Raw genomic sequence first — 72,089 nt, forward strand, 5'->3', positions numbered from 1 at the left:
GCTTTTCCCACCCTGAGAGCACAGAAGCCTTCATGTCTCAATTCCTCTAGGCCTCACCTACCCATCACGGTTAGTGTGGCGTTCCCCTCTTCCATGCAATTGCGGAAACTCCCTGACAAGATGCTTTTCCTTTATCCATGCTGAGCCCAGCCAGAGCTCCCTTCTGAGCCTTCCTATACTGAAAACCACTGCTGCCAAAGCTGGGACTTTGCTGTTGCTACTGCAGTAGAGCTGCAGAGCCCAGCGAAAGGCTTTGGGCGCTGCCTCACTGGTGCCAGCCTGTCACAGCGCTGCCATCACTGTCTTGGTGTGGTTCTCATCTCAGACACCGCAGCCAATGGAGCATTATTTGCAGTGAGAGAAAGAATGCTTCCTTGCTCTATGTGAACGGTGAAGACAAAGGGTTCTAGAATAGGCTTGGTTAGCCTTAAAGCATGGTGAGTTAGATAAACAGTGCTGTCCCCTGACTTGAATGGCACTGCTCCTGCTGCAGCCAGAACTTCCACCTGGAACTAATCTGGTTGGAACTCTGATGTTGCAGCTGCCTTTGAGCCTGGTAAGTTGGGACTTTGCGGCCACCAACACCTTCTCATTTGGGATCCTTGCTAATAGCTTCACCAGTTTTGTTTTGGAGAATGAAAAACTGTCTTTTTTTTTTTTTTTTTCTTCAGTTTGGGGAATGGTGCAGAGGCTTGTGCCTTAAAGTTTCTCAGTTGTGAGCCAGATGTTAATTCATATGTACAGGGCTCCAACATGTTGCTAGAACACCTGGGTGCTCTTGGGTTCTGCTGTGAGCTGCTAAATTCTCTGCCCTCCCCTCGGGTCCTTTGCTAAATTTACTGCACCAGGCACTTAGCTCCCTTTGATAAATATTCTGTTGTCTCTTGTTGTTTCTGATTTTACTTGAGTTTCCCTCAGTTAAACAGACACAGCTGTATATGTGTGAAATGTAACTGGGGTCAGGATTTAACTATTTGCCCAGGAGGATCCACAGTCTCAAGTTTATTTCAGTAAATTCTGTGTCTGAAGAAGGGAATAAGCGTGGTAGATGTCCTCTTCGGAGAAGGCAATGGCACCCCACTCCAGTACTCTTGCCTGGAGAATTGCATGGGCGGAGGAGCCTGATAGGCTGCAGTCCATGGGGTCGCTGGGAGTCGGACAGGACTGAGCAACTTCACTTTCACTTTTCACTCTCACGCACTGGAGAAGGAAATGGCAACCCACTCCAGTGTTCTTGCCTGGAGAATCCCAGGGACGGGGGGCCTGATGGGCTGCCGTCTAAGGGGTTGCACAGAGTCGGACACGACCGAAGCGACTCAGCAGCAGCAGCAGCAGCAGCAGCAGCTGTCCTCTTGTTCTCTCTAACTGGGATGTGTCTGAGTCTTGGCTCCAGCCCAGCATTTGCATTCAGTTCTCATTCAGTTTCAAACATTTCATTTACATATGGCTCCCCCTGCCATAGGACACTATATCCTCTCAGCCCCCTCTCTCCTCCCAAGCTCTATCTCACCATGACTTTGACATCTTCCCCCTCCCCAAACTGTCTGCTCAGAATAGCCACCAAACTGCTCCATGTTCCTTGCATTTACCAATGGCTGGTCAGTCTCTTTCCCATGGCCTTATTTCTCTTTCCTCATAAAAGAGATTGTCAGTACTTTCCCTACCTCACAATACATAAGTGTCTATTTCTCACAACTTTTCCCACGTCAGTTGTGCAGTTGAGATGGTAAACTATTTCAAACATTCAGAAAATTACATTGAAATAAAAAACTTTCACATATTCAGGAATTTATAGAAATGAATATAACAGATACCATGTAACCATCTCTTAACACTTAACAAATATTTACATTTTGCCATCTTTGTTTCAAACATTTTAAAATAAATGCAGCAAAGCAGGTATAAAGTCTTCCACTTACTCCCTAGCCCACAGTTCCCTAAGTTGCCCAGACGTAACTATTCCCAAAGTAGATTTTTTCTGCTTCCCATCAAAGTTTTATGTGTTTCATTTACATGTATGTGTCCATATCAATACATAATGTTATATTATGGGTTTAAAAATTCAATGTATAGTATTATTCAGTACATAACACATTCCAACTTGATTTCTTCATTCAAGCTTAAGTTTTTCAGAGTTTTCCCCCATGTTGCTACATTAGATATAATTAATTTGTTTTAACTACTATAAAGATTACATTTGAGAATATAGCACAACTGGATATATCCATTTCTTAGTTGATAGGACAATGAGCTACTTTGAAAAAAGATGCTCCTTTCTTTCCCACTCTTCCACATTTTGTCTTCAGTTCAGTTCAGTCACTCAGTCACGTCCAACTCTGTGACCCCATGGACTGCAGCACGCCAGGCTTCCCTGTCCATCACCAACTCCCAGAGCTTACTCAAACTCATGTCCATCAAGTCAGTGATGTCATCCAACCATCTCGATTGTCCCCTTCTCCTGCCTTCAGTCTTTCCCAGCATCAAGGTCCTTTCCATTGAGTCGGTTCTTCACATCAGGTGGCCAGAGTATTGGAGCTTCAGCTTCAGCATCAGTCCTTCCAATGAATATCCAGGACTGATTTCCTTTAGGATTGACTGGTTTGATCTCCTTGGGGTCCAAGGGACTCTCAAGAATCTTCTCCAACACTGCAGTTCAAAAGCATCAGTTCTTCGGTGCTCAGCTTTCTTTACAGTACAACTCTCACATCCATATGTGACTACTGGAAAAACCATCACTTTGACTGGATGGACCTTTGTCTTACTACCACTTAAAATTTCATTATCACTTTCTAATTCTAATCATTATAGTTGTTGTTCAGTCACTAACAGGCCATCTGGACAGGCTGTCTGGACAGGCCATCAAGATTAAGGGGAACACCTTGTAGCTTGCATCTGCCTTCAATGCAGGAGACCCCGGTTCAATTCATGGGTCAGGAAGATCCACTGAAGAAGGGATAGGCTACTCACCCCAGTATTCTTGGGCTTCCCTGGTGGCTCAGCTGGTAAAAGAATCCTCCTACAATATGGGAGATCTGGGTTCGATCCCTGGGTTGGGAAGATCCCCTGGAGAAGGGAAAGGCTACCCACTCCAGGATTCTGGACTGGATAGTCCATGGGGTCACAGAGAGTCAGACGGGACTAAGCAACTTTAATTTAATTTGTGGCTTAAGGGATTTTAGTGACTGTCTTCATGCTCCTAACTCCTGTGTTGTATCACTGCTCCTTGGGGTATCATTCAGTTAAATATACACAGATGCTATTGAAAAAGACATGGTTTATTCTTTTCTGGGAAAAATGCTAAGGCTAAAGGTAGAATGGGAACCTCTTCAGAGTGGTTCTTTTTTCCCAAGTCTCAAATGATTTGTAGAGGTTACTCAGAGATTGGTTATTTCAAGTGGCTCTGGGTATGTTAAGTCATTTCGGTCATGTCCTACTCCACAACCCTATGGACTATACTCATCAGGCTCCTCTTTCCATGGGATTCTCCAGGCAAGAATACTGGAGTGGGTTGCCATTTCCTTCTCCTGGGGATCCTCCCAACCCAGGAATTGAACCTGCATTTGTTGTCTCCTGCATTGGCAGTCAGGTTCTTTATCACTAGCACCACCTGGGAAGCTCTGCTAAGACAAAACAGTGACTGTAGTGATTATAGTCAGAGACAGTGGAGGATATAGTACTAGACACTTGTACACAAGGAAGGCTGTTCATTGTGTATATACTTTAAACAACGATGCACTAACCCTGAGGATGAGCTGAGGGTACATGTATTGGTTAAGTCCCCAAATCTCAAGTAATCAGCAATGGGTCATGGTCCTTTCACAGTCGGTCTGGGTTCATATTTTCTTTACTCTGTGGGAATTTAATTTCTTTCACAGGGACAGAAAATAAAGAGCTCTGAGCTCTGGGAAACACTGCATGTCTATGGCTCATAACATTAATTTTGTACCTACTTTCCAAAACTGCATGCATTATGTGAAGACTTTCCCAAGTGTGAGAACGCCTATTATAACATCTAAAATAACATGAAAAAATTTTATTGCATTTGTACAATAACTATTAAATCTTTGAGAACCATATGTAGACCATATGTAGAACTACGCAGTGAAGCAATATAAAGATTTTCATTAAGGGGCAAGAGAGGAGATCATGTGTGTAAACAGAAACTGGCAGTCTGCCAAGTAAGGAAAATCTGGTCACAAATTCTATGTTAAAATTTATTTTAAGTATGAAATTTTTTTTAAGAGAATCAAATCCTATGGTTAATGAATTCCAATGGATTTCTATTGTTCTGTATCTTAATAGGATTCTATTTTTGTACATCTTCTTATAGGGACTTTTTCATTTTGACAAGCATTTAAAAATAAATATTTGTATTTATGTGTTTCAAATCTTAGTGAGAGATTAGGAATAGATAACCTTATATAAGTTCTTATAGAGATTTATTGTGGTAAATTTTCTATATATTTTCTAGGACTAAATCTTCAATTTTTTTCAGCATTTTGCCAATTAATGGAAATTTGCACATCATATTACCTCAGCAATGAGTGTAGAAATATAAAAATAGAATGCCAAAAACAGAACCTGAAAGGGGGACAAAAAGAGAAGAAATGAATCCGTGTAAGAGATTCTTATATGGATTTAGGTGTCATGAGGTATCATACTCTCAAAGAAAAATTTATATCATTTGAGATTTATCAAGTAATTGTTATTTTTCTTTTTACAGATACCTGCACCTGTTTCATAACCTCTCCTGGCTATAAACCTGAGCACCAATGCTTGACCTATTGTAAGTCAGAAAGTTATGTAAGGAAAAATAACAGCTTTGCATTTTAACCTCTTCCCTGTCTTTACTTTAAAAAAAATAAGATTTAAATCAAAAATGGTTAAGAAGAGAAAACCCTTTTTGTTTCTGTAAGCAAATGTCTGACCTTGTTCTGAATTGGTAAACTGCATAGGTCTAGCTTTACTAAGTTAAACTCCCAGAGTTCGTCTTGTGATACTGGTGGGTACTCAATAAATCATTGCTGTAACTGTTGATAATGAATATAGGTAATAAGGAGGGTGGAGATGCATTTTTCCCTTTTGTGACTTGGTATAAAAAATTCCTTTTCAAACTTGTAGGAGGATATCTGTAAAGACTTTATGGTGGGTCATTTATGCATCCTCGTATAATTTGTTCTAGATACAACAGTTTTTATCTTCTCATGGAAACAAATTGGAAAGAAATAATGAGACACCATTTGGAATTGTTGGCAACTTTAAATGTTCAAAAAAAAAAAAAAATGAAGTCACAAAAGCAGGGGAACAAAAGGCCTCATCCTGGCTGATTAGATGATTTAACCAGCAGTTGTTGTTGGCACCAAAATGTCAGCTAGAATTTCAAAAAAAATCTCAGAGGGCTGGTAACTCTGTCCTCTGTGGGGAAAAGATCTAAAATGTATTCCTCAGTATATCTCTTGGCATACAGATTTCCCTTATGAATTTCTAATTGGAAGAAAAATATGAGGATATGGTATTGTAAGAAAAGCCAGGAGTGAGGCAAACAGTAGTAAAAAGCAGGACTCTGCTGCAAAGGAGCTTTATCCTTTGCTGTTTGGGAAGCAGTCAGACTATCGTGGTGTTTCCTCCTGCTGGCATCAAAATTCCTGTGGCTTAAATATTGATGTTCAGAGGGAAAGACCCCAGGAAAAATAGACTGGCAACGTACTCATATGTATTGTAAAGAGCTGCAGTGGGGTAGCACATATAAGATCTTTTTCCAAACATTAAGCAGTGTCTATTTGGGGCATCACCTTAAAAATAGGGTTCGTGTTGTTGTGATATAGAAGAAAGTGCTTGCAAGGAGAATTCACATTCAACTGTATGTACCACTTTAAAACATTTAAGGCTGCAGTGCTTTTATAGATGATGCTCATTTGTTAGTGAAGTTTATCAGCTGTATGAGTCTCAGCCCTTAGTGTTCATATAAGGATATGTGGTCAGGGGGAGCTCTGAGTGTCTTCTGACAAATTTCCACATGTTAATAGGGAATATTAACCACACACAGTGACGTTAATGAAGCTCTTTATTCTGTGTTTTTTTGTTGTTTATTTATTTAGCACTTTTCCGGGGGTTGTAAGAAGCTGGGTATCTTGTGCTTATGTCCAGCTCATGTGACACTTGTCATTCTCCCAGAATAAGAAAAGTTTCTTTCTTCTCCTGTACAGTCTTCGGTGAAGTACCCCCCAGAGCCAAGTTCTACATTTCTAGCTTGCCTCTTTTGACTTTTGTTTTAGCTATACTCTTATCAGTTTTCAATGAACAGGCTAAAAGGTAAGCAACTGAGGTTTTTTTTTTTTTTTTTAATCTATACAGTTGGATTTTTTTTTTGAGTTTAATAAAAATGTTTATTTAAATCTGAAAAGTTGGCAGAAGAATCTCAGATTTACATAACAGTTTGTATCCAGTAGTTTTCTATACAGTTGGACTTGTTTCAAATTGTTGATCAGTAAAATCATATGTGTCAGTTTCACAAATGGTATAATATGAGCACACTGTATATAATCTTTTTGGGAGAACATTATAAACCTAACTAGGTTGAGAAGCAGTTCTAAGCTTCACAGTGAGCTTTTGTGAACTATCCAGCTTGAATCTCTTCCTTACTGCTGTGTGAAGCCATTCTGTACTACTCTCCAGTGAGATGCAAGAGCCAGCAAACAGCAAGTAAAACACTACATCTTGGAAAAGATCAATGGACAGAGCATTTGATCACAGAAAAGCTGAAGTGAGTGTCGGGGGGCGGATTCTAAAGGCCAGATGGCCATGCAGAAGTCTGCCAAGATTTCAGAAGTCCTAGGTCAGCCAAGCCAAGAAATGGACTGCACTGTGCCTATTATACAGGTAGTACTAGGGTAAGGGGGCTTTCCTGGTGGCTCAGACAGTAAAGCGTCTGCCTGCAATACAGGAGACAGGGTTCGATCCCTTGGGTTGGGAAGAGCCCCTGGAGAAGGAAATAGCAACCCACCCCAGTACTCTTGCCTGGAAAATCTCATGGACAGAGGAGCCTGGTAGACTACAGTCCGTGGGGTCGCAAAGAGTCAAAGAGACATGATTGAGCGACTTTACTTTCTTTCACTAGGGTAAGGAGTCCTGGCTGTTTAGCAGAAAAGATGTGTATAGGATTAGAAAAAAAAACCGGGGAGTTTCTACTTAGGTTTTTCCTAATAGTGGCTGGATTCTGTGATCTTTGTGTCTACTGCCTTTTGCTGACATGCTCTGTTGCTTATTGATTGCGCTGGTTATGCTTAGATGCTGCGTGATTCTCTCTGACTACCCTCCTTTCCTTATATAATTACTTACTGAGTTGCTGATAAATGTTCAGCAGTGTGCTAAAGCTGTATATACAATGAACAAGATGATCGTGGCTTTCACCCTTATGGAGTTTATGGTCTAGTGAGGAACAAAGGAAATGGGATGAGTAGTTACGATAATATATAGAAAGGAATAAGAAAGAGAAGGTACAGAGCTCTCTAGACACACATAACAGGGGAACTAATGTAATCTAGAGGGCAGAGGTCTCTCTAGAAGGGATATGCAGGATGAGGCTTGAAGGCAAAGTACAAATTTACTAGCAAGTAAGGGAATATGCCAGATAGAGAAGACAGTGTGCATGAAGTTGTAAAGCTGAAAGAGACTTTGGCAGAGCTGAACAGTTGGAGGGTGAAGTGGAGGGAAGGATAAAATGGAGGGTTCTGGAGGGTTTCTATTTCTTTCTTTTCTGTCCTGTATTCTAGGATATGAGGTAGGCATGGTGGAGGTGGGGAGAGGGTTTTGAAGAGCACAGAAATTTAAATTTTGGCAAGAGGAAGTACTTCATTGGAAGTGGAAGTATGTCTCCAGAAATGTATCATGGGAGCAGAAATTGAATGATCTACAAGATCAGAGGATTGGGGTTAGATTAAGATTAAATTATCGATATAGTGTGGCTCCTAGTCCCTGGTAGCTCAGAGGTTAAAGCGTCTGCCTGCAATGCGGGAGACCCGAGTTCGATCCCTGGGTTGGGAAGATTCCCCTGGAGAAGGAAATGGCAATCCACTCCCGTATTCTTGCCTGGAGAATCCCATGGACAGAGGAGCCTGGTGGGCTACAGTCCACGGGGTCTCGAAGAATCGGACACGACTGAGCGGCTTCACTTTCACTTTCACTTTCCTAGTAGGCTGGAGGGTAAAGTGAAGGGGAAATAGTTTGACAAGCAATAGAATGTAGAAGTAACTGAGATAACCCAGACAATATGTGTAGAGAAAAGTAAGAAAACTTTAGAATCCTGAAGAGCATTGGCCTTGAAGTGACAGAGGAAGAGTTGCAAAAAAAGATCCAGCAGGAGGGGCCAGAAAGCAAGGGGAAAAACTAGTAAACAGTGATATCACAGAAGTGATAGGAAGAGTCCTTTCAAGGCTGGACTTACCTCAGGACACAGGATTTAAGAGGGTACCAGAAATCCCAGTGATTATGATAGATAATGTTTTAATGCAGTGTTTGGAGAAAACCAAGTTAATGTAAAAAGTCATGATAAAACATCAAACTTTTAAATAAAGACAAGATCAGAATTATTGAGTTTTCCTTTTTGCCTCAGGCTTCAATAGGCTCCTCAGGATACTACTACACAATTAGATTTAGAAATCTTTTATGTTTAGATATCTAATATTTTGATCACATAGAAAGAGAAAGTGATAAACTGTATTAAATGTAGCTGAGAAGTCAGTCAGGAAATGGGTTGAAAAGAGCTCATTGGATATGGAGACAAGCATGCTATTACTATTAAATATTTTCTTTACTGTGTTTTCATAAATCATAATGGGGGTTATCTTATGTCTCTGCAAACATGATTACCATGTGACCTTTTCTGAATTAGGAGATTATATCAATACATGCATTCTTTTTTTCCCCTTAAAATTGTTTTTTATCTGGTAAAATACATATAATATATAATTTGTTATCATAAGCATTTTTAAGTGTCCAGTTCAGTGTTATTAAGTACCTACATATTGTTGTACAACCATCACCACCATCCACTTTCAGAACTCTCTTCATCTTGCAAAACTGAAACTCTATACCCGTTAAAAACTTATTTTGATATAAAGTCTATTTTGTCTGATATAAACTAGTATAGCTATATTCTGCTCTCTTTTGGTTACTAGTTGCATGGAATATCTTTTTCCATCCTTTCACTTTCCATCTGTTACTGTCTTTGAATATAAAGTGAGTCTCTTGTAGAAAGCATGAAGTTGGATCATGGTATTTTTTCCCATACTGTCAATCTCTGTCTTTTGATGGGAGAATTTAATCCATTTACATAAGGAAGGACTACCATCATTCTGTTGTTTTCTGTATATACTTTATAGTTCTTTTGTCTTTCATTTCCTGTGGTAAGAGCTGAAATTGACTAATATCAATAGGACTGCAATTTATTGCCCAAGTCTTCTCCTGAAAGTTGCAAGCCTTCAGTAGACTCTGGAGTTCCAAAATAGTTAAATCAGACAGATTCTGCTAGTGTGATTGTTGTCTGTGAGAAGGCAGATTCCTGGCACTTCCTATTCCATCATATTCCCAGGATCCTTTCTCCCCAAACACATTTTTAACCTCATGGAGTTTTTGTATCAACTCTAGGGCAAAATGAAATAATTCCTTAATGTTAAGAATCCATCTCTTTGTAAGTTCTCTGGATGAATCCTTATTCTTGCCTAAATACATGGAGCTTGCCTAAATCTATGACCCTGTATATCTGAGGGTCAGAAATACAGGCTAGGAAGTGAGGTAAATAGGTACAATTGCTAAGCACATACCCCCGTGAAAAGTCAATTGTTTCATTTGTAGGCTTTTGTAACTGGGAGGCACTAGATTCCTACTAAATAATTCACTTCCTGATGGCCTCCCCAATTTGAAGTGCTATGTATAATCAGTGCTATGTTCAATATAATCCCCATACCCCTCTCTGATAAAGGTGTTACCCACATTCCTTCCCAAGTGCTCTGTTGCTTTTTATTCAGATCATACCTTGGGTCCTTTTATGCTCAAATGCTATTTTTATTTCAATCATGGTTGGGACACCTCAGATGATTAAAAATCACTTGTCATATCCCAGCCACCTGTCTAAAATCTGGGGAGCTCCATTTTCACCTCTCAATGTGTCAAAAGCTTAATTACATTTACAAGGTAAACATCTTTTATTTATATCTCATGAGCTCAATCTTTGGCTCTAGAATGACCAACCATTGTGGTTTGGCTATGACTGTCCAGGTTTTAGCACTAAAATCCTGTGTGTGGTTAATCTCTCAGTACTGAGTAAACCTGGACTATAGGCCACTCCATTTGGCCTAAAAATATTTCCTAGGTTCCTCTAGTAAAGCCACCTCTTTCTTCCAGGTCTAAGAGTAACATGTGACTTTGATAATTTTACATATTCATTTTCTTGTTAAATTTCTAAGGATGTCATTCAAGGATTATGAACATTCATGGATTGCTGAGAGTTTAGAGTGAGAAGGGAGTTAAGAGATCCTGCACTACAAACCATCTCATTTTACAGATAAATAAAATTTCAGTTGCATTAGGAAGTTTTTGCTGTCTTTGTTCCACTCTAGCTGCCATGGTACCAGTTTTTTGCAATGTCTTCAAACATCTCCTTTCCCACTAATTAAAAACAAACGATTATGTTGGAACATCAGCTATACTAACAGGAAAAAGTAGTATTCCGTTAGTTTTAAATTGTCCAATAATCTTTTTCTAATGCCTTTATTTGCGTCATAGGCGTTTTAACTTCTCTCGTGTCTAAAGTTCAATGTCTCTCATGGATTACTCATATTATCTGAGTGTGAAAATAAATATGCTTGGGTTAATTAGCATCAACTTTAATAAGATCCCAAAGTAATTTTATACAATGCTTCCTGAGAAAAAAGAAATTAAACTTGATAACTGAAATGATGGGATCTAAAATATAAGCAATACAAGGGGTTTGAAAGAAAGAAAATAAGCACAGAAAAGGGAGAAAGATGTGAATACTGTGTGTGATGGATAAAGAAGGTTTTCTTTGCAAATTCACACAATCAGTCAGTTCAGTCGCTCAGTCGTGTCTGACTTTGCCGCCCCATGGACTGCAGCACACCAGGCTTCCCTGTCCATCACCAACTCCCAGAGCTTACTCAAACTCATGTGTATTGAGTCAGTGACGCCATCCAACCATCTCATCCTCTGTCATCCCCTTCTCCTCCCACCTTCAATCTTTCCCAGCATCAGGATCTTTTCCAATGAGTCAATTCTTCACATCAGGTGGCCAAAGTGTTGGAGCTTCAGCTTCAACATCAGTCCTTCCAATGAATATTCAGGACTGATTTCCTTTAGGATGGACTGGTTGGATCTCCTTGCAGTCCAAGGGACTCTCAAGAGTCTTCTCCAACACCACAGTTCAAAAGCATCAGTTCTTTGGTGCTCAGCTTTCTTTATGGTCCAACTCTTACATCCATACATGACTACTGGAAAAACCATAGCTTTGACTAGATGGACCTTTGACGGCCAAGTAATGTCTCTGCTTTTAAATATCTGTTTAGGTTGGTCATAGCTTTTCTTCCAAGGAGGAAGCGTCTTTTAAATTTCATGGATGTAGTCACCATCTGCAGTGATTTTGGAGCCAAGAAAAAAACAAGTCTGTTTCCATTGTTTCCCAATCTATTTGCCATGAAGTGATGGGACTGGATGCCATGATCTTAGTTTTTTGAATGTTGAGTTTTAAACCAACTTTTCACTCTCTTCTTTCACTCAATGGACTTTGTTATTTTGCCCCCAAAGAAAATCACACAATGACCTTTGTTATTTTGCCTCCAAAGAAAGTCAGAGTCCAATGATTTTCAAAAAGTAGATTGATCTCACCAGCTGGTTGAAAACTCAAGTACCTGGCTTCCATGGTTGGTCAGTCTGATTCAGTGGTTCTGGAGTGGGACTTTGAAATCTCTATTTTTAGTAAATTTCAAAAGTGACTCAGAGATGCAACTGATCAATGGAGTGATGTCTGGAACCACTGGGCTAGGCTATTTGAAGAGGCTTTCCTAATTTCAACTTGAGAAAAATATTCCTGACTTCACTTTTTATGCTTCCTTCAAAGAGAGGAAATTTGAGAAAGTTAGAGTTACATTTTAATGTAAGAATAAGAGAATTTTTACCCTCCACTTTCACTTTTAAGAGTATATTAATGTCCTGAAATGAGACCTGCTATAAAGAATAAGGGTACATACCTCTAGAGGGCATGTAGAGCTATGCAAGGCAATTTATACATTCTACACTTGATCATAATGAAGAGATAGGGTTGGCTCCTGGGAACTGCCAAAGAGTCCAGCATCTTAAATCTTGTCTGACTTGTGCTATAGAGATTACATAGTCCTAATAACGTGGAGAAGAGATGTCTGAAGTCTCTCCTGTTCACTGTCTATGATAGAAGTATCTCTTACCGAGTGTATGTTTACATGACCATATACACATACCCTGAAAAGTCATCTGGGAAACTAACAGGAGGCCCTAAGTTCTTAATTAGCAGAGTGGATTCTCCTGCCCTGTCACCTAATGGTATAGCAGAAGATGTGCTTGGCAATTAATTGGATGGGCTGTAAGACTGAAATCCTGACCACTTTGGTCATTAAAGATCCCAGGATACACTCCTTATGGCAGGTGGAGTCCTAGAATTATTTCAGCCTTGATAATTAAATTCGATTCTGCCCAGCTTCCCTGTACACTTTCAGCTGGACTCTCTTCCCTTTCTATCTTTGATTGCAGTGAACTGGTACATTAATAGAGAGCCACTAGACACCACAGATGATTAAAATAAGTAACAATATCTCTTAATTTATGGAGTGAGATTCCCTGAGTTATTGGTAGATAGGTAGCACAATTTATACAAAGAGAAATTGCTGGGTTGGCATCTAAAGAGATATAGTGAGTGAAAGTCACATAGTTGTGTCCAACTCTTTGTGACCTGTGGACTGTCCATGGACTGTCCATAGAATTCTCCAGAGCAGAATACTGGAGTGGGTTGCCATTCCCTTCTCCAGGGAATCTTCCCAACTCAGGGCTTGAACCCAAAGAGATATAGTACTACTTTTGAAAAATTAAACCTGTTACACATTTCAGTGTATAATTAAAAGTGCATGCTCTGTTAGCTTTGAGATATCATTTGAAAGTTTTTTTCATTTATTTTTTATGGTATTCTAGATAGAAATATCATAAAGGATATTCCATATCTTTCTAAAACCAAAATTAACAAGCATACTTTATTAGCAGGCCAAATCCATGTGTTTAACTGAAAAAAAAAAAAAAAGCAACCAAAATATAAAAAGGCTGATCTGAGTATCTAAGATAGAGGTAGCGATAAGAACAGCAAGACATACTGAAAGTGAAAGTTGCTCAGTTGTGTCCAGCTCTTTGCGACTCTTGGAATTCTCCAGGCCAGAATACTGGAGTGGATAGCCGTTCCATTCTCCAAGGGATCTTCTCAACCCACTAACCCAGGGACTGAACCCAAGTCTTGCACACTGCAGGTGGATTCTTTACCAGCTGAACCACGAGGGAAGCCCAAGAATGCTGGAGGAGATAGCCTATCCCTTCTCCAGTGGATCTTCCCAACCGAGGAATCAAACCAGGGTCTCCAACATTGCAAGTGGATTGTTTACCAACTGAGCTACCAGGGAAGCCCGCAAGACATACTGCTAGCTTGAAATTTGTTGATGCAGAATCTGACCTCATGTTTCTTCACTATAAACAGTTAGTCTGATTCTAATCTTCGACTACATTCTTTCAAAGTGAGGAATATTTGCAGTATAGCATGCTTTCTCTTAACAGTTGTTTTTTATTACCACAAACTGTTTTAGTAATAAAGATTTTTAAAGCAGATTATTTATTTATTTTTGGTTTTACTGGGTCTTCGTTGCTGCTGGGGCTACTCTCTAGTTGCAGTGCATGGACTTCTAATTGCAGTGCTTTTTCTTGTTGCAGAGCACAGGATCTAGGGCGAATGGGCCTCACTAGCTGAAGCTTTTGGACTCAGTAGTTGTGGTCTCAAGCTCTAGAGCCTGGGTCAGTAGCTGTGGTGCACTGGCTTAGTTGCCCACTGGACCACCAGGGCAGTGTAGTACAGATTTTTTCTCAAGTAAATAAAAATATAGTGAACTGAGTTGCTGAAAATAGAGTGCTATTATTAATATGCAAGGTGAGCAAACTCCTACAAATGATTGTTTAGCAAGTTGTCTGCTTCTGGGAATTACATTTTTCTCTGAAATATTTTTAAAGATATGAACAAAATATTATTTTCTCATTGTGGATAATAATTTTCCATTTGAAAAGTATTTAAGCCAGACTCTGTTAATGGACCAAACTAGTCCTTTATTTGGTATGCAGATTAACTCATACATATTTGGGAAAGCAAAATATACTGTTCAGTTTCTATGGTTTGTCACTATGTTTGAGATGATATCCAGTGGTAGTTTGTTTTTGTCTGTTTTGTTATTATTGTTAAGATTGTTTTATGTTTCAGATAATAAACCTGGCTCAAAATTTCCTCCCTTGAACACAAAATGGGTCAACACACACACACACACACACACACATACATATGATGTTAAAAATTTGCGAATTTTGTGACCATTTTCTGTGCATCTCTTCTCTAACGCATGATAAATATTGCTTCACTTCAATTGGATAAGAGAAAAAAATCAGGAGGTGGACACCCGCTGGTTTTCATTCAGATCAGTTCAGTCGCCAAGTCGTACCCGACTCTGCGACTCCATGAACTGCAGCACACCAGGCCTCCCTGTCCATCACCAACTCCCGGAGATCACTTAAACTCACGTCCATCTAGTCGGTGATGCCATCCAGACATCTCATCCTTTGTCGTGCCCTTCTCCTCCTGCTGGTTTTCATTACCTGAGTTAATAGGAAGAAGTTTTTTATGAAAGTGCATTAAGGGTGCTTATAAAAATGTTTTAAGTATAAATATATGAAAATAAGTGGAATTTTATCCTTATAATGGCAACCCACTCCAGTATTCTTACCTGGAGAATCCCAGGGATGGGGAGCCTGATGGGCTGCCGTCTATGGGGTCGCACAGAGTCGGACACAACTGAAGCGACTTAGCAGCAGCAGTAGCAGCAAGGTTCTTTCAAAATAGTGAAAATTCTCAGGAAAATATACAGCTTGTGAATGAACCTGTCCTGTACTTGAAAATAAAAATGTAGCTAGAACTGATGTTTTGGAGAAGGCAATGGCACCCCACTCCAGTACTCTTGCCTGGAAAATCCCATGGACGGAGGAGCCTGGTAGGCTGCAGTCCATGGGGTCGCTAAGAGTCGGACATGACTGAGCAACTTCACTTTGACTTTTCACTTTCATGTATTGGAGAAGGAAATGGCAACCCACTCCAGTGTTCTTGCCTAGAGAATCCCAGGGACGGGGGAGCCTGGTGGGCTGCCGTCTATGGGGTCGCACAGAATCGGACACAACTGAAGCGACTTAGCACAGCAGCAGCAGCAGCAGCAGCAGAACTGATGTTTAAATGGGAAAATTTTTAAAGCTTAGAGAAAAAGAGTGAGAAATAGTACATCATATTGTGTTATATCTTATACCTGCTTAAACAGCTTAGTGGAATTTTGGTTACTCATGGCTGACTGCAACATGTGTTCACCCCCTTTTCTTCTAGAGACTTCTCTGAAATGAAAGTAATCAATAAAAATTCTTATACCTGCAATGTCAAAGAGAGTGAGATAGAGGCCATTATCTAGTGGGAGAATTCCTACATTATTAATTTGATATAGGGATCTACCCTTCTGTGGGTAAACAGCTAGCCCTTCCAAGAGCAAAGGGTCTGATATTGCACTATACTGTAGTTCTAGTTTCTACTATGATTTCTTCTTTGACAAATGCAAAATTCAGAAGTTTATTTCTTAACTTTTAAACATATTTTCTAGTTACTTCTATTATTGATTTCTACCTTAATTGCATTTGGAAATCCTACACTGTGTTTCTTTTGTGGTTTCCTTAGAAATTACAACATGAATCTTTAATTCATCAGAGTCTAAAGTTAACCAATATCTTTATCCTTTTTTTGGACAATACAAGGTCCTTAGGACGCCTTCACCTCACATACCTCGCTTCTGTTATGTGGTACTGTCGTCAAAAACTAATTAACCCACAGGATACTGCTATTATTGTATCATAGAGAAAATGTTTATTTAGCTTTATCTACATACTTACCATTTACTGTGCTCTTTGTTTCTTTTGTCTTCTTTAGCCTTCTATCTAGGAATATTTTCCTTATGCTCAAACCACACCCTTTAGAGGGTGTTTTTTTTTGTAATTGAAGATCTTTTTGTGGTAAAGTATCCTGTTTTTGTTTTTCTGAGAGTATCTTTATTATGCCTATATTCTTGAACAGTTACTGCTGCTGCTGCTGCTGCTGCTAAGTCGCTTCAGTCATGTAGTAGACCTCAAATTGGCAAATATTTGCTTTTAGCATGTTAAAGATATTACTCCACCATCTTCTGGCTTCCACTGTTGCTTTTGTGAAGATAATTGACCATCTACTGCTCATTTTAGTCTCCTTCTTATCTCTGGATTCTTTAAAGATGTTTAAAATTATTATGATCTTTGAGGTTCTGCTTTTTCACTATGGAATATATTGGTCTGAGTTTCTTTTTATTTATCCCATTTGCCACCTCCAGAGAAGCTTTGCATTGTTTCTGTCAGGCAGCAGTGAATACCAGTCTGGGACTGGCTCAGCCATGTGCATGGCTCTGGGTTCCTCGATTCATCCAGATGATAACACTTCAGTATTTTCTGAAGTTGCAGTCCTTTGGAACCCTAGTTTACTGAGGAGAGCTTCTTTATTAGAAACTTCACAGTGTGTGGGCCCTGGGACTTGAGTTTATTCCCATTGGTGGTCAACGCCATCACGGCAATTCTGCTTCTGTGCTGGTTTATCTCTGGAGTGTCTGCATTCCTTTCAATTTGGCCTCAAAATTGCTTAATAACTTGTGATTTCTTTGCTGCTCTAAATAATACTGAACAAATATTTGATCTGGTAATTTTAGTCATTTTCAGTAGGAGGATGGCCTGAACAACATTTTCTGCCATTGCTGGAAACCAGGAAGATTTTAATGTAATTCTGGAATCAGAAAGTGGATGGAATAGAAATAATCAGTAAAACTAAGAGGTGGAATTTTACTACTGAATGTTTTCAGAAGACAATCATAGAAATTTGATTTGCCCCATAGAATTTCACAAAGGCTTTAGACTCAGCGATGCCAGATAAAGAGGGGAGTGGAGGTGTAATGGAGGGCCTAAAAGAGATTGATTGCACAGCACTGACCAAAGGTGCCTTTTCCCTGTAGGAAGTTTCTTTGAAGAAATTCAACTGTCATTGATTTCCACATGCTGATCTTGGAATTTCCCCCAGAGTATTCTCTTGGACATCTTCTTGTATGTAGTTATGGCAAAGCGAAATCCATTGATTAAACACTGTTAACATACACAGAACTCCCAACCATTTTTAATGTATTTGTGCCTCATATCAATATGAACAGCAACCAAGGAATAGCAAAAAAAATGTACAAAGTTTAATTTGTGAAAGAAGAGACAGAGATAAACAAATAACATAAAGTCAGAGAAAACAGCTGCCTGCAATGCAGGAGACCCAGGTTCAATTCCTGGGTTGGGACAATCCCCTGGAGAAGGGATAGGTTACCCACTCCAGTATTCTTGGGCTTCCCTTGTGGCTCAGCTGGTAAAGAATCCGCCTGCAATGCAGGAAACCTCAGTTCGAACCCTGGGTTGGGACGATCCCCTGGAGAAGGGAAAGGCTACCCACTCCAGTATTCTGGCGTGGAGAATTCCATGAACTGTATAGTCCATGGGGTGGCAAGAGCCGAACAAGACTGAGTGACTTTCAGAGAAAACTGCAGCAGTGCAGAAAACCTCAAAAGATTAAAAAACTAATGCCTTATAGAGATAAGAAAGAAACTACTTTCATAAAACAAGAAAAGGATAAAATAAAAAGATAGAAGAGAACAATGAAAGTCTTTTGAAAAGCAAAAATTTAATGGCTGAAAAAATATCAGCAGAAGAGTATCTCTCAGACAGTATAGCAAAAAAGTCAAAGATATGGAAAGTAGAGAAGAAGAGACTTAAAGGAGCAATAAACTAATTGGTGTTCTAGGAAGAGATAACAGAGCAAATGAGGGGGAATATATCAAATATGTAAGATAAGAGCTGAAGTAAGCAGGTTTCTGGATCTAAAGCCCATACTGAATACCTTATAAAATAAATCCAAAAGACCCATATCAAGGAACATAAGTTTACATTGCAATATCCTAGGGGAAAAGGGTCAGTAATGTCCCAGGATAGCTCTTGTCCCATAAGCCTAGAAAATAATCAAATTGCACTCAAGTGCCAGAGGGCTGTAGGAGGGAGTTACTCCCCCCCATACCTGTAAAAGACTCCATAGCATTACTGATAGATAGAGCTTTCAGAAAGAAAAATGGAGAATTATTATAATAAAAATTCTACAAGAAGAAATAAGCTTCAGGAAAGACATTTCTCCAAGAAAGAAAATATATCTACCACTTTGGTGAACTTTATGTTATCATATTATATAAATATTGTTTATAAACTTTAAAATAGTTATGTAACCAATAATGTGCTGCTGCTGCTGCTGCTGCTGCTGCTAAGTCGCTCAGTCGTGTCCGACTCCTAGCGACCCCATGGACTGCAGCCTACCAGGCTCCTCTGTCCATGGGATTTTCCAGGCAAGAGTACTGGAGTGGGGTGCCATTGCCTTCTCCGAAGTGAATGCTTAACAAATGGCTCTCAGAAATGCATGTATTTATATACATACATTTATTATAAATTTTACTTAAATCCAAAATTATATAAAAGATACAAGGGGTTTCACCAGTGGCTCAGACGTAAAGAATCTGCCTGCAACGGAGGAGGCCTAGGTTTGATCCCTGGGTTGGGAAGACCCCCTGGAGGAGGACACCATAACCCACTCCAGTATTCTGGCCTGGAAAATCCCATGGACAGTGGAGCCTGGTGGGCTACAGTCTGTGGTCTCAAAGAGGCAGACACCACTGAGCAATTAAGCACAAAGGATACGTAGCCCACAATATACAAATAATGATAAGATATACAAAACTCTATTGTGTAAATTCCATAAAGTGATTGATTCTCATGTAATGTTTTGTTGATTTTTCCTGAATTCTTAAACTATAGCAAATATGGTTGCAACTGACAAAGGAACATACTTTTAATATGAATGGTTGTTGAGTTTTCTTTTAATGGTTGTTGAGTTTTCTTTTACTCTAACAAGTAAGAAAAAAATGAAACAATAAAGACGTATGTCAGAACATCACTGATTTACCAATGACATGAACAACCTCTTTGCTAAAATGAATAATATTCTTTGAATAATGGAAAAATATACCCTCATTTTTGTCTATTCACAACATAATGGGTACAAATATAATACACTTCTACATTTTATCTAAATTATAAAAGTTTTTCCCCATTATTTTCCTGACTCTAAACAAGTCTAGACAATCATCAAGCCAATAAATCAAACCTGAGATTATGGCATTTGCTGACTTATGTGGTAAAATACTCCCACCATGAATATTTTGTGATTTATGTGGTAAAATACTCCCACCATAATCAATATCAAGCTACTACTGTGACCTCACTAAGCAGAGTTGGGAAGGTATGTGTAGTAACATGCCATTATGTAGTATTTCTACCATACAGATACAATAGATATGAGTGACCTCAGAAATATAGATAATAGTAAAATGAAGTAACATAATTCAATTCAGTTCAGTCGCTCAGTCGTGTCCAACTCTTTGTGACCCCATGAACCACAGCACCCCAGGCCTCCCTGTCCATTGTCAACTCTGGAGTTTACCCAAAATCACATCCATTGCGTCAGTGATGCCTCTGTCATCCCCTTCTCCTCCTTCCCCCAATCTTTCCCAGCATTAGAATCTTTTCTAATGAGTCAGTTCTTTGCATCAGGTGGCCAAAGTATTGGAGTTTCAGCTTCAACATCAGTCCTTCCAATGAACACCCAGGATTGATCTCCTTTAGGATGGACTGATTGGATCTCCTTGCAGTCCAAGGGACTCTCAAGAGTCTTCTCCAGCACCACAGTTCAAAAGCATCAATTCTTCAGCGCTCATCTTTCTTTATAGTCCAACTCTCACTTCCATACATGACTACTGGAAAAACCATAGCCCTGACTATGTGGACCTTTGTTGGCAAAGTAATTTCTTTGCTTTTTAATATACTATCTAGGTTGGTCATAACTTTCCTTCCAAAGAGTAAGTGTCTTTTAATTTCATGGCTGCAATCACCATCTGCAGTGATTTTGGAGCCCAAAAAATAAAGTCAGCCACTGTTTCCACTGTTTCCCCATCTATTTGCCATGAAGTGATGGGACCAGATGGCATGATCTTAGTTTTCTGAATGTTGAGCTTTAAGCCAACTTTTTCACTCTCCTCTTTCATTTTCATCAAGAGGCTCTTTAGTTCTTCTTCACTTTCTGCCAAAAGGGTGGTGTTATCTGCATATCTGAGGTTATTGATATTTCTCCCGGCAATCTTGATTCCAGCTTGTGCTTCTTCCAGTCCAGCGTTTCTCATGATGTACTCTGCATATAAATTAAATAAGCAGGGTGACAAGAAGTGTAAATTAAGTATTTATTGCCTTTGTTTTAAATATAATTTATTTAACTTTAAGTTTGTATAATTAAATTTTTAATAATGGTTGTGTTTAATAGTTGGCTTGTGAAATTCCTAAAACAATAGACTCTTGCAATCTGGCACAAGATGTTTCCACCATATCACCAGATATAGTGCTGTTTAGGTGAACTGGGAATGGAACCAATAGATAAATATTCATTTCTCATAGCATAAAGCAAAAATATCATGACTAATGATGTTAAATGAAAAAATAACAGTTTTCTAAAGATTTTTGTATAATCACTGAATTATTTAAATATGATTATAAGGAGAAGGATTGGGAGGCAAACTGGTTGTGGGGCAGGACAAGGCTGTTATTAGAAGCCTTTCATTTAATATTTAACCCTGGATATTTACTGATTTGAAAATAATCAAAATAAAATAACTAAATTAAAAATAAGGTTTAATGATATAGACATTTTGAAATAATGTGAGGTGTTATTCTTGCTCCTTCTATCCTGTCTTATTCAATGCTCCAGTCTATCAATAAGGAAAAAGGTCTGGTTTACTGTTTGAGAATCTTCTACATCAAATGACTCCGAAGATCTAAAATTTGATATAGCCTTTGGATATTCCTAGTTGAGCTGGTTTTAACTGGTGTTATAAAATTTGCTAATGTTTGATAAGTAGCGTCAACTGGAACAAATCTGAGATGTTGCCATTTTGAGTGTCTAATTTGCTGTTTTCTTCAGGCAGTCACTGAACTCTCACATTTTTAGGCTTTTGCGGGCTCACTGGGATTTTAATTAGGTAGCTGAATCCCATATGTTTATGTGTACTGCTGTAATTTCTCTAGTATGTGGTTGTAGCACTTTAACACTCTCCTTTCCCAGAGGACATGTAGTCTGCAGTCTGGTAATTTGATATATGATGTAATCACAGGAAATATTACAGTTAATCAAATGTCCTAGACCCACCCACACCTTCAAATCCTGTCTGATAAATGAGTGTATTATAAATTCTGTTCATTCTTCTTTTATCAAGTCAGTTTGTTGTTTCTTCTTTCTTATTTTCCTTTTCACACGACTAATTTTCATTCATGTTACCTCATTTTTGTCTCTTTTTTTAAAATTAATTTTTAAGTTGCTGGCCATGCCATGTGGGATGTTTATTCCTCAACCAGGGATTGAACCCATACCGCCTGCAGTGGAAGCATAGACCACTGGACCACCAGGGAAGTCCCTTACCTCATTTTTAGATTATTGCTCTGGCCTCCTAACTCATCTTTCTACCTCCAAACTCAAGCTTTCAATCCTTGATAGACAGAATAATTATCATAGAAAAAAATAATTTTCCAAAAATATTGCTCTAATGTCTCTCAAAAATCTTCAGTGGTTTCTTTTTTTTCCAAAATACGTTTACACCCATTCACTAGACCAGAAATCTCCAGAGTCAAGTTGGATATGCTTAGAGGATGTGAAAGACAATCCCCTGGAGTAGGAGAATGTGACAGAACTTTTTACTGCAGTTTCCACACTATATAAACAATTGTAAATAATTTTAAGTAAAAAAGAAATTAGGCTTTGCCAGTAGTCATGTATGGATGTGAAAGTCTGACTGTGAAGAAAGCTGATGCTGAAGAATTGATGCTTTTGAACTATGGTGTTGGAGAAGACTCTTGAGAGTCCCTTGGATTGCAAGGAAATCCAACCAGTCCATCCTAAAGGAAAGCAGTCCTGAATATTCACTGGAAGGACTGATGCTGAAGCTGAAACTCCCATACTTTGGCCACCTGATGCGAAGAACTGACTCATTTGAAAAGACCCTGATGCTCAGAAAGATTGAAGGTAGGAGGAGAAGGGGACGATAGAGGATGAGATGACTGGATGGCATCACCACCTCGATGGACATGAGTTTGGGTGAACTCTGGGAGTTGGTGATGGACAGGGAGGCCTGGCGTGCTGCGATTCATGGGGTTGCAGAGAGTCAGACACGACTGAGCTACTGAACTGAACTGAACTGAACATGTCATAGAGCTTCCCTTGTGGGTAAGCTGGTAAGGAATCCAGCAACAGTGCAGGAGACATGGGTTCGAAGATCCCCTGGAGAAAGAGAAGGCTACCCACTCCAGTATTCTGGCCTGGAGAATTCCATGGACTATATAGTCCATGGGATCTCAAAGAGTCGGACACAACTGAGCAACTTTCACTCACTCACTCAACATGTCATATACAGATTGATGCAGGGACTGTCTTTCAGATTCTATGACAGGTTACCATGTCACTCGTGGTATCTGAAGTGATATCTTGAAGTAATAGTTGAAGTTTCAAAGTGCTTAGAGGATAGTAGTTTATCTTGGGGAATAACTTCCAGCATACTGTGGTATTTTTCTACTTAAATGCGTCTAGTTATGATTTATTGATTGTATGGTTTAATGAAAGAGCAAGTGGCTTACAAAGATTTCAGAAGGAAATTTCACAAAATAAACTGGCTTCCATTTTCTGTTAGAAAAGAATAAAAAACAAAACATCTGAAGAAAAAATCACAGATTAAAGAGAAGAGTAACTGTAAGTATGAGAGAACAATAAAAACGACCAAGCTGTTACTTCTCTTCAGGTAAAAGAACTGAAACACTTTGTAAGCCACGTTATGCAGTAAAAATAATGCAGTTAATCAGGTCTGAAAAGAATTTGGTCATTGTAAAGTAAAATAAAAAATAAATAAATTCAAAGATAAAAAAAAGAATTTGGTCAAAATGATTCAAAATTACTGAACTAACAATTTGAAATATGAATTCTTACATTTAATAATACATCTTACTTTAAGTGTACATTGTGGTTGAGTTGTTAGTAATAGTATATGTGTGCGCATGCTCAGTCACTCAGTCGTGTGTGATTCTTTGTGACCCCATGGTTTGTAGCCCGCCGGGCTCCTCTGTCCATGGAATTTTCCAGGCAAGAATACTGAAGTATGTTGCCATTTCCTGCTCCAGGGGATTCTCCTGATCCAGAGATGGAGCCTGCCTCTCTTGCGTCTCCTGCATTTGATTGGCAGGCAGGTTCTTCACCACTGCACCGCCTGGGAAGCCCCTAGCAATAGTATAGAGCCATTAAATAAGCAAGATACTTGTAAACTGAGCATGAGAAAAGCGCAGATTCAGGTTTTGTGGAGCTTGAACCTGAGTTAGTTTTGGAGGCCTCTTTAAGAGTAAAAAGACAAAATTGCATATGCAAAATCAAGTGTGAAAATGACATTTATTTAGAATGAGAAAAGAAATCACAACAGATTGCTCATTTTAAGAAAAGCTAGAAATACCAAAATAACACAAGATCCAGAAAAATAACATAATGTTTTTTGTAAGTGAACTGCTAACATGCTCTATAATGCTTTTTTCATGTGTGTTTTTAGCTGCATCTTCTTTGAGCACCCCTTAGAATGACAATCACTTTTTAACATATTCTAAAGAGAAAATAGAAAGATAAGTCATGCTTTCTGTTAGCATGATCAAAATTTGTTTTTTATTGTTGATAATAGTTGCTATTAATAATGTTTCACAGATTTTTGAGTAGTAGTAAATTTGGGGAACCCTCTATCACGTTTATATTTGAGCTGTAAGAGTTGGGGGAGTTTCAGATTTTATCATTGGTATGGGTTCCCATTTCCTTGCATGATATTTTATCATGCAAGACTAAATGCTCTTTGAATTAACAATGCTAATTTATTAGAGCAAATTCAAGTGCATTTAAAAATTGCCCTTATGTTGTAGTGAGCTATATAATTATATAATCAAATTATTCTTATACTGTATATCCTGACTTATTGATAAATATGTGTTGGAGTTCTGTCATAGGAAAACTAGTTTGTGGCAATTTTGTATGCCACTTTATCCAGAACTGTCAGATTTCACCAGAACAAGATATGTGAGACATGATAAAACATGCTCTGATAGCCCAGATATACAAAATATGTGAGTTCACATGCAGCCATACTCACTGATTGCAATATTGCTGTAGGTTTGTGTCTTGAAAATGCCAGAATTATGACAATTTTGTTTCACATTGTTAGGGGAAGCACACTGACTGAAACTGCCCACCCTGGCCAGGCACCATAGTAACCATTTGCATGAGTTGTTTTATGACAGGAGGTCCTGGTAAGGAATAGGGAACTAATAAGCCACCACCAACGGGAATAGTTCAGGAAAGGTCAAACGTGTCCGTCCATCTCCCAGAATCCTTCTCTCTGGCATCCACCTTGGCTGAACAAGGCATGCACCACCAGGAGGGACTCAGAATGATTGGCTAAGGACAACCCGGAAACTAATCCCATCACCATAAAACCTGAGACTGTGAGCCAAATGTCAGAGCTGTTCTCCTGGGTTCCCTTACCCTCCACCCGGGTGCTCTTTCCCAATACAATTTCTTGCTTTGTCAGCACATGTATCTCCTTGGACAATTCATTTCTGAATATTAGACAAGAGCCTAGTTTTGGGCCCTGGAAGGAGTCCCCCTTCTTGCAACAATATGAATACAATAAAAAACAAATCTATGATTTATTTAAAGTTGAATATGATGACAGAGATAATTCCTATGGAAAACCAAACCCTTCACTTATCATCTTACACATCTGGTGACTGGAAGAATTTTTCACAGACTCGCTTCTGGTTCCATAATTTCAAACCTTGTTTCTCTTCCACTTTCAAATATTTTTGGCCCTGTACATCACAGAACACACTGATATTGCATCTTCATGTCACTATCGTATATCAGTACAGTGGGCAGGAACATTCCTGAAAGGCAGCTTCTATTGGGATGGCTAGTGTTAACCTGAGTTCATAGAAGAGCCTAGGAACCATATAAATATATCCTATTTAACCTGAGCTATGGGCTTCCCTAGTAGCTCATGTGGCAAAGCATCTTCCTGCAATGCAGGAGACCTGGAATCAGAGATCAGTGTTTGATCCCTGAGTCAGGAAGACCACCTGGAAAAAGAAATGGCAATCCACTCCAGTATTCTTGCCTGGAGAATGTCACGGACAGAGAAGTCTGGTGGGCTACAGTTCCTGGGGTCACAATGAGTCAGACACGGCTGAACGGCTAATACACACACAAACCTGAGCTAGGACTTCCCTGGTGGCCCATTGGTTGAGAATCTGCCCTGCCACGTGGGGGTCATGGGTTCAATCCCTGGTGTGGGAAGATTCCACATGCTGCAGAGTGGCTCATTCTGTGTGTCCTAAGCACCGAACCTGTGCTCTAGAGCCTGGGAGCTGCAAGTATTGAACCCATTCCGATAGCCAGTGCTTCACAGCAAGAGAGGCTACCACAACGAGAAGGCCACACACCACTAGAGAGTAACCCCTGATTGCCACAACTAGAGAGGGCACATGTGTAGCAAAAAAGACCCAGTGCAGCTAAAACTAAATAAACAAAAATTAAAAACACAAAACAAAACTTGAGCTAAATGTGTTCCCAACTCTATTTCCCCTTATTCAGATCCAAAAATTGCTTGCAGCCACTTATGCCTCATCCAATAAAAAGGAAGTGCCACAGAGGCTGTCAGAGTGGAAAGAAACAGTCTTAATTGTGGTCAAAATGCTCTACCTTTATCTCACCTCTGCAACCTTTGCTGAAATATATGACCACATGGCTACATTCCAGGGGAGATGCTCAGTCAGGTGAGGGCTCTTAAACTCAAGCTTCAGTAGTTTCATAGTAAATTTGTCTCTGTCTTCAGAATGAAATATTTTAATGGTGACCCTGATGCTGGGAAAGATTGAAGGCGGGAGAAGGGGACAACGTAGGATGAACTGGTTGAATGGCATCACCGTCTCAATGGACATGAGTTTGAGCAAGCTCCAGGAGTTGATGAAGAACAGGGAAGCCTGGTGTGCTTCTATGAGGTTGCAAAGAGTCAGACACAACTGAGTGACTGAACAACACCAAAAAGGAAGTGAAACAATAAAACATAGAATGTTGCTGAACTTAATGGTAAATTCTATTGAGAGTCCTTTCTTACTTAAAAGTAAAAAAAAAAAATACCCACTCACATATCTTTTGCCACTTATATCAGCCACTAAAACCAACTATCAAAATACAATAAATGTAGAGCCAGACTTTTGATCACTGTATCACCAAACATTATTAAAAGATTAACAAAGTGTATTAAATCATACTGTTCTCATTAAAAATATTGATTTTTCACTGATGACAAAAAGTTTTTGTACCGCAATTACAAAATTTAAAGAAATATAATTTTATTTCATTCTTTGTGACCCCTTGGACTACAGCCTACCAGACTCCTCTGTCCTTGGAATTCTCCAGGCAAGACTACTGGAGTGGGTTACCATTCCTTTCTCCAGGGGATATTCCCGACCTAGGAATTGAGCCCAGATCTCTTGCATTTCAGGCAAATTCTTTACTGTCTGAGCTACCAGGGAAGCCCTCTATAAAGTACATGCTATATCAATTAGTTATACATGTACTCAGTTCAGTTCAGTTCAGTTGCTCAGTCATGTCCAACTCTTTGCGACCCCATGAATCACAGCATGCCAGGCCTCCCTGTCCATCACCAACTCCTGGAGTTCACTCAGACTCACGTCCATCGAGTCAGTGATGCCATCCAGCCATCTCATCCTCTGTCGTCCCCTTCTCCTCCTGCCCCCAATCCTTCTCAGCATCAGAGTCTTTTCCAATGAGTCAACTCTTCTCATGAGGTGGCCAAAGTACTGGAGTTTCAGCTTTAGCATCATTCCTTCCAAAGAAATCCCAGGGTTGGATCTCCTTGCAGTCCAAGGGACTCTCAAGAGTCTTCTCCAACACCACAGTTCAAAAGCATCAGTTCTTCAGTGCTCTGCCTTCTTCACAGTCCAACTCTCACATCCATACAGGAAAAACCATAGCCTTGACTAGACGGACCTTAGTCAGCAAAGTAATGTCTCTGCTTTTGAATATACTATCTAGGTTGGTCATAACTTTTCTTCCAAGGAGTAAGCGTCTTTTAATTTCATGGCTGCAATCACCATATAATTGGAGATATGCTAAAATATTTGCTAATTAAGATGAGCAATCCAAACTATTTGAGTATCATTGAATTAGGCATTATATCTGAGTATCATTGAATTAAGCATTAAAGAGCCTCTCTAGTCTGAATTATTCCCAGTCCCTAAAAAAAGTCTTTATATTCTTGTTCTAGCGTCATTATATGAGTGAATCCTACCCCACCTTCCAACTTGGAATATCCCCTTTTCTTCTGGCTAACTCAAATTTTGTCTGTCTGCAGTGACCTTTCTTCAAACACTCCCTTGGGTTCTTCAGTTTTTAGAGTTCTCTCATTTTGATATATGAATGGTACTTACTATTTTTAACATGCTCTTAGCACCAGGTGATAGCATACCTTAAGGAACTTCTTTTATTATCTTATTTTTTAATGCACGTATGTCTTATTTTGCAGCTTCTCAAAGGTAAAACCTCTTGCTCAGACTTTTGTATCTCCCCAGCACCTTACACAAGACTATGCAAATAATAGATCCTCTCTGAAGATTTGTGGAATCAATACCATTTTTGGTAAAAATCAAGTTAAGGGGAGATATCTTTGGTGTTCACAAAACCCTTGTGGGGGAGGGTGTGTGTCATAATGACAGATTTTTTTCATCCCAATGACACAGTGGAAGAAAGTTCTCCCCTTTACACATTTATCCCATGCTGAGAGTACACTCATCATGAAGAATATCAAGTAAGTAGTATACACTCAAATTTCAGGCTATGACACTAAAGGGAAAGAATGGCTTTATTTAGAGTCATAATGCCATTAATATATTCTCATTACCAAATGAGATAATTTTATCTTCTCAGCAATTTAGTTTTCTGCCTTATTCATTGTAAGATCATGTTCACTAACAGGAGCAGATGGGAGGCAGGGGTGTGTCTGTCCACCTCATGCTGGTTTGGCAACTCAGCAGAGAGGAAACAAATTGATAAAAAAGAAATCCTATTTCCTTTTTGAGATTTTTGTGATGGCTCCTTTCGGTTTTTCCTTCTTGGAACTGAATTTCACTGTGCCTCTGAAGATGTTGGTTCTTTTTTAACAGCAGAGGTCCTCCTAGCTCAGCAGTGCTCCAGGATCAAGTAACTACTCATCCTAAAAGCGTCAGCTAGTTGGGAACTGTGTGACTTAAACGGATTATTAAAAAGTCATTGTCTGTGCTGTAACTGGGTTTATGCTGTCTTTTCATCTCGACACCTGCTGACATCTCAAGGTTCTAATTAGCTGCCAATCAGGGTAAAAAAGCTCAGAATAGGCAGCATTGTGCCTAGAATTACTATGGGGAAGTATATGCAAATTACTTGAGTTAAAGAAGAAAGACTCTGTACTTTAGAGAAGGAAAAGCTATATTAATCTAGGATTATCAAACACTGGTAAATGTGTTATTGACCTTGTCATGACGCCAGACAGAATAATACCATGATCCAGAGCCCAGATTTCCTGGACACCGGTAAAACATGCTGGCTGTGCCCTGGCTGGTTCCATCTGAATCACCGAGAGTGGAAAGAACTGAGCTGGTACTAATCTGAGTGTGTCTGAGGCCCCAAGCCCATGAGATCAGGACAGGCTCTACCCTGTGCCACCCACCTTTTCCCATCTGTATCCATCTCCTACTGTGTTATCAGACTCTCCAGATGGAGCTTCCTGTGCAATTGTTAATTATTACTATTATTTTTATCTCTTTACCCATAATGTCTCTAAATCTCCTGGCACTGCAACTGTTGTCTTTGTTGGAATGAGATGATAGCCTTCTGAGATGGAGATGGCGGCGTTTCTTTGTGAGCTCTCAGAAGCAATGTGGATACTATTTAAGTTTTAAAAAAATAATAATTATGTCCTGACACTTTAAAAAAAGTGAATTTCTTTGTAATTAGTTCTCCTGTTCAGGATTGCTTTGAAATTCACTAGGGCTTTTCCTTTATACAAGGAGATGAGATTCAGCTTGTTTCCCTTGTTTGGGATCCTTTGGGATGAAAAGCACTATAGAAATGTAAGCTATTATTAATCCGCCCCTTCTCAAGACACATGTTGACGGGGGCTTTAAAATGTATATCAGCTGACAGTATGTTTCGGCTCAAAGGAAGCTGCACAATTATTTTTAAGCATGTACTTTGAAATTGCCCAAAGTCTGTCTATTGCCATGGAAATAGAAGTGGCATCCTGTGGCTAAGCATCCTTGTTGGTTTTAGAAATTACTGCAAGTTCAGTCAGACCAGTGCTACCTCTTGGATAATACCTAATGCTTGTCTCTAAATAGGCTGTATAGCAAGGAGGGAGGAGCGGGTTGGGCTCTGCCTGGATGCAGAGCGGCAGATGGATCTTGCAAATTTCCTCCAAAGCTTTGCATACAATAATAGGGCCTTGATAACTGTTATCTCTTTTGTGATTGCTTACAGGTATTGCAGAGAAAGAGAAAGTCGTCATGTCTTGCCCCATGTAGCTTTACCAACTGTGTACCTACTTGGAATTTTTAAGTCCCACTTCCTGTTACAATGTTACTTCACAACTAGTGTTGACTAACCCCAAAACCATCCAGAAATCATAATCTTTGTTACCTTTGTCCTCTGCAGGATTTCAAGTGCCTGCACATGTGTGCCACTGTGTTAGGCCCTGTAAAGGCCAGAGAGCTCAAGACCACCCCATGCTAATGGAGATGTGGAGAATGTTGTGGGAAGCAAGCTAGCAAGCTTTGAGCACCAGAGGAATAGACAAGGTTGTACATTTGCATCGCTTATCAGTTACTGCTCACTACATTTGGTGATTTCCATGTTTATCAGGGTAAGATTTGTGGAAATTTTGGATATTGTCATCCTAGTTTGGAAATGGTGAAAGCACTTGAGCTGTTTTTAGTTCCTTGTCCCTGTACTCCCTAGGGAAAATTTTTAGGAGCCTTAGGTTAGTTGCATGGAAGTGTTCAGCCATCTTTTCAAGGTCCTTGTTCAGTTGCTAAGTAGTGTCCGACTCTTTGCAACCCCATGGACTGAAGCATACCAGGCTTCCCTGTCCTTCACTGTCCCTGGAGTTTGCTCAAACTCATGTTCATTGATTTGGTGATGCCATCCTAACATCTCATCCTCTGCTACTTCTGTCTCTGACTGCCCTCAATCTTCTCCAGCTTCAGGCTCTTTTCCAAAGCGTAGGCTCTTTGCATCAAGAGGCCAAAGTGTTGGAGTTTCAGCATGAGTCCTTCAAATGAATATTCAGAGTTGATTTCCTTTAGGATCGACTGGTTTGATCTTGCAGTCCAAGGGACTCTCAAGAGCCTTCTCCAGACTTCTAGGTTAGTAGCATGGAAGTATCCATTCATCTTTTCAAGGTTCCACTTGGACTTTATTTCCTGCATAGCTCTTTAAGGCTAATGTTTCACCTGGTGTTCCATGTATCTATTCTCCTCCAAACTCAATGGTTTAAACAACAATCATTTATTTGCTTCTGATTCTTCAGTCTTTGTTCTCTTGCTTTTAAGTTTTCAGGGATTCTATCAATATATATTCTAACTCAGAGATTCTTTCCTCAGCCATGTCTAGTCAACTCATAAGCCCATCAAAGGCATTCTCTGTTTCTGTTACAGCATTTTTGATCTTCAGCATTTCCTTTAGTTCTCTCTTAAAATTTCCATCTCTTTGCTTACATTGCCCATCTGTTTCTGCTTGCAGTTTATTTTGTCTATTTGAGCCCTTAGCATATTAATCATAGTTGTAAATTCCTGATCTGATAATTCCAGCATCCTTGGCATGTCTAGTTATGATGCTTGCTCTGTTTCTTCAAGATGTATTTTTGTCTTTTGGTATGCCTTGTAATTTTTTTCTTTATCGTAGGGCATGTTGTACTGAGTAAAAAGAGCTGCTACAAGTCAGCCTTAATAATATGGTGGGGAGGTAGAGGGAGGCAAATGTTCTGTAGTTTGATGATTAGGTCCAGTCTTTTAGAGAGCCTTTGTCTTTGGAATGTAAACTTCACAAACACTCTTCAGGGTTTTTTCTCTCTTTTTTTTAACCCCTCTTCCCTGATATCTCAGTTAGTAAAGAATCCACCTGCAATGCAGGAGACCCTGGTTGATTCCTTAATCAGGAAAATCTGCTAGAGAAGGGATAGACTACCACTCCAGTATTCCTGGGCTTCCCTTGTGGCTCAGCTGGTAAAGAATTTGCCCGCAATGCGGGAGACCTGGGTTCAGTCCCAGGGTTGGGCAGATCCCCTGGAGAAGGGAAAGGCTACCCACTCCACTATTCTGGCATGGAGAATTCCATGGACTGTTATAATCTATGGGGTTCCAAAGAGTCAGAAACGACTGAGTGACTCTCACTTTCACTTTAGGTGAAACTGACTAGAGCTTCCCAGGTGGCTCAGCAGTAAAGAATCCGTCTGCATTGTAGGAGCTGCAGGAAATGGGGGTTTGATTCCTGGGTGGGAAGCTTCCCTTGGAGGTGGGCATTGCAATCCACTCCAGTATTCTGGCCTGGAGAATTCCATGGACTGTTACAGTCTATGGGGTTGCAAAGAGTCAGACACGACTGAGTGACTATCACTTTCACTTTAGGTGAAACTGGCTAGAGATTCCCAGGTGGCTCAGCAGTAAAGAATCCGTTTGCATTGTAGGAGCTGCAGGAAATGGAGGTTTGATTCCTGGGTGGGAAGCTTCCCTTAGAGGTGGGCATTGCAATCCACTCCAGTATTCTTGCCTGGAGAATCCCATGGACAGAGGATCCTGGTAAACTACAGTCCATAGAGTTGCCAAGAGTCAGATACAACTGAAGCAATTTAGCATGCATACACTCAGGGTGGACTGGAGTTGGGTATTTCTGGCCCGAATGGAAGGCCAGAACTGTTGGATTTGTGTATTTCCCTGCCCCCAAATCAGTTAGGCTCTGCTAATATCCCAGCAGCCTGGACTCTCTTTAACTTGTTTCCCCTGAGGGCAGGCCTTATTAAGAAGAACAGAATGAGGATATTTCAGAATGGTTCCTTTTTCTCTTCTGCAGGAGACAAGAATGGATTTTTCTCCTGTATTTACTATGGGAATCTGCTTTGAGCTCTTGGTGGTAAATCTCACAATATTGTGGGAGCCCCTCCCAGACTGGGTCTCCTTGGAGTCTTTAGCTCTCCGAGTTGTCTGCCCTGAGCCTCCAGCAATTCTTTGATTACAGTTCAGGTCTTCCTACCCAGGCACGGGTTCCCATGCTCGTGTCTGCCAGGAGTCTCTGCTCTGGTAAACTCTTATTCTCTGAATTCTCCTTTTGGCTCTCCAATTTGGGGGGAAGTGGTTTGCCTTGTGCCCTTTCCTGTTCTATGGATCCAAGAAGAGTTGTTGGTTTTCAGTCTGTTTAGTTTATTGTTAGGACAGAGTGACAGCTTCCAAGTCTCTTACATGCTGAACTCGAAAACCTGCTTATGATTCTTTATTTTGACCACTTCTTGACAAGGACAGTGTGATTCTGCCCCATGTGGTGTTACCTTCCAAGATGGCTGACTGTGGCTGGCAAATTGGTACTTACCTGGCGATGCCAGCCAATGGCACCTCCTTGGCCAGGTTTCCTGGTTTCCTCTCCATGTGGTCAGTCTGAACTTCCTGAGAGCAAGGTGGTCCAGGATTGTCAGGTTTCATGCATTTTGACTATCTTCCCCAAGAATACAAAAGCAGAAACTGCAGAACCTTCTTTTTTTATGTTCGTGTGGACCATTTTTTAAGTCTTTCTTGAATTTGTTACAAAATTGCTTCTGTTTTATGTTATGGTCTTTTGGCCATGAGGCATGTAGGATCTTAGTTCCTCAACCAGGGATCAATCCCACACCCCCTGCACTGGAAGGTGGATTCTTAGCTACTGGACCACCAGGGAAGTCCTCTGCTTTCCTCTTGTCAGCACTTCCAAAGACTGAAGCCCTTCTCTTCCAACTTTATCCTCATACTTCTTTGATACTTGATGTGTGCTCAGTCATGTCCAATTCTTTGTGACCCTATGGACTGTAGCCCACGAGGCTCCTCTGCCCATGGGGTTTTCCAGGAATGAATATTGGAGTGGGTTGCCATTTCCTTCTCCAGAGGATATTAAGGCCCATGGATTGAACCCTCATCTCTTGCATCTCCTACCTTGGCAGGAGGATTCTTTACCACCAGTGCCACTGCTTGCTGGACACAACCATTGATTTTTCCCTGTGAAGTTTTCTGGAGGCTGTCTACCAGATTGCCTGGGCCTTCACAGTGTTCCTGACTCTGAGAGGCCTAAATATAGGCATATGGAACAGTGTGCCAAGGACGTGTGGGAACTGCACAAGAAAAACATGAATCATTTTCCCTAAAGTTGATTTTACTCAAAAATAAAGATTAAAAAAAATTCTCATTTCAATCATTACTTTTTACATAAAAGCACATGTGAATATGGAAGAAAATGTGGTTCTATTGAATATTTAAGGTGGAAGACAAGGCTTCAAGGACATTCAAAGTATAGTGTGGCTGCTGGGGTCACAGGTATATTCTTTTCTGTCAGTGTAGGTCTGTTGAGGTGGGTTTTTTTTTTTTTTTTTTTAGTATCCATTTACTTATTTATTTGGCAGTGCCAGGTCTTAGTTGGGGCCCATGGGCCTTTTGATCTTCATTGTGGCACTCAAGATCTTTAGTTGTGCTTCAGCTGTGGCACTCAAACTCTTAGTTGCGGCATGGGGATCTAGTTCCCTGACCAGGAATTGAACCCAGGCCCCATGCATTTAAACACAAAGTCTTAGTCACTGGCCCACCAGGGACATCTCGCTAGGTTTTTGTTACTAGAGATTCTGCCTGTCTTGCTTATCCTGCCATCCATCCAGGTCCTGGTTAAACTTTATTATGCTCTGGGCCCTGGCTGTGGTAATTGCAATGCTTGTCTACAGCAGCTTCCCTATACAGGGAGAAAGTTGTTCCATGAAGGAAGAGGAGCAGTATATTGTTTCCATACCCTCTTTATGGAGCCCAAATCCTGTTCTAAACATCACTCTATTAAAAGCAGACCCTACCATCTGCTCTGCATACCGCCCTCGACACTTGCTTTCTCAGCCTCTCAACACCACTGATTAAGGATACTCATTCAGTACCATGCTGAATTGTATCACTTTGAGTGGGAGCCCCGGATGCCAGGGATTTTATTCTCCATTACTGTCCTCAGCTTGACTAAGAGGCTTCAGTCATACTACTGGGAACTTCGGCAGCTCCTTCTGTCTGGTTCCCAGGTGTTCTATGAAGTCTCTGAAGGCTCTGCTGCCCCACAGGCTGAGTCAGTTACCATGGACCCCAGTCCACAGTGGATCCTAGTGAGATTAGTGGTGAATATTAGACAGGCCTCAGGAAGGCCAGCAAGCTTTCTCCTCTATGTGTGGCAGAGGCTGGGGTCTTCACCTCAAAGAGATCCAGGATGATGGTGCCTCTACTGAGGAGAGAGACAGTGGACTGTGGTCGGTGCTCACTGGGGATCATGGTTGCTGTGAGTCCATTGCTGAGCTCATTTGAGGTTGCTCTTTACCATAGCTCAGAGATCTTCATAGAACCCAGAAATGACTACTTGTCTTCTTTGAGCTGTTGAGTGATTGAAGCCCAGCCCAGTGACCATGCCCTGAATGAGATGGCTCAATATATTGGACTCAGCTGAGACCCTCAGCACTTTTAATGCTGTTCTGATTAAATTTTCAAATGTTCAGAGCTTCTTTCCTTGCGGTTCATAGTGCTGCAGGGCTAGACATGATAGGCACCACAGACCTTGTACCTCCTTTTCTTGCCTGTACCTTGTCCTGTCACTTTGGATAGTTTGCTTGAGAGTCCAGTGTAGCCAAACTATTTGTAAGCACAGGCTCAGGTGTTCATCACAGACCCTGTGTTAATCCTTCTGGATTCAGTTAGTCTCATCCCAGGGCCTTTCACTGAGTACTCTGGGGCTTGTGAACTCAATGCTAAGCATGTCCTTGATAACCTGGATACCAACAGAATTGGCTACAAGCCCAATGTAGTTAGGGAAGAGCCCTCATGCATAGCCGAATGTTCTTCTCAGGAATCTTGCACAGGAATATATGTCTTGAGTTCTCTTGAGAAAGAGCCAGAAGTTCACCTGTCACCTGGAACACATTAAAGCTAATTATTGCCCTTTAGTAACTGAAGAGTTAGTATTAGGGTGGAGTTGCCTATAAACTCTATATGTTTTGTGTATCATCCTCTGAGAAGCCATCTGGGAAGGGCCATTTGAGATTCTAAAGTGGACTCAAGACTCTATTATTATGTAATACTTTCAAAGATTAGTATATTATAAGAGCAAAGGTTCTGAGGTTAGACAAGCTGGTTTGAAATACCAGTTCCTCCAGTACTAATTGTGTAATCATGGACAAGTTATATAACCTCTTGGGGGTCTCACTTTCCTTGTTCATAGACATGTGGCCACAAGAGCACCTACTTCAAGGGATGCTGGGTGAGCTGAATGAGATGGGGTCTGGTATGTCATAAACCCTCTGAAGTAATAAAAACAATAACATTTTTTGGTATAACTTAGTGTAAGTCTCGGAGAAGGCAATGGCACCCCACTCCAGTACTCTTGCCTGGAAAATCTCATGAATGGAGGAGCCTGGTAGGCTGCAGTCCATGGGGTCTCTAAGAGTCGGACATGACTGAGCGACTTCACTTTCACTTTTCACTTTCATGCATTAGAGAAGGAAATGGCAACCCACTCCAGTGTTCTTGCCTGGAGAATCCCAGGGACGGGGGAGCCTGGTGGGTGGTCGTATATGGGGTCGCACAGGGTTGGACATGACTGAAGTGACTTAGCAGCAGCAGCAGCAGTAAGTCTGGCTTTACATACAAAGAGTCTTGATATGACCAGGGTCTTGATATTAACAGCAAACAGATGAGAAAGCTGAAACCTTTGCCTAACTCCAAAGCCTATGTTCTTACTCTTGGCCAAATAGGCAACATCTCTGGTAGTCTGGTCGCTCCTTCCCATAAAACTAGCTATAGGAATCCTTGAGAGGAAGATAGTGTAATGACCAATCTGCTTTCTTTGGCATTTTAACTACCATTTCCCAGAACTGGAGTAAATCTTACACTTAAACCTAGATCTGGCTCAGACTCTGACTCAGACTTTAATCAGGGAGAATGTTAGCTCTAGGCCAGGAGGCATCTTACTGCTGATTCTGCTCTGATGCTATACCATGTACCGAGGTTGTGATAGAAGCTTCCATCTTGGACTCAAGTTCTGATAACTGTCGTATTTCCTTCTGGCCACACCTTATACTTCACCCTGCACCTAACTTCCTCAAGAGTCACCCTCCACTGATTGCTAATCCGTGAAACTTCTTATCCTGATCCTTTTTCTATCTAGACATCAAGCTGTTCTTTGGACAAGATACCTAAACAGTTTGCTCAGCATTCCTTCTATGGTCTAGAAAGTGATGCTTCTTGGATTAGCTTCTTACTTTGAAGAGACCTTTTCATTCATTCAGTAATTCAATAATATTTAGTGAACATGACTATAAGCTTCCTGACCTCAAGATATCCACAATGTCTTTTAACTACCCTCTCTTTTAGAGCCTTCTCATTGCTTGAACAAACCCTCACTTCTCCTGAGAAATAACTCCTGGTCGCAACTTCATTCTTATTTGCTTTTCACCTGTCTTCTGAACATTCAACCATCTTAGGATAGAAAATTTTCAAGTCATTCCTACCTGTCCCCTTTGACCTCTGAGAGTAAGGCTCACCACTGGTCCTACCTGAGAGAAGAAGTGGAGATGAATAAAGGTGCTGTGTTAGTACGAGAGTCCCTTGGACAGCAAGGAGATCAAACTGGTCAATCCTGAAGGAAATCAACCCTGAATATTTATTGGAAGGACTTATGCTGAAGCTGAAGTTCTAATACTTGGGCCACCTGATGGGAAGAGCCAACTCTTTGAAAAAGACTCTGATGCTAGGCAAGATTGATGGCAGGAGGAGAAGGGAGCAACAGAGGAGATGGTTGGATGGCATCATTGACTCAATGGATATGAGTTTGAGCAAACTCAGGGAGATAGTGAAGGACAGAGAAGCTTGGCATGCTGCTGCAGTCCACGGCTTCACAAAGTTGTACATGACTTAGTTACATAACAACAACAAACGTTAGTACAGAGAAAGACTCTCTTGCTTCTGGTTTGTTCTGCTCACCAGCTTAAAGGCAAAGGGTCTACTTTACTAGGCAGTTTTACCTGCCAAGCAATTTCATGAAATAGGTCCCAATACTTCGGCAAGAGCAGCTCCTAGCACACAGGGAAAATGCCCTGGGGACTTTTTCTTTTTGCTGATACTGGACTCTAATTAAAAGATCTTGTTAGTTTTTCAATATAAGAATGCTCCATGGATGTATTTGCGAAATTTGTTTCCATTTTTAACAAAGTCAGAGCAGAGTTCCAGAAGACAGACTTTGTGCATGATGTCACTGTGGCCTCGGAATGACAGACCAGGTAGTTAAGTTGATTAATGAAGGGAATGTTTAGTCACCACTTCGAATAAAAGGAAGTCAGGGGGGTCAATAAACGAACACTTTCTGGAGGCCGGTGTTATCACTTCTATGAAAATATTAACTCTATCCATTCCCTAGCCTCACTAATCAATTCTTTTTTTATCTATTAATTTAGTTTTTAGGCTAAGCTCTTTCCCAAAGCTTGCCCAGGCAAGCAAGACAAACCACAGGTGGCAATCATATCAATAATGGTCATGGCTAGTGTTGACTCTTGCAAAACTCTAAATATGGCCTGTGGGAAAGAACTGTCCTTAGGAAGAAAGGGAAACCAAGGGCACACCAACACCTTCCATCTTTTCAGTTTAAGAAATCAGTTTATTATTAAATCTCACTCAATTCATATTATCTCCAAGGATCTGTACAGTCAATGAGCAAAGTTCTCTTGAACAAGCATATCTCAAGGTTCACAGATTATCCAAACATTGCTTCTTCTCCTCAAGGATACTGATTGTATCCTTCTACCTTTGTCACAGTGATTCACACTTCCCTGCCTGTGAAACTGAATTTCTTTTTGCAGGGTTGGGGGGGTGGCGCAGGCAGGAAGGAGACTGGTGAGGTACTTTGGGGCTAGAAAAAAAAGAGCATAGGTAAAAAAAAAAATCAATAAGTCAGTGATTGATCTTTCTTTCTATATTCAACACAAGGGACTATCCAGTTTAGAGGAAAGTGGTGATTAATCTAATTCATCAAGCACAACTGCTTCTTTAGGGGATAGTAGAGGTCCTTGCAGAGAAGGCAATGGCAGCCCACTCCAGTACTCTTGCCTGGAGAATCCCATGGACGGAGGAGCCTGGTGGGCTGCAGTCCATGGGGTCGCGAAGAGTCGGGCACAACTGAATGACTTCACTTTCACTTTTCACTTTCACCCACTGGAGAAGGAAATGGCAACCCACTCCAGTGTTCTTGCCTGGAGAATCCTAGGGACGGGGGAGCCTGGTGGGCTGCCGTGTATGGTGTTGCACAGATTCGGACATGACTGAAGCAACTTAGCAGCAGCAGCAGCAGCAGAGGTCCTCGATTTTGTTTCCCTTTTCTTGGAGTTTCTAGTAAAACTGTTTTAAAATAGGTTGTTTTTTAATTCATTGTAGCATCTAATGGTAATAAATAAAACCTGTTAATGATCTCCAAACTTATTTCTCCAAGTTTGACTTCTCTTTGATCTCCAGATGTCTGTATTTAATTGCCTTGGGTTTCCACTTGGATTCGTAACAGACATCATAACACATTGTTTTGATTTTCCCTCCAAAGCTCCCTCCTCACCTCTAACTGCCTCATCTCATTCGACGATTTCATTTATCTACCACTAAATTGCTCAGGTTCCAAACCTAAGACTCCTTGTTTCCTTTCTCCCTCACTTCCCCACAACATGACCATCCATGGGTGGTTTACTTTCAGAATGTGTATTAAAAATGATCAGCCCTTATCATCTTACATGCTCACTTTCTGCTCTTTTTTCCCCTCATTCATGCTGCTCTAGCCACATGTCCCCAAACATTTGAAGGTTTTCCTGCCTCAGAACCTGGTTGGATTCTACATACCTGGTGAAGCACAACTCTGGCCTGGGTGTCCTGAGGGCAGTTCTTGTCTTCTCTTGGACATTCTTCCCTCACATCTTCACTTAACTTGTGCTCTCACTTCCCTTGGGTCTCAGCTCAAATATCTTCTACGGCACCTTTTCATAAATAAGTTTTAAAACTTTGTTTATAATTTGTTTTCCCCACTGGGAATTCCAAGAAGTCTGTGTTGGGAGGACATTGTCTACCTTCTTCATTAGTACTGCCAGCACTCAGAACAGTGCCTGGGACATATGAATGCTTAATACATGCTGAATGAACGGGTGGACCCATTTGTGCATATACTATACTGAGAACTCAACTAGAGAGAATCAAATGTATTAGAGATCAGCAAAGCTCTCAAGTCAGGGTTCAATGTTTATAGACTAATAGAGTGAATAAGGAAGAAGAAAATCCTGCTTGATTAGGTGACACCTTTCTAACCTTACCTATCTTTTAATCAGAAGGCTTAAACTAAACTAAGATAATGTTTATTGATAATTTATTATATCCAAAGTATGGAAGAAGGGAATTCAAATTGGCATAACACATGACCCCGCATGTTTATATGAGGCATGTGTTTGTGTAAGAAGGACAAGTCTTATTCAAAAAGAAGTAAAGAAACTTCCCAAAACTACAGATAGTCTTTGAGAGTTTAGCTCCAGGATGGAACTTCCCTGTGAATTTGCCAGTTATAAGTGTGCCTCACTAGCAGCCTCTTCCTTTTGTGCTAAAACCAAAATAAACATATTAAAAGTAAAACTAAACACTGCATCCAAAAAAGTGGAAAGCATTTAAGCATGAAACAATGGAGAAAGAGACATGATTTGGGACCTGCTGGAGTAACTTTACTGGGAAGTCATGGGGCCATTTCTGGACATCTATGACATTTGAACTTAACTGTGGTTCTTGCTGTCTCTCTGTTTTAGAAGAAAATAGTTCTCAGTGATGTTCCCATTGTCAACTATCCACCTATGTCATTGAAAGCAGTGGTCTCATCCTATTACAGGGAATTCACCAACCTGGCCTGAGTCCCAGCCTCATTCCAGCACCTTCCCATGTTCTGCTTGGAGATAATATCCTGTAGTTGGAAATACGGTAAACTCAACTCTCTGCAGTCATTCCAAAGGAGTGATTATATATTTATTTATTTTTAAAGAGCATTGCATAGTGGGGGGCTGGGATGAGTGCGTGTGTTGTTGTTAACAAAAAGCTTTTTTCTTTCTCTCCTTTCAAATTTCTCCACTGAAATTTCTTTTATTCTTCTTCCTCTCCTTTATCTTTGCTCTCTCCTTCCTCTGCTCTTCCTGTCCTCACCTCTGTCTGCCATCTCCTGAATTCCCCCAGGAGTTGGTGGTCAATGACAATCAATGAGTAATAAGCAGCCGGAGAGATGAATTCCAAAGTCAACTGTGAGAAACCAAACCACACACCACAGTGATGTTTTCCTTCCTCTCTCCTTGCACTTCTCTCTTGTACAAGCCAAGGGCTTGGGTTTTTCTGCTAGTGCCCTGTGATGGAGGGAAGCTGGAGAAAGAGGAAATAGGAAACAAGTGGGGCTTGACTTCATCACACCAGGAGTTCATTGTCAGCATACCAAGTTAATTTCTAGCCCTGTGACATGGAACGTCATATTTCAGGATGTGGAATGAAATCAAGGCGGATCTTGTGGTTTTTCAGGTGTAGTCTTTCTGAAGAGGGGTCCTGACAAGGCACTGCAGCCATCTGTCTGCGTGGTAGCCAGAAAAATAGCTGTTTTCCACAGCCCGAAGGCAGGGTTTGTTTTGGCTAGATTACATGTGCCTGGTAAAGCACTGGTCTGGCCCAGTTGTCCTGAGGGAGGGTAGAGTTCTTTCAATAAGCTGTGACTCAAGAGGGAACAAGGCTGATCTCTAGAAAGCCCTGGGCCTGACCCTTGTGAGATTCTCTTTCTTCCATGTTCCTCCTTACTTTCTGCAGTTCAGATAGGAGACTTGTTTCAGAAGGCTGGGAGGGGAGGCTCATGGAATCACAGAAACTTAGGAGTGGAAATGACTTTAGAAACCTCACTCTCAACTGCTGAGCAATGCTTCTTCCTTCCTCTCTGCTTCAGCCCTCTATCTGAACAGTGACAGAATGCTGAGATAGCACCTCTGGAATTTATAATTTTATAGACAGTTCTTCTTCCTATTGAGTCAACCTCTTTCTTCTGCCTAAAGTTTTCCCATTGACCCTTCTTAATGCTCTTATGGGACCCTGTGAAATGAGTCTCAGGTCCGTCTAAAAGGAAATAGGGTCTTGAGACCCTCTAGAGGAATAAATTTCCCGAGGTCCTCGGTAGAAATAGCCTCAACTCAAAGCTGGGATAGAAGAAAGTGATTGAAGCAAGATGTACCATAAGCTCAGTGAGTGTAATCAGGATGGTAACACTTTGTTGTTGACATTTCTCACTATTAATTCTTTAGAAGATGGCATGGAGGCAGTCTTTACTATTACTATTATTAGTTTAAAACTTAAAGGACTAAAAATGGACTAATTCCACACTAAGAAAAAAATTACATGCAAGTTGTTCCTCCAAATGGTATTCTTTTTCTGGGCTCTCTTCTGATATGACTTCAGGGCATTGGTTCAGAGAGGACATATTAATAAGACATAGCTTTTTTTTTTTTTTTTTCCTAGCAAGGAAAGCAGCGGGTGTGAGAGCATTGAATTACTTCAGCTACTGGATCACACTAGAGAGGAGACCTCTAAACTTCTTTAAGGCGTGAGTCTGAAGTTCTGGAACTACTCAGGCACGTGCGTGCGTGCTAAGTCACCTCAGTCATGTTTGACTCTTTGCGACCCCATGGACTCTAGCCTGGCAGGCTCCTCTGTCCATGGGGATTCTCCAGGCAAGAATACTGGAGTGGATTGCCATGCCTTCCTCCAGGGGATCTTCCCAGCCCAGGGATTGAACCCCCATCTCTTATGTCTTTCCGGTATTGGCAGGCAGCTTCTTTACCACTAGTGCAATCTGGGAAGCCCACTCATAGGTATGGAGAGTTTCTATACTGTTTCTCATTATTTATTTGTTCAACAAATGTTTATTAAGCCCCAATCACCTGTCAGGTTCTGTGCTCCAAATGGATGGGGGTGGGAGAGGGGCAGTGTTCTCATTAACCTTCTGAAGCTTAACTTGGAAGTAGTTTTGTCAATTCTGCTGATAGGTTTGGATGAGATTTGCTGTTAACTAATGGCTTTTCTCTTCCTATCACTATGAAAATGCAGAGGGGCCAGCGCTTTCCTGGCCTGCTTTCAAAGATGGCATTATTTTTTGATTCATCAAATGGAGCCCATAAATCCAATTAGCCATCTGGCTTAATTTAATTGTTCATAAATTGAAGTGTGAAATATATTACATTTTTATATTACCTGCTTATAAATAGTTACATATAGTACATGTTCATAAGACTGTTTTTTTATGCTTCAGTATCCCTTCAATTTTGTGCTTGAAAAAGAAAATGCGTCGTTAGTTTTGAGTATCATTATAGAAATAAACGCTGAGCCCTGACAATCTTAGGAGCGTCCAAGCACTGAGTTTCTGTACACAGTGATGTTGCCTAGGGAAACAGAGAGTATCTGGGAACTGAGAAGCCAAACTTGGGTTTGGCTGAGCGTGGAGGGGGAAATAGCCACTAGGTTCTGGGGAGAACCAAGAGCCACATGTAAGATGCGGCTGAGAAAACAGATGCCCTTCTCATAAATGGAGATGCTCTGGGAACCAAGGTTTAGTTTTAGCTAGAAATAGTGGTATATAAACACCCCGATTCCCTCATGTGCAGGCAGAGGACTGAGCCAGTAAATACACAGGACTTTTTTTAGTCCACAAAAGGCAAAGGAAAACTCAGTTATGTGTGTTACCTAAATGGAAAGGTAAATTCAATTTGCAAAATGCTGTGAAACTCCTGCCATGCAGCAGGACTAGCAGAAAAGATGATTTAAAAAATAAAATCCTTTGCCTTATTGCATCAACTGCTTTCCACTAGTGACTCTTTAAATAAATGGAGAGATGGGAATAGCAGGAGGGCAGGCAGGGATGCTTTGTCGAGGGCGGCGGGGCGGGGGCAATCTGAACGCCCCCTTCGGCAGCTTGCTTTGTCCTTCAGGCTGGCAAGGACTCTGGGACCACACTCTGGCTTTAGTTGACCACACCTTTTCCATCAGCTCTTCTCATTTTTCTTCTTATGTTTTTCTTCTGTCTTCTTGTAAGTCTAAAGGAATGGAGGGGGTGATGGTAGAAGAAGAGTAATGCTGTGATTTAGGTGTGTTGGAGAAATATTTTGCTGCTTGGCAATGGAGAAACAGACATAGAGAAGAGACTTATGGACATGGAGAGAGGGGAGGAGAGGGTAAGATGTATGGAAAGAGTAATGCAGAAACTTACATTACCATATGTAAAATAGATAGCCAACGGGAATTTGCTGTATGGCTCAGGAAACTCAAACAGGGGCTCTGTATCAACCTAGAGGAGTGAGATGGGGAGAGAGATGGGAGGGAGGTTCAAAAGGGAGGGGGTATATGTATACCTATGGCTGATTCACACTGAGGTTTGACAGAAAACAACAGAATTCTGTAAAGCAATTATCCTTCAATTAAAAAATAATTTTGCTGCTTGAAAGTCCATGCCTCAAATTGTTCTCACATGATTTTATTTCATTCCTAGTTGTGGGGAGATGGGAATACCCTGCTCTGTCTAATACAGTAGCCACTGGCCACATGTAGACATCGATCTGGCCATTAGACACTTAAAATACGTAACTAAAAAGCTGAAATTTTCAAAAGAAATTAGAAAACCTAAAAAGTGAAAAAGCAGAAAGGTAAAATAGCCTGAACTTTTAATTTATTGACACATTTTAGAGGAATGAAGCAAAGATGTTTGTACAAGAGAGGGTATAGGAAAGAATTCTCCTATTGAAAGGCCAATGTACAATCAACAAAGAGTCTGGGTGACTGTTCACAGTTGGGGTTCATAGAATTAGAAAAGCATTATGAAAATGTATATCGGACTTGGTTAAAGGGAAAACAGCAAGAGAATAATAAATATTGTAAGCACTGACACTCTGAGGTAAAGTAAAAATGCTAAGATACATTAGAGACAACACAGGAAGACAAAAGTCATATTGGTACATATTATAGATTAAGAAGAAACTAGGGGAAAAAAGCAAATCTATGCCAATTAAAGGGAGAGTAGTTAGAAATAATCAATCATTTATTATTTCTTATATTTGTGAAGGAAAATTGGATGATCCATGCTATGGAAAAGATTGATATATAAGCCCATTTTTGTATCATTTTTAAAATGAAAAGAATTGAATTTCATCTATAATTTATTTCACTCATATAAACTGCCAAAGGCTGGAGTATGGCTGAAATTTTTAAACAATGGTTTGAAACCCACTGCTGCTAAGACGCTTCAGTTGTGTCTGACTCTGTGCGACCCCATAGACGGCAGCCCACCAGGTTCCCCCGTCCCTAGGATTCTCCAGGCAAGAACACTGGAGTGGGTTGCCATTTCCTTCTCCAATGCATGAAAGTGAAAAGTCAAAGTGAAGTTGCTCAGTCGTGTGCGACTCTTTGCAACCCCATGGACTGCAGCCCACCAGGCTCCTCCGTCCATGGGATTTTCCAGGCAAGAGTCCTGGAGTGGGGTGCCATCACCTTCTCTGTGAAACCCACTAGTGGGTCATAAAATCAATTTATTCCGTAACAATGAGCATTTGAAAATAGAATAGAAATTCTGAGTGCCTTTCATAGGGTAGGGGTACTTACTATTTTGTGACACTGTTCTATGTGTGTGTATGGTTGAAAAAGTTTGAAAGCCACCAACCCACCTGACATCTCATAAATCCTTCCAGTTCTGATGTACAGCAACTCTGTATGTTTAACAGGTTGAGTTCTGTAGACAGGAATCCTTTTGCAGGATTTCAGGTACTTCTATCTGGGAATAACACTAGTTTCTGCTGAATGGAATTTGACTTAAGGTGTCTTTCCACTTTGGACTCAACAAAGAGAGCATGTAATTATTAAAGAACCTAGGAAAGAATAAACATCATTGTCCCATCTTGAAGCCAGTCTAAAGCTATGGAGCTGGTAGATATAATTAAGCGGAAGCTCCATCACATGAAAATATTTCTGCTGTTTCTCTGTATGAGTTTACCAGAATTATCCATTTAAGTGGAGGCATTCTAAATACATAAATTGAGGTAAAAATAAGTGATTTTTTAAAAAGTACATTTGGTGTTGCAGGTATTGGAAACATTTATTTGCATTTCTTGGTTATATATATGCATAAACTTTGCACGTCATGATTCTTTATAGAGCAGCTGGTACAGAATTTACAAGAACACACATGAGCTCTGCTGGCTTTTCACACACTAATTTAATAAAAAGGAGCTCGGTCTATCCTTTCTTATTATATTTTTTTGTTACTATCCATAAGAGCCCATTTTTGGACTTGTGGGAAGGATGATGCGCTGTGTAAACAGGCCAGTCCTGTGGCATATAATTCCACAGAGTGCTGCCATGGAAGCTGCGGTGGAGGGAAGTGAGTTCGGTTTCCTAACAACCTGTTCTGCTTGCGTGTCGGTCAGAGATTCTGGTGAACCTCAGGAAGGACTCTTGACACCTGACCACAGTTGGGTGGGATTAATTTTTTTCTTTTAATTTATAGCCTTAATAAAATTTCATTACACTGATGAATTTTCACTTCGTGTACACCTCATGTATATATGACATTTTTGGGGGTATGTTTTATGGTCTTTGACCAGACTACACTCTCAGCCTTGCAAGTAAAAATTGTAGGGCTTTCATCACAAGTGACTCTGATATGACCAAATATATTCATATAAAAACAATAAAATTACACCTTGAGAGAAGCTGGTTTATGTCCAAGCAAGCACACATAGAGTGATTCTATAGGCAGCTGATATAAAAATACTTTATCAAAAAATAACAACCTTTGAAGCAACACAAGATTTATTTTATAGTGAAGCCACCTTTTTACCTCTAGTACTCTCCTATGGATTTCTTGCCTTTCATCAGCAGTAGTTTTTGGCCTCATTTTAGTAATGCTGAGGCAACATTTTTCTTTTTTTTTTTGCTTCAAATCCTTAACAGTTTTAATTAATAGTACTTATTCAGCTCATGCTTAGCAGTTTTATTTTTGTGAAGCAATTTATAATCATTTTTATTAGTTATTCTAAATTGAGATTTAGAATGGAATGTCATAAAGAAAATGCTTCATGTTTGAAAAAAGACTATTCCTACCCAGCATTTGTCTAAATAGCATAATTATGGCGGTATTACTCATAGATTGTTAATTATCTATTCCTTAATCTGTAGCTGTAAATAACTCACACTCCAACCTGCAATTATAGAAGGTCTGCTAACCTGAATTGTGATGTTCAACTGACCTGTACGAATTCTTCAGGTAAAACTGACTATGTGTCTAGGGCTGCTGCTGCTGCTGCTGCTGCTAATTCGCTGCAGTCGTGTCCGACTCTGTGCGACCCCATAGACGGCAGCCCACCAGGCTCTCCCGTCCCTGGGATTCTCCAGGCAAAAACACTGGAGTGGGTTAAAACACTTATTAAAGGTAAAGGAAGAGTAATAATATAAATGATTAGACCCTAATGACAATCCAAATTAATAGTATGTATAATGCTGCCATACCATTAGAAATCAAGAGTATAAGAATAATACAACTTTTAATGATGTAAAAGTAATACATGTTAATAGCATATGCATTGATGTGTTTGTAACAATATCAAACTGGTAATTGGAAAACACCTTTTCACATGATACAAATTAAGATTGTCATTAGAATGTTTATTTTTAAATGGAATTGCTAGATTTTGCATACAAAAAGGCAAAAAATTAGCATAAGCAATATTTTAAAAATATCAGGTCTTAGTTGCGGTATGTGGACTTAATTTCTCCATGGCATGTGGGATCTTAGTTCTTCAACCAGGGATTGAGCTCACGTTCCTCTGCAGGGCAAGGCAGATTCTTAATCACTGGACCACTGGGGAAGTCCCAGCATAAGCAATGTTTTAATGATTTTGTATTTACTACTTTTGCATATGTTATAGAATTCAATGTAAAAATTCAAAGCTCTGAAATTAGACAGTTTGAAATGAAATGTGATGTTCTAATTACATTACCTCAGTACACAATTTTTGACTAATTTTTGATTATTCAGAGACTTGCTAATCTTTGGGTTATGTATACCTCAGTTTGCCTTTTGCACCTGCCTTTTGGGCTTTTACTCTACACTTGTAAGATTTTTATGAGAGAAGCCCCCCAGAAGGGAGATATGGAGAAACACTGACCACCTTCCTTTCTTGCTCTCTGGCAAGGCGGAATGGTGGGAAGAGGGAAACAGGACCAACCAGGAAACCTTACATAACAGGAAAACTGGCACCCTCTGACTTAGAGCCATTTTTTCCCAATTTTAATGCAATTTTCAGACTATGGAATGAAGAACAATGAATGTCATGAAAAGTTTTCTTTCCCTGATTACCATGGCATTTATAAGAGAATGAAACTATAAACAACAACCGAGGTTTATGGGAAAAGACCCAATTAAAAAATTGGAATGCCAGGCAAACACATCCTCGACTCTGTCTCTTTTTTTAGGAAGGATTAATATAAACATGCAGCCACATGGTATCTGAATAGATATTAAATATGATAAAGGGATTTATGAATGTACAACTGTGACCTGAATGAAAGGGCATGTCTAAACATAATGAATCCAATTTTCTGCTTACACTGGCAAAGAAACCAACTACTGTGCCTAAAAAAACAGTTTAGTTTTATTAGCTAAATAAACAGACTAATCAACACCTCTGATCCCCTGCTCCCACTTACCCAAAGCTTTCTGAAAAAGCAGGGGTGTTTCTCAAAGGCAAACTATAGATTTTAAATGGTGAATTGAGGTTTTAAATACACCCAACTTCAAGTGATGGTTTCCATGGTGACCTCACAGCTATTTACTTGGAATGGCAAAGCACCACCACTTCAAATATCAGTTCCATAAGTCTCTTTTGCCCTGCAGCAGTGCGCTGAAAAAAGAGAGGCCGAAACGGGGAAGGGTATTTGATGTTGGCAGGCACTTCTGTCAATATGGATTCAGATTCCTTCTCAGACCTGATTCTGGGGATTCTACTGGAACTCCATCTCTTTTTTGCCACCCAGGGTGTTCTGGGTCAGGGCAGAGGAGAGTGTGGGTAAAGTGTGGGCGGGCCAGCAAGAGATGAGTTAACTTGTGTGAGTCTCAGATTGAAAGAATCTAATGGGGAGTCTGATGTGAATTGGAAAATGGAGTCCTGAAGTAACATGTAACAGTATTTTTGCGTGGGAGATCTTAAAAGTCCAATGTTTTAACCCAGGAAACACCTGGGTGAATTTCACAGTACCTCATGTATAGTTTTGGGATTTCTTCATGGCCTAGTGGTAAAGAATCCACCTGCCAATCAGGAGACACAAGAGATGCGGGTTCCATCTCTGGGTCAGGAAGATCCCCTGGAGAAGGAAATGGCAACCCACTCCAGTATTCTTGCCTGGAAAATTCCATGGGCAGAGGATTCTGGTCTCAAAGAGTCAGAAACAACTGAGCGACTGAGCATGCGTGCATGTGTAGTTTATTAGAAGTATAAATGTATAATAAAAAAAGACAAAATGAGATGCAACTTTAATTATAGAAGAGAAATATAAATACAAAGTGTGTGTGTGTTGGTGTGTGTATGTAGAGTTATAAGTTTATTTCTATATAATGAGAAAATATATAGGACTCTCCTATACTGCTAAATGATGATCAATAAGCCACTCAAAAAATCTGGGTAGTTTTCCAATGTATTTATTTTCTATAGTATTAGGATTCGAAAAAGGAAGATGGGGATTTCTACAATTTGGAATCTATTGTAATAATATGATAGCTAACATTTACTGAATGCTTCCTGTGTACCAGAACTTCTGAGCACTCTATATCTGTTTAATTAATGTAATCTTTACAACAACTAGATGAAGTAGATACTTTTTACTAATGCAGAAACTGAAACTCAGAGCTGTTAGGTAATACTGACCAGGGGAGGCATGTAGTAATGAATGTTCCAGGATTTAAACCCGTGTAATTTGATTCTAGAGTTTAACCGCAATCATGACCCAGTGCTCTCTTTTCCTTGATGGTATCTCTATTTGAAAAGAATTTAACACATTCCCTGTTGTTTTATCTTATACATATGTCCAGGTTAGTGTTAATTCTCACCCTATTTTTCCTCCCAAGAACACAGGGACAGCCATTATAAATTTCAAATTTTACTCAATGCCATTTTTTTGGTGCTTGACAAAATTGTAATTCTCTTATATATTGAGCTTTTCTCATGTGGAATCCACTTTATAGCTATTTAATAGGAAGCAAAGGGAACATTCACCTAACATATTCAGAAAACAGCTTATATAATGAGAAGAAGCTTGAAACTGGGGGGAGGATGTGGGCAGAGGGAAGGGAATATAATATCTTGAGTATCATAAGATGGAAGACAGCATAGATGAAGGATGAGGTAAAAGAAGCAGAGAATAAAGAAGGGAGCTATGAAAAAACAAAAAATCCAAACAACCTTCGTCTAAGGAAAGTACATAAATGAAGACAGTTTGACAAAAATATCCAGACTAGCAACAGTGTTCGTGGCTTGGAATATATCTTTTAACCACATTTGAAAAGTAAAAACAATGCAACTACAATCCTAATAATTAGGGAAAAGAGCGCTTTGACTAATTGTTTCCTTACAGTAACACTCTCCTTTCATATACTGGGTAGATGTTAAAAATGAGACTTTGACGAACTCTGGGGGAAGACCTATATTTAGAGAAGTAGTACCTTCAGTAGTATTTACCTCCAGATAAATATAAAAATCCTAGGACTGCCAAAAATCGCAAAGAAACTGTACTTCTGCAGTACTGATTAGGGCTGTGTGCCCGAGCGGGGTGGGGAGGGGGTTGTATTTATCAGGGGGCGGAAGGAGAAGAGACTTCAGTGTTTCCAACTAGATTTTCCTTTATGAAGATGGAAACATGAGAGAGTCACAGAGTTCTGATGGAAACATCACCCTGAGTTCTCCTCCACAAAGCAAATAAGCTTCTCAGTGTGCCTTAAATAAACAATTTGTGTGATTTCCCTGAAGGCAAGTACAGTGTTTTAGGGTGAGAAAAGGTATCATGTGGCAATGTGATTATTTCATTAACCTGCTCTACAGGAACATTTATTGCCCTACCTGGGCATCCTCATCCATCTCCCATTGTTGGGTTTTACTGAGGGGATGAGGTCAGCAGCAGGGAATGTGGAGACAGGAAAGCTGTCTTCAGTTGCTATCCCAGGAGGTATAGAGGCGAGAGCTCACCAGACTTCCTAGAGCAAATCTCCATCTATTCACTCTCCATGAGGACTGTTGTCTGATCCTATCTGTAATTAGCAAATTGCTTATTTGTATATTTATTTAGTATCTCTTTTCCATGGGAACTCTACAGTAAGCACCATGAGCACAAGCACTGTGTCACATCCTGTTAGCTGTTGTTTATTCCCAATACTGAGCATAGTATTTGACATGTAAACTGTATAAATTGTTGAGTGAACAGAATTCAAAACAAAATTCAGAGTGAAGAGCAAAATCAACTAGAAGCACGGCAGGTGATAAAAGACAGTTATAGACTCTAGGTCTAACATTGTGTTAGGACAGGGGTCTGCAGCCTCTGGGATCTAATGCCTGATGATCTGAGGTGGAGCTGATGTAATAATAATAGAAATAAAGTGCACAATAAGTGTAATGAGCTTGAATCATCTGCAAACCATTCCTTACCCCTCGCAACCCTCCACCCACCCCCTCATTCCCCCAACACCCCGCCACCCTCCGTCTGGAAAAATTGTCTTCTATGAAAATGGTCCCTGGTGCCCAAAGGTTGGGAACCACTTGGGTTAGAATATCTTTATAAGGACTTTTTAAGATATGAAAGAAAGACACCATGATACAATGGGAAAGAATACTGTCTGCTCTCATGATTTTTTAATTCTGTTCTCAGAGTTTAAGAAAGAAATAAAAATGTATAGAAAGGCATCTATTTCTCTCCTCTTCTGACCTTACTCCCACCCCAATCTACTAATTGAGTGTAGGATTATAGTGAGGTTTGCAGTTCCATAGGAAATAAGAGGATGAATTTAATAGTGAAGACTATTCCAGTGCTTATTTCCCTGCCAAGCAGTGGCCTTACATCAATCAATATCACTTTAAAGAGATAATATTCTTGCTCACTCGGTTGAAGATAGAATAAGGATTGAGGCATTCAATATGTCTGATGGACCAAGAGGGCTGTTTAATATTACTTTGGCACTATAATTGTCTTTTCTTTGCATGGTTACTGAACTACCAGTAGTACCCCCACCTTTACTACCTGGTTGAAAGCCCACCACCACCATGATGGTAGAGGGCCTCCCAGGTGGTTCTAGGGGGAAAGAACCCGCCTGCCAGTGCAGGAGACGTGAGAGACATGGGTTCCATCCCTGTCTCTTCCTGGGTCAGGAAGATCCCCTGGAGAAGGGAATGGCAACCCACTCCAGTATTCTTGCCTGGAAAACTCCATGAGTAGAGGAGCCTGGAGGGCTACATTCCATGGGGTCACAAAGAGTTGGGCTCTGAAGTGATTTAGCATGCAAGCACTCCTAGAATAAACAGTAGAGTGAAGTCTCATCCCCAGATTGGTCAGACTCCAAAGCTCATGCTCTTTCCTCTTTGACTCCTGTTACAAAGCAAATCTTCACAGCCAGATCGTCCTATCAATATAAGGATTAGGACAGTTACATCCCACTTGATACCAAAACTTTCAGGTAAGTGCCTGGTTGTTAATCAGATAATTCCAAGGTTTTCATGGTCTCAGTTCAAGGCTAAGTGGTGGAACACCTCTGTTCTGTCCCGGCTAACCTTGCCCTGATCTCATCTTTATCTTTTAAACAGAGTCGTAGTTCACAAGAATGGTTGTGAATCATTAATGATTGCAGAGCACAGGGTAAAGTAGATTAGTGGATTCACTCAAGAAAGAACTAAAGATTATTACTAAGAAAGAGCATCTCACCATTGTGCCACATTTTGGTTCAAAACTTGGAAAGACTGGAAAAGAAAAATAATTACTTAAGACCACAATCTACGGTCAACATTTCTTTATGTAAGATTAAGAAGACAAGACACTCAAGGATTCATTAGACATAGTTATTTGATATTTCAACTCCATTTATTTTTTCACCTCCTTTATTGCTCCTGATTTTATTGTTTATTACTTTTGGTAACAGTATTTTTCAACTAAAACAATGTTCCTAAAATTGTTCTGTGCTTCTTTATCAGTAATGATTCAATATTTGGCAGAGATTAGGAGTCACAGTGGAGAAGGCAATGGCAACCCACTCCAGTACTCTTGCCTGGAAAATCCCGTGGACGGAGGAGCCTGGTGGGCTGCAGTCTATGGGGTTGCTAAGAGTCAGACACAACTGAGTGACTTCCCTTTCACTTTTCACTTTCATGCATTGGAGAAGAAAATGGCAACCCACTCCAGTGTTCTTGCCTGGAGAACCCCGGGGACGGGGGAGCCTGGTGGGCTGCCGTCTATGGGGTCGCACAGAGTCAGACACGACTGAAGCAACTTAGCAGCAGCAGCAGGGGGTCACAGAGCTAGAAATCAGAGTCATACAGGTAGAAGGGAGATGACTTTTGTGGAAGTGATTAGTAACACAAACTGGGAAGAAAAAGTTTAGCTAGGGTGACCAGAGGAATATAAATACTTTAGAAAGTTAATCTATTAATCTACCATTTTCTTTGACTTTTGCTTAATCGTGAGAATGGTTAGGGTGTGGGTTTGTGTTTGTTATTCTAGTTTTATTAGGTTGTCTAATTTAAGGGACATGGGAATGTCCACTTCATTGGACGTGCTTTTAGTGCCTCTGAGGAATTTACCCCACATCAGCCATCATTTTAAATCTAGATGAGGATATGACACGCTTAGGGCTGACGCGCGGGGATGACCCAGAGAGATGTTGTGGGGAGGGGGGTGGGAGGGGGGCTCATGTTTGGGAACGCATGTACACCTGTGGTGGATTCATGTCAATCTATGCCAAAACCAATACAGAATTGTAAAGTAAAAATTAAAAATAAATAAATAAATTAAAATAAAAAAAAAAAAATAAATAAATCTAGATGAACCTACACAAGGTAACAGGATGCTCTGCTAAATATTTTGAACTAGTACTTTCACACCTCCCTCCAGCTCTAAAATGCTAGATGTAGTCTTCCAGTCTGTCTCCTTCTGCGGTGGTGTCTCGGAGTAGTTTTGTGGCATTCCAATCTTTGATGCAATATAACTGACTCAGTCTGCTGCAACCGTGAAGGTTGGCCAAGTGAGTGGCATGGTAGAGTCTGCAATAAAACAAAACAAGAGGTATAAAGACATACTAACAAGACTTCAAAGGTAGATCTTTTCATAAATAAACATGTTTACATTCCAGTGTGTGTGTGTGTGTGTGTGTGCTTGGTCATGTCCAACTCTTTTTGACCCCGTGGACTATAGCCCTTTTCTGTCCATGGAATTTTCTAGGTAAGAATACTGGAGTGAGTTGCCATTTCCTTCTCCAAAAGGGATTGAACCCGCAACTTTTGTGTCTCCTTCACTGGCAGATGATTCTTTACCACTGCACCACCTGGGAAGCCCTTACATTCCAGTATATTTTATTAATGTAGTCTGCCTTTAGTTTTAACAAGGGGTTGGCAAAGTGTGTGCTAAATCTGGCCACAACCATTCATTTGTATATTACCCATAGCTGATTTCTCACAACAATAGCAGAGCTGAGAGTAGTTGAGATATAATGTATGGCTGTCAAAGCCAAAATCATTTACTATGCATACAGAAAAAGTTTGATGACCCCTGGTTTAAACTAATTTCTTATCCAATTTCTTACTGAGTGTACATTCATGAAATATAACAAGCCCATAAATTTAAACTGTTTAGAAAACAGATATTTGTTTTGAAGCTGTTAGAGCACATCATTCAAAAAAATGACATGACCCCATAATTTCCAAAATAAAAACTTCCATATGGAAGCCAGGAGATTATAAAGCTCTAAATATTGAGTATTTCAGTTTCTTTCTTTGAAAAGAAATGAAAAAAGATATATAAACACACATAGTTACAATTTTTTACTGGTTTCCTGAATCTTAAACTCCTGCTAGAGTACCAATACTGGTATTATCCATAACGGCATAATAGTGAGGCAGGGAGTAGGGTCAAGGGCCTTGAGTTCAGTTTATTTTACCTGTAAAAGACTAAAAATTTCATGTTGATTATGGATCTGCAAGAGTAATCAAAACCTACTGGCTCACTAAGGAGTTAAATATGATCCAAGATCAGCTAAAATAACTGCTATCTCAGCGATGTAATTTATTGTTAGTGCTTGCTATAGTCACTCATATGAAAGTGACCACTCACTAAATATTTCTGATTGTTGTTGAGGTACAACAAATAGACTTTATTCACTCATAGGAGAGCAGGCACTAATTCCTAGGAAAACAATTCACTTTTAAAATTCAGTACATTGTTTTTAAGACAGTTTTAAAATCAAGGTATCATTTGAAAAAAAATATTGTTGGGACTTCCCTGGAGATCCAGAAGTTAAGACTCCACGCGCCCAGTGCAGGGACACAGGTTCGATCCCTGGCGGGGGAATAAGATCCTGCATCCTGCAAGGCACAGCCAAAAATTAAAACAAAAAATCCTACTCTCCAAGGCCAAATTCTCCTGTTTCACACTTTTTGAAAGAAAGGTGAAGATAAAACATTGATCGTTAAGAAAAAAAAATGTAGGAGGTTGTTTCTGAAAACAAAAAAGTTGACAACTTTGTGTTCCAAGCCCCTAACCATCTGTCGTACAGGAATTGTATCTATCAGTAGTCTATTCTAATGGTAGCTCTACTCGTGAACCTAGCAATAGCTGTAGGAAAATTGCTTATGAAATACAGGGAAGTCACAAGATTTGAAATGTGGATATGTGCATCAGGGCTTTAAAAAATGGCCTCATTTGACTTGAGCTTTTATCAAAATTGAATATGCTTTACTACCAAACTTAGTTTTACCAAGAATTAAGTGCCAAGTTTACGTCTGAACTTGATTCTTTGTCTGTCCCATAGTCACCACTCATACCTTTATTTGAAGAGGTAAAATGACAGTTTCAGAACTTTGAGAACTGCATGCTCCTCTCAGAATGTAGTATTTAACTGTACAAACAGCATCTTGTAGGATTATAGCTTGTATGTATTTATTCCTTGAATGTTTGATTAACAGGCTGACCTGGATACTACTGCTGCTTAATGAAATACCCCAACATTTACTAGCTTACAATAATCATTTTATTATGCTCACGGGTTCTGTGGGTCAGGCTAAGGAACAGCAAGATTGCTTCTCTCTGCTCCACAGTGTCTAGGATTTTAGCTGAGAAAATTCGAGGGCTGAGGGGTGATTCGGTGACTGGGGCTAGAATCATTTGGAGGCCCCTTCACTCCTATGAATGGGGCCTGTGCTGGAAATGCTAGAACTGTCAACTGGACTGCCCATAGGTGGTCTCTTCATGTGGCGCTTCAAGTTGTTTGGCTTGGAGCCAAGCATGTTAGCCTTAGGACAGTTGGATATCTTATGCGGCAGCTCAAGGCTCCCAGCATGACTGTTCTAACAAACAAAGTGATAACTGGATCATCTCTTATGACCCAGCCTCGAAAGCATACAGCTTAACTTCCACTGTATTCTGTTGATCAAAGCAGTCCCAAGACCAACCAGATTCCAGGAGAGAAGAGTTCAGTTCAGTTCAGTTCAGTTGCTCAGTCATGTCCGACTCTTTGCGACCCCATAAATTGCAGCACGCCTGGCCTCCCTGTCCATCACCAACTCCCGGAGTTCACCCAGACTCATGTGGATCGAGTTGGTGATGCCATCCAGCCATGTCTCCTCTGTCGTCCCCTTCTCCTCCTGCCCCCAATCCCTCCCAGCATCAGAGTCTTTTCCAATGAGTCAACTCTTTGCATGGACCCTGCCTATTTATATGGGAGTGGTAAGGTTATATTAGGCTTCCCTGGTAGCTCAGCTGGTGAAGAATCTGCCTGCAATGCAGGAGACTCCAGTTCAATTCCTGGATTAGGAAGATCCCCTGGGGAAGGGATAGTCTACTCCAATATTCTTGGGCTTCCTTGGTGGCTTAGACAGTAAAGATTCCACCTGCAATGTGGGAGACCTGGGTTCAATCCCTGGGTTGGGAAGATCCCCTGGAAGAAGGCATGGCAACCCACTCCAGTGTTACTGCCTGGAGAATCCCATGGACAGAGGAGCCTGGTGGGCTACAGTTCGTGGGGTCGCAGAGCTGGACATGACTGAGTGACTGAGCACACACACAAGGTTACATTGGAGACGAGAATGTGGGAGTGGGGATTTTTTAAAAGCTTTCTCCAAGAGTAAACTTTTAGTAAAGTATACATATTTTAAGACTCTCAAGTCAACATAAAAGCCAAAAAACTCAAGCAATATGGTAGTTCAAACATTAGGTGAATGTAAAAAGGAACCCATTTGAGTCAGTTCTAATGAGGTGGATGAACCTAGAGCCTGTTATACACAGTGAAGCAAGTCAGAAAGAAAAATGCAAATATCATATATTAACACATATATATGGAATCTAGAAAGATAGTACTGACGGTCCTACTTGCAGGGCAGCAGAGGACACAGACAATTTGGACACAGTAGGGGAAGGAGAGAGTGGGTTGATGTGAGAGAATAGCAGTGAAACATATATATTACTGTGTGTAAAACAGCCAGTGGGAGTTCACTGTATAACACAAGGAGCCCAAAGCCAGTGCTCTGTGACAACCTGGAGGGGTGGGATGGAGAGGGAGGTGGGAGAGGGGTTCGGGAGAGAGGGGACATATGCATACCTAATGCTGATTCATGTTGCTGCTGCTGCTGCTGCTAAGTCACTTCAGTGGTGTCTGACTCTGTGCGACCCCATAGACGGCAGCCCACCAGGCTCCCCTGTCCCTGGGATTCTCCAGGCAAGAACACTGGAGTGGATTTTCATTTCCTTCTCCAATGCATGAAATTGAAAAGTGAAAGTGAAGTCACTCAGTCGTGTCTGACTCCTAGTGACCCCATGGACTGCAGCCTACCAGGCTCCTCCATCCATGGGATTTTCCAGGCAAGAGTACTGGAGTGGGGTGCCATTGCCTTCTCCTCGATTCATGTTGATGTATGGCAAAAAACTATCACAATATTGTAAGGTAATTATCCTCTAATTAGAAAAATGGATGAAAAAAACTAGCTGAATAGACTGCTTTTTTTTTTTTTTCAGAAAAGGAGAGAGACTTTTATTTCTTTTAATTGAACAAGTGCCACCATCTAATCTTTAGAGTAGAAACATCTTCTGCAAGCATTTGAGCAAAGGGAGGTGTTGAATGTTAGAAGTGACTCAGTTTCTTGGCAACATTACTGAGACCCTCTTTGGGAAATAAGCTCTGCCACACTGGCCAAAAAAGGGGATACACAATAGAGAAAATATAAGTATTCAGTGAAATGTTAACATTTTTATGATGTGCTATTTATAAGAATTGGATGTCTAAAAGTCACCTCAAACCTACTACATTCAAAACAGTGTTCTATTTCTTCTTCCTAACTCAAAACAGTGATTTTTATCTTCTCCAAATTTGGTCTTCATCAGGTATTAGGAAATAGCACAATTTCTTAGTCAAAACTTAGGAGTTATCCTTGATTTTTCTTATCCTTCCAATTCTTCAATCTAATCTACCAAGTCCACTTAGTTTTACCTCTAAAGTGCCTCTGAAATTCACCCACTTCTCCCCATCTTTAGTACGTTCTCCCTAATGCAAACCATCAGTTCCTTTCTAATCCATCTCCATTTAGTATCGTTGTTGTTGTGCAGTCATTCAGGTCGTGTCTGACTCTTTGCCACCCCATGGACTGCAGCATGCCAGACCTCCCGGTCCTTCACCATCTCCTGGAGCTTGCTCAAGGTCATGTCCATTGAGTTGGTGATCCCATCCAACCATCTTGTCCTTTGTTGTCCCCTTCTCCTCTTGCCTTCAATCTTTCCCAGCATCAGGGTTTTTTCTAATGAGTCATTTAGTATTAAGAACACATTTTCCAAATCCTAAATTGATCATGTGATACCCTTGTTTGTAAATCTTTGGTAGTTTATGATTGCTCTTAGAATATGATATTAATTTCTTTCTATGAAACTGCAATATCTGGCTCCCGCCTTCCCCAAATTTCATTTCATACCTTCCTTTGCTCCTGTACTCTACCCTCACCAACCCTCAACCCCCAATAGCCTTTGAACCTGTTGTCTTCTCTGTCTGTTTTCTTCATAGTTTTCCACATCAGTTCAGTTCAGTTCAGTCACTCAGTCATGTCTGACTCTTTGCGACCCCATGAATCGCAGCACGCCAGGCCTCCCTGTCCATCACGAACACCTGGAGTTCACTCAGATTCACGTCCATTGAGTCAGTGATGCTATCCAGCCATCTCATCCTCTGTCGTCCCCTTCTCCTCCTGCCCCCAATCCAGTTTTCCACATAGCTGACTCTTAAAAGTCAGCTGTTACCTCCTCAAGTCTTTTCTGACCAGCCAATGTAAAGTACTCTATCTTATTACTCTCTCGTTTACCATCATATTAATTTCTGTAATAGAAATTATTTCATACATTTGCTTACTCGTTTATTGCCTTTCTTCCCAGCTAGAATTTATGCTCCTTGAAGACAATTGCCTGGTCTGTCTTGCTCACCTGTTTCTTTAGTATTTCACTGGATCTTGTACATAATTGACATTCCAAAAATACTTTTTTGAAAAATAAATGCAAGATTGTTTAAAACAAGGAGAAATCATAGTTTAAGCCTAATTTCTCATGAAAACATATCCATATTTTACTAAAGCCCACGACTGAACACAAAAGATGATTTTTAAATTAACAGCCACAGAAAAGTAAAAACTCACAAGTGCTTTCTGAGTTCAATCCAGTCTTTCAAGTGGGATCTTACTATATTTTAAGTTGTAGTTGTCATTAACTCAGCTTAAGCTTCATTTATTCATTCTTTATTCATTCAGTTTTCATTTATTCATTCAGTGAGAGCATCCTATATTCATGGGATTGTACTAGAGGAGAATGTAAAAATGTATAACATCCATCTCCTACTCTCACAGAACCTACAATGTTTTTGGGGAAACGAAGAACATACACTGAAAGCCTCATTACATTGAGACGTAAGTGGCACAACCTAAAACCTAACCATACAGAAAAGAGAGAGTTCTTTTGTACTGAACTAATCAGAGAAGAAAATAGGGATTAGGTAGCACTGTAATTTGTTATTATTGTTTAGTGGCTAAATTGTGTCTGACTCTTTCTGACCCCATGGAGTGCAGCCGGCTGGGATCCTTTGTCCATGGGATTTTTTGGGCAAGAATACTGAAGTGGGTGGCCATTTCTTCCTCCAGGTGATCTTCCTGACCCAGGGATCGAACCCTCATCTAGTGCGTTGGCAGGCTGATTCTTTACTGCTGAGTCACCAGGGAAGCCCAGTACTTTAACTGGACGTTTAAAAATAAAAAGGCTTTCAATAGTTGGAGATGGAAGTGGAGGAAAGAAAGTAATTCCTGGTAAAATAAATTGGTTCCAGCCAGTAACCAGAACCAAGAAAATGAAATGCATGTTTAGGAAATGGTGAGACGTCCCATACATCAAACTATGTATGGGGTCAGTAGCACATACAGCTGGCTGAAACCCGGTCAAGCAAGATCACTAAGCCAAATAATTTGGACTTTATTCAGTAGTTGATAAAGAGCTTTGAAAGTGTTGTTGTTTAGGGAGGGCAGTTCAGTTCAGTTCAGTTGCTCAGTCGTGTCCGACTCTGCGACCCCATGAATCGCAGCACGCCAGGCCTCCCTGTCCATCACCAACTCCTGGCGTTTACCCAAACTCACGTCCATTGAGTTGGTGATGCCATCCAGCCATCTCATCCTCTGTCGTCCCCTTCTCCTCCTGCCCCCAGTCTGTCCCAGCATCACAGTCTTTTCCAATGAGTGAGTCACCTCTTCGCATGAGGTGGCCAAAGTACTGGAGTTTCAGCTTTAGCATCATTCCTTCCAAAGAAATCCCAGGGCTGATCTCCTTCAGAATGGACTGGTTGGATCTCCTTGCAGTCCAAGGGACTCTCAAGAATCTTCTCCAACATCACAGTTCAAAAGCATCAATTCTCCGGTGTTAAGCCTTCTTCACAGTCCAACTCTCACATCCATACATGACCACTGGAAAAACCATAGCCTTGACTGGACGGACCTTTAGTCAGCAAAGTAATGTCTCTGCTTTTGAATATGCTGTCTAGGTTGGTCATAACTTTTCTTCCAAGGAGTAAGCGTCTTTTAATTTCATGGCTGCAGTCACCCTCTGCAGTGATTTTGGAGCCCCCCAGAATAAAATCTGACACTGTTTCCACTGTTTCCCCATTTATTTCCCATGAAGTGATGGGACCGGATGCCGTGATCTTCGTTTTCTAGGTTGGTCATAACTTTCCTTTCAAGGTGTAAGCGTCTTTTAATTTCATGGCTGCAATCACCATCTGCAGTGATTTTGGAGCCCCCCAAAATAAAGTCTGACACTGTTTCCACCAATTCCCCATCTATTCCCCATAGGGAGGGCAGGAGCTTAATAAAACAGTGCTTTAGGAGATTAACCTAATTATGTGCAGTTTAGACTGAAAATAGGGGTGGGTGGGTTGTAAGGAGTCCAGACTTTTTCCACCAAAGATCATGTAATCTTAACTTTCTTCATGTATCTCCTAGGGATGGATTGAGGAAGCATAGTAGAGTATAAAATGTGGAAGTTTAGGCCTAGTTTCAGAACTCTGGCTCCACAACTTTGGCACTTGTTTCTGAGCTTCTGTTTCCTTAACTGGACAATTTTTATCCTGTCTCACAAGGATTAGGAAGTTCTTGACACATGGTAGCTATCATTAGTTATTGAACACAGCACTGAATTTATTTGTTTAAAATATCTTAGCATTACACTGGACTACTTCTATCTGCTGGATTGGTGGTCTATGATAAAGTAAGATGATGAAAGCAGTTTGTTAGGACGGCACCACTATACCTAGTATGTCATATTTTCTTCTGTATTCTCTGAAAAATCTCCTCCATCTACTTGATTACCCTGCTCTTTATTCCAAATAGTAACTGCAGCATCAGCAGAAACTTTTGAAGAGTTGTTTCTCTAAATGGACTGTCTTTTACTCTTGCCAGGATAGACAAAGTGTTAAATAAGTACTCAATACTTATTGTATTTTAATTTAATCAAAGAAGCAGTAATGGAATTTGAGGGTCACTGGCTGGAGCATCAAGAGCTGTCTAGCACCCTTTCTTCCATTTTGTCCCTCTTTAGGGTTTATTTTAATATCATCCTTGGACCAGGATGCCAGGGTACTGGTTCCAACACATCACTGCATCTATGAAGAAATGTGAGTACCAAGGAGTGATTTAGTGATTTAGTGATTTAGTGATTTATTTTCCCTGAATCAAAGTTATCACACTAATCAAATGGAAAATTGACAGGAAAGGGATTTATCTTTTAATTATTTGAAAATTACCTTCTTTCAGTTTGTGTCTTACCATTATAGATGCTAGCATAGAAGTTTCTGAATGATTTTTGCTAAATACTGAATACTTTTGCTAAATACTAACCTTTAAATTTAAGCAAGTAAATGCTGAAGGAAATTTTTTTTACCCATTTCTGTGTAATGCTGGATGAAAAGTTCATTTTTGGTAAACAGAGATGAAAGTCTTAAAATTTCACGTGGAGACGAAGATGTGTGCTTAGTCCCTCCGTCGTGTCTGACTCTTTGCAACCTCATAGACTGTAGCCTGCCAGGCTCCTCTGTCCAAGGGATTTTTCAGGCAAGAATACTGGAGTGGGTTGCCATTTCCATCTCCATGGGATCTTCCTGATCCAGGGATCGAACCCACATTTCCTGAATTGGCAGGCGGAGTTTTTACCACTGAACCACCAGGGAAGCCCATGCCAGGGCCTATTTGGTGTTTACTGAAATAACAATGACAATACCAGGATACCCAAAAAATATTTTCTTCTACCACTTATTTCAATATGAAAAATTAAAAAGTTAAGGAGGGAGTGGAACAAACAAATACCATAGTATTAAGTTCATGGAAAGTTATCAATGGCCTTCAAACACATGTATGTTGTATGTCTATTTTATGCCCTATAGGAATGATTGTGGCTAGAAAACACATACATGTGATTGAAGTTAAAAGAAAACAGCACCAAAAAAAAGTCTCAGTTTAAATGTTGTGACTTAAAAGCAGCCACGGTTAAAAACAACAACAACAACAACAAAAACCCAGACTCTAGTGCTTCAACTTCCCCAAATTCTGGTTTTGGATAACTGAGTTCTTAGAAAGTATACACAGGTATTTATATTACTATACGTGTGCTCTGTCAGGTTCGATTGAAACTGGAGCAGTAGATATAATTTAAGTATCACATTGTATGGATTTCTCCAACAGCCAACCCTCTGGATCAGAAGTTTAAGTTCACAGAGCAAGACCAACCCCCAACTCCAAACTTCCACCAATTTTGAGGAAATCTGAAACAGGGGTGATGTGTAAGAAGCTGTATGGAGTTCTGGTATTCACATTGCTTCTTTAGACAATAGGAGTGATAACACTATGAGTGAGTAATAGGGTTATTATGAAGATTAGGTGAGTTCACTTAAGTAATTAGAACAGTCCCTGGAACATGGTAATGACTATGTAGGTCTTGGCTATTAACAGTATTAGTGTTATTAGTGGGGCTATCAATATTTTCATTGCCAGGTAATAGAAACTGTCAATAGAGAGCATATTTCATATAAATTTTCATAAGCAGAAGGCAATTCTGGAACTGTGATGATGTAAGTGTGTAATGACTATCAACTGGGTTTAGAAATATGGGGCCAAATTTGGGCCCCATACCCCCTTTGTTCTAGCTGTATTTGTTAAAGCTTGTGTTTAATGTCAAAACAGGTCATCTTGACTTAAAGTTAGCCTCGATGACCACATAATTAAAAAAAAATACACTATGATCAATCAACTTGAAACCGCTGATATTAATTATGCAAAAAGGAAAATATGCCAAAATATTAGCAGTCATCTCTGAAGGAGGATATTTCTCATGCCATTCCATCTAATTTGTCTCTGTTGTACAACTTTTTAAAATAATAAAACTGTTAGTATCATAATAGACAAGAAAGCAACAGATTTTCATTTTTGAAAAGCAAACAGCTATAAGCAAAAGTACAGCAAGATGCCCAATAAAATGTTATTTGAAAACTTTGTACTGTATTTTTATTTGCCCAGGTGCAAGAGAAGCAGCAATATTGTAAGATCTTCTGACTCCATGACACTAATTTGAATGAAGCCCAGGTGGGCAGTGAGCAAACCCCGTCAGCACTGAATAGCATCCAATAACTGAAAGGGTTCAGACATTCCAGCAGTGTCACTGGCGTCACAGTAGCCACTATTTCCTAGGTTGTAAAGAAATTAATCTTACTGTCTATCAGAATGGTTTCTTGTGAATTATATATTATAATAATCTGTCATTATATATTACTTGTATGGAAAATAGCTATAGGCAGGAAAATGAAATTATTTATATATTTTAATTCAAACAAGTTAAAAAATAAGTCATTGATCTACAATGGCTCAAAATTTTAAATCTTGCAAGGGCTATAGTGAAAAAGTCTTTTTCTCAGGCCTACCCCACAATCACCTAGTTCTCTTTCCTGGAGGTAAATACTGTTTTTAGTTGCTTTTATATCCTGTCCTTCCAGAGATGTTTTATGTACATGCAAATAAATACATAGATATGATTCACAAGTTATAGATTAGGAAAAGTGATGTTTTAAGGAATTTGTGGAGCCTGAATCTGTCTTAATAGAAATGTATTCCGGTTGAGTAAGCCTCTCTCTTTTTAATGCTCTACAAAAATGGATGTGATTGATCATTCAATAAATAATTATTGAGTTCCTACTATGTGTAAGACTTTGTGTCAAATGCTGTTTGTCCTGTCAAGCTGCCTTTAAAATTTTAATATGTATTCATCTTGTCATTCAGATCTGTGTGAGCAAAGATCACGAAGCAGGAGAGGCCCTCTCTGATACCCACTTCCAAATGATTCTCCCTATCCTCTGTGTTTTGTTTCTTTTGGAGCAAGGGTGAGTCTATAACTTCTGACCAATATCTCTTGAGAATGAAGGAGAGTGCTATTGCCATGACACAGGAATAACAGGGGTAAACTGGAAGTATAAACTGGGATGGTTGGTCACTCTATTTATACCATTTACTGCTTCACAGGATTTTGCATTCCAAGGAAATGGAGATTATCTTGTTAATGTATTTGTTCACTTGTAAGTTCCACGAAACTGGAACTTTGCTTGTTTCAGGGACCCATCACCTCAAAGAGTCCTTGACACGTAGTAGGTTCATAATAAATATTTGTGTGTTGAACAGATAACCCAGTCAAGCTTCATGTTCTGTGTGGAAGTGAACCCCTTCTGGTCAGCAAGGGGAAATTGAAATGTATCATAAAGGGCAGATTTGCTCAGAATGTTTCCTCTCTCAGGATAAGGAGCTTTTAACACTCAAATTACAATCTTGCTGTGTTTCCTGTAAAGAGATCAGTCTGGCAGACGTGTACTGGAAGTATCAGCTGTTTGGTTATTTGCAAAAGGATGGGTGTATTGTAGTCTCCAGGATAGGCCTGGTCTGGAGAGAGAATGGTTGTGGACCAGTTTGACCCAGTGGTTGGTTAATATGTAGAAAACCTGTCTTCATGCAGTAGAACAGCTATGTCCATGCGACTCAGTCCACAGGAGAAAAGGAAGAGCAACTTTAGAGCAAGCAGCTGCCATCTGGGCTTATTCATCCTCCAGGAGGTGAGAGGCCAGCGGGATACAGAGGAACAAGTACTTGTCTCTGTCTGGGACGTGGCTGGTGGGACACACACACACACACACACACACTGATTAGCAGAGTCCAAGGGCCCTGGGAGTTGGTTTTGGTAGAGAAGTCTGATGTAATTCTCTACTATCTTACCTAAAACCAGACTAATCTTTTTAATCATAGAGGGCGTAGGTTTCACTGGCTTAGTAGCTCAATTTAATTTTCCCTTTTCCTTTTCAAACAGAGAGGCCTGTGTCCTATTGTTAGGCTGATGTATACAGGAGAATTCCTGTAGGGGAAAGCGGCTGAAACTCTGGCTTAAGGTTATTAAACAGAGCATTCATAATAAGCGTATCAATGCTATTTCTGAAATATTTGCATGTTTCTCTATCACAAACATATTCAAATTTTATTAAAAGAAAATATTCTAGTATCCTGTGGAAATATTGTTTTTTTTGAGTGATTACCTCAAGCTCCTTGATTTTATCACTGAGGGAACTGAAATCTAGAAAGGCTGAGTAACTTGTCTTCCTTGACGTGAAGAGAGACAGGCTTCTGTTTTTAGATGTTAGAACCTTTCCTAATATTTGATGTTAGGTACATGTTTTTAAAATGACAATTGGATATGGTTGAGAGATTAGCAGTTTAAGCTGTGAAGCAACTTATGACACGTTTAACCAAATAAAATTATTTTCCCTAGCTCGTGCCATGCTGACAGCTTACAAAAAGTGTTCACCTTTCTTTACACCTCATAAAAAGGGACTACAGTTATTTTTAAACTTGGAATCTGAAGGAGGAAACATAGATTGTGAATTAAGGTTGGCTGAATTTATTCAGGAATTTGCCAGCCTGAATATGTAATTTCTAGAGTGTGAGTGAAACAAAAATGAAGTTTCTAAGTGATCTCTTTGTCTTTCTCTCTTTGTCTATATCTTCAGTTTCATCCTTGACTAGTCCCAGGATGGAAAGACAAGTGATTTTCTCTCTCCTTACTCTTATATCCTGAAATGCTTAACGAAACCGATTCCAGGTTGGCTACTTCAATGATCATTCGAGGGCAATATTGTTCAATAATGGAATAACTATAAGTCAAAATACTAGCACAAAGAAAAATACCTATTCTATATGGCAAGATTTTTGTCAGACATTTACAAATGAGCCATATATTTAAAAAGAAGCTGATAATGAGAAACATTACTGATCATTCTTTGAAGTTTGTAATCTATACTGTCTCCTTTTGTTGAGGGCCCCAAATAAGATGTGTTTGAATGTTGCAATTTTGTGTAACTCAGGGATAAGCATTCATTGAGATCTCTTATCCTTTTTTCTTTTGTAAAATAGTATAATAAAAACCCTGAAATATTAGTTATATTTATGGGCTCTGCTATTTGTTGGACAAAATCCTTTATAGATAATCTTCAGTGACGAGCCATCACTCTCTTTGATTTTACAATGAGGAAACTTAAATACAGAAGTCTTTAAGTAAAAAAACCCCACAACACTGAGGTCTTTATAAAGAGGTGTGACTATACGAAGTTACACAAAGACTGAGAAAACTCTTAGTGGCAATAATTCTACCTGCAGGTCAGATTTGTAGCCTAATTCTTTGAATAATCATCTTGGGTCCATTAGTTGTATTATTGTTCTACGTACAACCTTCTTGCTTTAGAATCTAAGAGAACCATGCTTCTTCAAGACCAGGAATGTTTGAACCACCTATTCAAAAACTTTCATCCTCATTCTTGCTGGGGACATCAATGCAGACACGAGGTTTCATCACCTGCTGCCACTAGATGGTGCCTGTCATTGACACAAAAGTTCTTCCTCCCATCTTTGATTCCTTTAGGTGCCTGTAAGGACCTTGGATGATATCAAAGAAACTTGATTGATAAGCTAAAATAGTGGGTTAGTATCCTAGAAGGTCATTTAGCAGAGAGAGTTATTTATTAAACAAATAAATCATTATCAGTAAAGATTACTTATATTGTTTTTCTAATTCCATCCGTTTTTTCTGTTCATTTTTCTTGTCACCATGCTGTGTGAACACCAATATGAAATGAACAAATAAAGCTTTCTTTGGGTTCATGAGAATCAAGGGACATAGCGTGTTTTAGGATTGGTGAAAAAAGGTCTCAGAATTCATTGTCCTAGCTCTGAATTGGAGAAGGAAATGGCAACCCACTCCAGTACTCTTTTTTTTTCTTTTTTCACTCCAGTACTCTTGACTGGAAAATTCCATGGATGGAGGAGCCTAGTGGGCTACAGTCCATGGAGTCGCAAAGAGTCGGACAACTGAGCAACTTCACTTTCACTTTTTTTCAGCTCTGAATAGCAATAGCAAAGGTGACCACATGCAGAGATAACGAGAAAAGTTAATCAATGACCTTTCAAAAGAAAAACACATGCATCTCAATTACTGGACAATAGTCAATAGGAAAGGAAATGGAACCTGGGCTTTTAATTGTGGGATAGCAAACATCAAGTAATGAGAATGATAACAGGTTGCTGGCTTTTTGCCAAAGACAACTCTCTTTTTCTCATTAATATAAGGGACACACAACCCCTCAGCCCATAGTGCTCTAATCCTCTTTCTGCCTCCCACCCCACTCTCCAACTTTATACTCCTTTCAGGGTAATAGAAAAATGCCTTTAAGGGTTACTTTTTTGGTTTGTGTAAAGGCCAGTTTGATGCATTTTGCAGCAGAATATTGGAAAACATAAGTTTCTTGGACTTTTCCTTTCCCAAACAGTCACTAACACTGACCATTCATGGCTGGTTCACGATGATAATGAGAAATTGCCAGCTATGTTGAAATACATAATCCACAGTGTGAAAAAACTGCTGAACAGCAATGGCAAATTCTTAATACAAAAGTGGCTTCTCTTTTCTGTGAGCTTACTTTGAGGTTGCTGATTCTTGCTAACTGTGTGCTCAGGGACTGAAAGTTAATTTTAACATTAGTCGAAAAACAAAGTATAGTTAAGTAGGCAAAATCTCTACATTAAAAAAAAACCCTTGAATTTCCCACATTATTGCAGTGGGTCATGTAAAATGTGTGAGCATTGAGGTAACAACAGCCAGACACACGACATTAATGCATTTCAATTTTAGACATTAGATAGTTTCTGGTCATCCCAGAGTCTCCTGAGCACTAACCAAGGATTTTAAACACACTAGGTTATTTTTTTTAAAGGTGCAAGTATATACCTGTTTTGCCAGCATTGGTGAGGTACAATAAATAATATGTCTATTCCAGTTTTAAATACTAGAAAGAAGACTTTTGTCTCCAATTTATTTTCCTCCAGATTTTTTTTCCCCCCACTAGGGGTCTTATTTAATTATAGGTTAGTATTGAAGACAGGGCTTCCCTTGTGGCTCAGCTGGTAAAGAATCCGCCCGCAATGCGGGACACCTCGGTTCGATTCCCGGGTTGGGAAGAGCCCCTGGAGAAGAGACGGCTACCCACTCCAGTATTCTGGCCTGGAGAATTCCATGGACTGTATAGTCCAGGGGGTCGCAAAGAGTCAGACACGACTGGGTGACTTTTACTTGCTATTGAAGAAAGAATTTGGAAACAAATCTTTGGCGGAGGTAGTCAGCATGTGACATTATTTCTCTAGGGTTTTATGTGTTCCGGTGGTTACCCTCAGTTTGGTCAGTGACTTCCACATGTATATTAACTATATAATGTGTATTAATAGGAAATGCACATGGGCTTACATCATATACTGTGTGGCTCAGATCCATTAAGTGGCTCCTCGCTAGCAGTATTCGGAACATTAGACTGTCAGTGCCGACAGTCTGTTCATATACTTGTGGTCTACTTAACTGATCAAAATGGGGCTGGGTCATTGATATATTATTAGTAGTATTATTTGCTTGGCAAAGAGGACTTAAACCTCTATTAGCCTTAGAAACAGAGTAAATACAATAATCCATTTATATCCTCAAGAAACTCCCTTGGATGACTAAAGATGTTTCCCAAACTGGTTGAGGAAGACAGAAGTCATCAGTGACAAGCGAAGGACAAGGCTGACAGCAGCGCTCTCCCCAGACATCCTGTGCTAGAGGTGAACGACAACTTCACACAGTGAGCTGGCAGCGCGCGCTCTACCTGTTTCCCTCCACTTTTATAAAAGTAGCTTCAAGAGGGATCTGTCCCAGTCACTTCAGTTCGGCAAGAGAGAGCAAGCTCTCCCCGGCGAGGAACTCTTGTAAACCGGACAAAAAGCTGGAATTTAACAGCCGGCTCAGGGCACAAGAGAGAGACAGAGAGACAGAGTCAGAGAGAGAGAGAGACAGGGAATCCAGGGAAGCGGAGGCGGCGGGTCAGGAGCCGGGTCTTCGGTCAGTTCCAGCCGGACGCGGCGCCCAGAGCCCGGGCCCCCGGGGGCGGTGCGGCCCGAGGCCCCTCCCCGCCGCCGCGATGCCCGGGCTGGTGACGCCGAGCGGCGGCCCGGAGCGGTGGGGGCCGGGCGGGCGGGCGCGAGCGAGGGCAGGGCCGGGGGGCCGGCCGAGGCCAGTCGCGGCTTTAAATATGGATCGCGGGCTCGCGCTCGTGGCACAGCCTCCGCCACCGCCGCCCTCCCGATCCACCCCCCTCCCCGGGCTCGCTCCCGAGGGGCGTCCGGGCCGGGCGCCGCCGCTGCAGTGGTAGTTACCGGCAGGAACCTCGGCGATCCCCATCAATATGCAGGAGCTGCAGAAGGCAAAGTAGAGTAGACACCCCGCGCTCTCACACACTCACCCGCCACGCACCACGCGGGCCCTGTAGACATCTGCCCCCGCGCTCGCTCTCTCCCCTTTCAGGGTCCGGTCCCGCCGGCTCCGGAGACCCTCCCGCCCCCGCGCCCTCGCCCCGTCCTCGCCTCCCTCCGCCCCGGAGCGCGCACCCACCCGGACGGCTAAGTTGTGACCACTTGGGCGGGGGTGTCTCGAGCCCCGCGCCTCGCGCCGACAACTTCCCGCGGTTCGGCCCCGCCGCGCCCCGGGCCCGCGCCTCCCGGGATCCCGCGGGCTCCCGGCTTCCAGCCCCGGCGGCGCGCCGGGCAACGCTTCGGAGGCGGCGGCAGCGGCGGTGGTAGCGAAGGCGGCGGCGGCAGCGCTTGCTGCAGCCCCACACTCAACCGCCAAACTGGACGAGCGACGGAAGCCGGACCCCAGGAGGTGAGCACCCGGCCGGGGCCGGGGAAGGAGGGTCAGCTCGGGGCAGGTCCTGGAGGGGGCGCGGGCGGCCTGGGCGCGCGCGGGGAGCGAGAGAGAGAGAGAGAGAGAGAGAGGTCAGTTGCGGGCCGGGCATCTTCGGGGGCTGGGCGCCCGGCGGAGTGTGGAAGCAGATACCGCAGAAAAGTACTTTTTTCTTCGTAGCGTTTAGAGGGGCACGTTGGATGGTCCTGCTGCACCCGCATGGTCAAGCCCTCTCCCTTCCCCGACACCCCTCCGCGGCGTTCACCTGGCGTGCCTGCCCGGACTGTGGGGCCACTGTATCCCGGGGGCTGGGCTCCGGCGCAGGACACGTGTGTTCCTGCCTGGGTGAGCTTTGGTGGCCCCAGCGTGGCCGGGCACCTGCCGGAGAGGGAGACATCCCCAAACACACTCGCGGGGGAGGCCGGGGGATGGGGGCAGGGGACTTTCGGTGCCACCGGGACCGCGGCCCCCACTTCACTGCCAGCCGGGAGACCGATCATTCACATCTCTCCCTGGCACGCCGAAAGCGGGGGTGAGTCAGGCAGATTCTCTGCAAGCGGCAGACACATACACTTCTTTGCAATGGATTTGGAAAGGGGAGGTTAAACTGAAATTTCTCTTGGCCGGCGACAGTGAAGCTCTTCCTCAGGTACTGGGCACATGTGCGTCTTGGCAAGAGGAGGTGATTTCTTCTTTCTTAAGTGCATTTTACCCAGCCTTTGCCAGTCCGCTAATGAGTCGCCAAAGGAAGATAGCAGTTGGGAACTACATCAGCAAACTGCAGCAAGCCCCGCAAGGAGGGAAGTTAATTAAAGAACAAAAGAAGCGCAACAGCAAAAAAAAAAAAAACCGAACTTGATACGAAAGATGGAGAAGGAAGCCATTCTACCTCTGTTCTACCATCGTAAACCATTTTTCAGAAGAGTTCCTTGTAAAACTTCTTTTTTTTTTTTTCCCCCACCCCTCACTCCTCGAGGCCTTACCTTCAC

At 40.8% G+C, this 72,089-nt stretch overlaps 1 protein-coding gene and 1 long non-coding RNA gene across 2 annotated transcripts in view; one reads left to right on the top strand and one right to left on the bottom strand.

Annotated features, from left to right (window-relative positions):
• Positions 1 to 6,359: 6,359 nt before the first annotated feature.
• On the bottom strand, positions 6,360 to 22,657 carry LOC120861415. The gene is made up of 4 exons (XR_005720536.1): positions 22,648 to 22,657; positions 16,059 to 16,067; positions 13,656 to 13,661; positions 6,360 to 6,453 (listed from the first exon to the last, which is right to left on the bottom strand). It is a non-coding gene; the product is annotated as an uncharacterized LOC120861415 (long non-coding RNA).
• Positions 22,658 to 70,944: 48,287 nt separating this feature from the next.
• SLC4A4 (solute carrier family 4 member 4) overlaps positions 70,945 to 72,089 on the top strand; it is a 366,663-nt gene continuing 365,518 nt past the window's right edge. Inside the window, exon 1 of the mRNA XM_040237036.1 lies at positions 70,945 to 71,079. The gene's annotated coding sequence lies outside the window, so the exon portion shown is untranslated. The remainder of the gene's footprint in view (positions 71,080 to 72,089) is intronic.

The sequence above is a fragment of the Oryx dammah genome, unplaced genomic scaffold, assembly GCF_014754425.2.
Source record: "Oryx dammah isolate SB20612 unplaced genomic scaffold, SCBI_Odam_1.1 HiC_scaffold_3, whole genome shotgun sequence".
NCBI classification, from domain to species: Eukaryota; Metazoa; Chordata; class Mammalia; order Artiodactyla; family Bovidae; genus Oryx; species Oryx dammah.